This window comes from Xenopus tropicalis, chromosome 4 (assembly GCF_000004195.4).
Source record: "Xenopus tropicalis strain Nigerian chromosome 4, UCB_Xtro_10.0, whole genome shotgun sequence".
NCBI classification, from domain to species: domain Eukaryota; kingdom Metazoa; phylum Chordata; class Amphibia; order Anura; family Pipidae; genus Xenopus; species Xenopus tropicalis.
Window position 1 is genome coordinate 147,819,992 of NC_030680.2, and position 53,667 is coordinate 147,873,658.

The 53,667-nt window shown below is 44.5% G+C and overlaps 3 protein-coding genes across 3 annotated transcripts; all 3 read left to right on the plus strand.

Annotated features, from left to right (window-relative positions):
* Positions 1 to 3,429: 3,429 nt before the first annotated feature.
* LOC100496945 (ficolin-1-B) lies at positions 3,430 to 16,719 on the plus strand. The gene is made up of 8 exons (XM_002935036.5): positions 3,430 to 3,538; positions 5,080 to 5,193; positions 6,985 to 7,038; positions 9,790 to 9,837; positions 10,563 to 10,690; positions 13,076 to 13,205; positions 14,109 to 14,243; positions 16,075 to 16,719. The coding sequence occupies exons 1-8, from the start codon at positions 3,469 to 3,471 to the stop codon at positions 16,314 to 16,316; spliced, it is 921 nt and encodes a 306-aa protein (XP_002935082.1). The 5' UTR covers positions 3,430 to 3,468; the 3' UTR covers positions 16,317 to 16,719.
* Positions 16,720 to 19,590: 2,871 nt separating this feature from the next.
* Positions 19,591 to 28,534, plus strand: MGC107780 (protein). The gene is given in 8 exon segments (NM_001015692.1): positions 19,591 to 19,709; positions 21,948 to 22,061; positions 23,669 to 23,722; positions 24,002 to 24,049; positions 24,915 to 25,042; positions 25,633 to 25,762; positions 26,399 to 26,533; positions 27,483 to 28,534. Coding segments are annotated over 8 exon segments (927 nt in total). The 5' UTR covers positions 19,591 to 19,639; the 3' UTR covers positions 27,731 to 28,534.
* Positions 28,535 to 29,709: 1,175 nt separating this feature from the next.
* LOC100124781 (ficolin-1) lies at positions 29,710 to 46,727 on the plus strand. Its single transcript, XM_031901247.1, has 8 exons — positions 29,710 to 29,946; positions 30,909 to 31,013; positions 33,085 to 33,138; positions 37,937 to 37,984; positions 38,291 to 38,418; positions 43,518 to 43,647; positions 43,924 to 44,058; positions 45,769 to 46,727. The coding sequence occupies exons 1-8, from the start codon at positions 29,877 to 29,879 to the stop codon at positions 46,014 to 46,016; spliced, it is 918 nt and encodes a 305-aa protein (XP_031757107.1). The 5' UTR covers positions 29,710 to 29,876; the 3' UTR covers positions 46,017 to 46,727.
* The last annotated feature ends 6,940 nt before the right edge of the window (positions 46,728 to 53,667 follow it).

Genomic DNA, 53,667 nt, shown 5'->3' on the forward strand with positions numbered 1-53,667 from the left:
CACACCTCAGACATTGTATGTAGTGCCTGGACTATGCTGTCTGTGTGTAGGCAGCACAGGGTAGGCAAAGTATGGCATATAGGCAGCATAGGGCAGGGAGGGTATGGCACAAACAGGCAGCATAGGGCAGGGAGAGTATGGCACACACAGGCACGGTAGGGAAAAGTATGGCACACACAGGCAGCATAGGGCAGGCAGAGTATGGCAGACACAGGCATCATAGGGCAGGCAGAGTATGGCACACACAAGTAGGTGCCTGTGAGAGGTGAACCTGGCAGGGGTTTGTTCTGGGAGTTTGTTAGCAGTTGGAAATAGCCATTAAATGGTCCCTAAGGTGTGTAATTATATGCTGGGGGTTGCTGTGCTATCCACAGGGGAGGAGGAGGCATATGGATTTTAGGGTATGTCTTAATATGACATAATATAATTCTTTCACATATGAATGATGGTTGATATCCCTGCATTGAAAACCAAGCATTTGGGTTTTTGCTGCACTACCACCATTGTGATAAAATGGGTGTGGTTTGAAGTGGGTGTGGTTTAAAAGGGGGAGTGGTCAAAACTGTCTTCCATTAGCGGCCCTCCACCATGTACGCGCGAGAAATTCCGGCCCTTGGCACCGCAGAAGTTGGACAGCACTGTTATATATTATTATATATATTATATATATTCTTTTTATTCAGACCCCCGGCTATTCATGTTCCAGTCTCTCATTAACACCACTGTCTGGTTGCTAAGGTAAACAAGACCCTAGCAAACCAGATAGCTTTTGAAGTTCCAAACTGGAGAGCTGCTGAATAAAAAGCTAAATAACTAAAAAAAACACAAATAATAAAAAATATGATATGTTTACCTTTACATACCTTCCACTCCAATGTTACCAGGATTGCAGTAATAAAAACACATTTATTTCACATATGGCGCAATTACCGCAACATTTGGACCATGTAGGTCCTTTTTTAAGTGTCGATATATGTAATAAATATGGTGTATTTTCACTTCCTAATAGGCTAATGTTGACTATGCCCAGTTTATACCCTGCTATACCCCTGCAAGCCCACTTTACGGCAAGCCCTGCCCCTTTTAGGGTCTGTGCTTTGTGGCTGCTGTGCAGAAGGTACAGCTGGGAACTGAGTGCTTCCCTCCAGTTGGTAAAGTGTAACATCTATCAAGGGCTGCTGGGAAATGTAGTTTAACAACAGCTACTGGATGTTGGGTTAGGCATTCCTCTCCTAGAAGATAATTTTGCTCTAGTTAATAGTGGGGAATGATTGTTATTGGTTATCCAGAAAGTAAATGTTTTGAAAGGACAAAACAGCACACTTACTACCAGCCTTTCAGCAACTCAAGAGTATGTGTGTTTAACCATCCTCCCCCTCTAATCATGCACCCTTTTAACCAATTGGAAAGACTTTCCACCCCCACCTTGTTGTCCTGAACCAACTGGAAAGACCTAATGTAGCTCCCTCACCTTGTGCTTCTCAACCAATCAATTGTTCCTCGCCCACCATGCATTTATAAACCAATAGGAAAGACCTGCTGTTCCTCCCCTACATTGAGCTCCTGAACCAACAGGGAAACATCTACTTCCCCCACCATGTTTTCCTGAGCCAAAAGGAAAGACCTACTGTGCCTCTTCCACTTTGTGCTACTGAAACAACTCAGAAAGTCACATGTCCTTTGCCATTTGCTCCTGAACCACTGGAGAAGACCTACCCCAAACATGCACTCTTAAACCAATATGAAAGATCTACTGTACCTCTTCACCATGAGCTCCTGAACCAGTGGAAAAGACCTAATGTACCTCCCCCACCTTGAGTTTCCGAACAAATTGAAGGCCAACCTCCCCCACCATGTGTCTTTAAACCAATAAAACAGACCTACTGTACCTCTCCCACTTTTTGCTCCTCAACCAACAGGAGAGTAATACTTACCCCACCTTGTGATCCTGAACCAGTGGGAAAGACCTGCTGTACCTCCATCACCTTGGGTTTCTGGCCAAATTGGAAAGACCAACCTCCCCTGCCATGTGTCTCTAAACCAATAAAACCTACTTTACCTCCCCCACTCAACCAACTGGAGAGTACTACTTACCCCATCATGTGCTCCTAAACCAGCAGGAAAGAAATACTGTACCTCCCCCTACCTTGAGTTTCTGAACAAATTGAAAAGGCCAACCTCCCCTACCATGTGTCTCTAAACAAATAAGACCTACTGTACCTCTCCCACTAAACCAACTGGAGAGTACTACTTACCCCACCTTGTGCTCCTGAACCAGTGGGAAAGACCTAGGGGCTGATTTACTAACCCACGAATCCGACCCGAATTGGAAAAGTTCCGACTTGAAAACGAATATTTTGCGACTTTTTCGTATGTTTTGCGATTTTTTCGGATTCTGTACGAATTTCTCGGATCCAATACGATTTTTGCGTAAAAACGCGAGTTTTTCGTATCCATTATGAAAGTTGCGTAAAAAGTTGCGCATTTTGCGTAGCGTTAAAACTTACGCAAAAAGTTGCGCATTTTTCGTAGCGTTAAGTTTTAACGCTACGAAAAATGCGCAACTTTTCGCGTAAGTTTTAACGCTACGCAAAATGCGCAACTTTTTACGCAACTTTCGTAATGGATAGGAAAACTCGCGTTTTTACGCAAAAATCGTATTGGATCCGAAAAATTCGTAAAGAATCCGAAAAAATCGCAAAACATACGAAAAAATCGCAAAGTACCGATCATTCCGAAAAAAACGCAATCGGACTCCATTCGACCCGTTCGTGGGTAAGTAAATCAGCCCCCTAGTGTACCTCCCTCGCCTTGAGTTTCTGAACAAATTGGAAAGGCCAACCTCCCCTGCCCTGTGTCTCTAAACCAATAAGACCTACTGTACCTCCCCCACTCAACCAACTGGAGAGTACTACTTACCCCACCATGTGCTTTTGAACCAGTGGGGAAAAAAACACTGTACCTCTCCAACCATGCCCTTCTAAACCAATGGGATAGACCTATACTTCCACCACTTTGTGCTCATAGGACAAACAGAAAGACCTACCTCTTCCACCACATGTCCCTGAACCAAATGGAAACTTAAGCTGTTATATTGGCTTTTAACAAGAGCATCATTGCATCTGGCAGGTACTTTCTTACCAAATTATCATACTTCTTTACTCCATTCTATACTTAATGGGGGATCCGCTTAATGTGATATTTTTAAATAGTCCCTTAGGTTCTTCTGACCAAGGCAAAAAAACGTTGCAAAGTAAAGGGTCTAGAGATTGCTTCATTTGTTTCACAGAGGTAAAACTAATTTTCAAAATAAGGTTTAAAAAGTGCCAATAGGGGTTAAATGTAGGAAGTGAAGAACAGGAAAGGCGGAGCGAGTTATTTCCTCCATAGTACATGATTCCCTCTGAGAGTCTGGGATCAACCCTGGGTGACAGAGCTTAGGATCCCTCCCAGCACCCAAAGGGGAACATGTGGGCTGCAGGGCTCATAGTATTTTGGCTGCTGGCTGCACCCAGTAAATGTGATGACTCCTGTCCAGGTAAGTTGGTGCTAAGCAATAACATTTTTTACATTTATATTACAGCAAATGTGACCAATTGGTTAAACTATTAATTAGTGTTTGATGAGGGTTAATAATATGATACGGTAGAGGAGGGCAAATTATCGTAAGGGATCCAACAAATCTGTCAAATTATCGTAAGGTTGGTGGGCACCAAACGATCCCACATCTGGCGATTTTTTTTCATCCGACATCGGTCAGAAAATCTATCAGGCAGGTTTGAAAATTTTCTTCGTTAGCAATGAAATTGCCCCATTGTCCAACTGTTTGCTGGACCAGGCAAGTCATTTTCCCAGCTTTAGCAAGAGGATATTGCTTGAAATGGTTGTTTTCTTTGATGGACAAAGCCGGAAACCCATTATCCAGAAAGTTCTGAATTACGGAAAGGCCATCTCCCATAGACTCCATTTTAATCAAATAATTCACATTTTTAAAAATGATTTCCTTTATCTCTGTAATAATAAAACAGTACCTGTACTTGATCCCAACTAAGATATAATTACCCCTTATTGGGGGCAGAACAGCCCTATTGGGTTTATTTAATGGTTAAATGATTCCCTTTTCTCTGTAATAATAAAACAGTACCTGTACTTGATCCCAACTAAGATATAATTACCCCTTATTGGGGGCGGAACAGCCCTATTGGGTTTATTTAATGGTTAAATGATTCCCTTTTCTCTGTAATAATAAAACAGTACCTGTACTTGATCCCAACTAAGATATAATTACCCCTTATTGGGGCAGAACAGCCCTATTGGGTTTATTTCATGGTTAAATGATTCCCTTTTCTCTGTAATAATAAAACAGTACCTGTACTTGATCCCAACTAAGATATAATTACCCCTTATTGGGGGCAGAACAGCCCTATTGGGTTTATTTAATGGTTAAATGATTCCCTTTTCTCTGTAATAATAAAACAGTACCTGTACTTGATCCCAACTAAGATATAATTACCCCTTATTGGGGCAGAACAATCCTATTGGGTTTATTTAATGGTTAAATGATTCCCTTTTCTCTGTAATAATAAAACAGTACCTGTACTTGATCCCAACTAAGATATAATTACCCCTTATTGGGGGCAGAAGAGTCCCAACCAGTAGCTTGGGGGCAACATGTTACTCACCTACCCCTTGATGTTACTCTCAGTAGCCTCAAACAGGTGCTTATTTAGGGGCAATCAAATAGCCAATCGTAGCTTTTATTTAGTACCCCACCCCCCAGGCAGGACCACTCTTGCCCCGGGGCAAGGTGAGAACCTTCCACTACAGAGGGCCCTGCCAAAAGAAAGTCCTGTGAAACAAATGCTGTAGTGGGAGCTGCAGGGAGTAGCTACTCACCGGGGCAATAACAAGAGAAGTGCCAGAGCCCTGAGAGCTAAAGGGTGATAACTGGAAGTCCGAATAAGCCCACTTTATAAATAACATCACACTCCATTTCTGCAGAAGAATATAAGACTGAGACCCCCCCCCCCCCGTTGCTCTTGTTCTTTTCTTTATATTCTGCTTTTTCCTACTTCACAGAAGTGAAGGTTGTGGGAGTCGGAAGCTCTGACAAACTAACCATCCTCAGGGGGTGCCCGGGGGCTGCAGGGGTTCCTGGGTATAAAGGTGAACCAGGACCTTCAGGTGAGAAAGGTGAGTGGGATTCTCCCACAATGCATGTAGCTCCAGTCTATGGCTTGACTTGGCCTAGCACAGCTCCCATTGACTTCTATAGAAACTCCCAAGCTTCTAGATCAGCGGTTCTCAACCTGTGGGTCGGGACCCCTTTGTGGGTGGAACAACCCTTTCACAGGGGTCTCCTAAGTCCATAAGAAAACACCTATTTCCGATGGTCTTAGGAATAATTTTATGGTTGGGGGTCACCACAACATGAGGAACTGTATTAAAGGGTCGCGGCATTAGGAAGGTTGAGAACCACTGTTCTAGATGGCAAATTTTTCCATTCGAGTTTTTGGGTCTTTTGCATTTAATAAATAATAAATACCAGACATTTGAGTTTTTGGAACACAATTCGAATTCAAGGTTTTTTTTTTAGCAAAATCTCCTTAGCAGATCTCTTCCAGGTCTCTTATTTAAAAAAAAAAAAAACAATACCTGGCCCATTTACTAACCATCGAAAGAACGCTGCAACTTTTTCGAGATTTCCTATGCGTCTAAATGACTAAAGGTCCAAATAGGACAATTCGCCAGGTTAAACTTGCCGAGTTCATGTAGAAGCCAATGGCAGAGGTCCCTTCCCTTTCCTTCGTGTTCCTTCTTTTGTCGCAAAACTTTAGAGATTTTGGGGGTTTTTGTCCGAAAACTCAACTTTTTCGAATTGTCGCAGCGTCAATTCGTTGAAGTTGGGATTTTCACGGCGACGTTTTTTTACGACAATTCTCACAGCAACTTTTCCTTGAGACTTTTTTTTTTAGTAAATATTAGACATTCGGAAAAACGAGTTTAGTTGAATTTGAAAATGAAAAAAAAAGAGAAATTATGGCGTTTTAGTAAATCTGCCCCTTAAAGGAGAAGGAAAGGCTAAGTCACTTGGGGGTGCCAAAATGTTAGGCACCCCCAAGTGACTTGAATCGCTTACCTTCTACCCCGGGCTGGGTAGGGATAGCACCAGCCCGGGGTAGCAGCGAGTGCTTCCTCCTTCCTTTTCGCTTGCGCGCGCATGCGCGGTAGAGGGGATAGTGGAACTTTGAACAGAGAAGTCGGCTTTTCACCCGACTGCGCATGCGCCGGACTCGGAGTCGCAGCGAAACAAAGACGGAAGGAGGAAGCGCATCGCCCCAGGTACCCCGGGCTGGTGTGGTTTTCTCCTAAAAGGGGCACTAGCCCGGGGTACAAGGTAAGCGATTCATGTCACTTGGGGGTGCTTAACACTTTAGCACCCCCAAGTGACTTAGCCTTTCCTTCCCCTTTAATGTATAAATGTCCAAACCAATCCCTGCTGAAGGTGTAGGAATCCCAGATAATCCATTAAAGCAGCGAAACCATAAAAACTTCAGCGCCAAAGGATAAAACGACAGAACAGATAAACTTCTATAGTGCAGTATTTCTTACCAACATTAACACTGTACTGCGTTAGTGCTCAGTGCACCCAAAAAAACCCCCCAAAAAACACATTTTTCCTATTGTTATCCTTAGTATTACAAAATGTAGAGTCAGACAGATACTGCTTCAGGTAATAATAATGTTATAACCATTAAAACCGTTTCATTAATACGTATTGGAAAGTTGCTTACAATGGTATTTTGTTTAATTGTGTAAATACAGTAATGGGGGGGGGGTTCTTGTTTCAGGCTGAGAGAACATGTCTAGTATTTCTATAGTTTGTACAACCCAGATGACATTATGATTGTTAAACATATAGAATGGAGAGATAATAGATGCAGATTTATATTTCATTTTTTCTCCTTCTGAAATCTATTTTAGGTCAAAGTGGTTCTAAAGGGGAACCTGGGAAGGCCGGCCCACCGGGGCAACCAGGTTGGTTGAAACTAACAAAGAATTTGTAACTGCGCCGAGTGATGTCATTAGTTGAAACAGTGTGTAGTGATGTCATTGGTTGTAGCAGTGTGTAGTGATGTCATTAGTTGTAACAGTGTGTGGTGATGTCATTAGTTATAACAGTGTGTAGTGATGTCATTGGTTATAACAGTGTGTAGTGGTGTCATTAGTTGTAACAGTGTGTGGTGATGTCATTGGTTGTAACAGTGTGTAGTGATGTCATTGGTTGTAACAGTGTGTGGTGATGTCATTAGTTGTAACAGTGTGTAGTGATGTCATTAGTTGTAACAGTGTGTAGTGATGTCATTAGTTGTAACAGTGTGTGGTGATGTCATTAGTTGTAACAGTGTGTAGTGATGTCATTGGTTGTAACAGTGTGTAGTGATGTCATTGGTTGTAACAGTGTGTGGTGATGTCATTAGTTGTAACAGTGTGTAGTGATGTCATTGGTTGTAACAGTGTGTAGTGATGTCATTGGTTGTAACAGTGTGTGGTGATGTCATTAGTTGTAACAGTGTGTAGTGATGTCATTAGTTGTAACAGTGTGTAGTGATGTCATTGGTTGTAACAGTGTGTAGTGATGTCATTGGTTGTAACAGTGTGTAGTGATGTCATTGGTTGTAACAGTGTGTGGTGATGTCATTAGTTGTAGCAGTGTGTAGTGATGTCATTAGTTGTAACAGTGTGTAGTGATGTCATTGGTTGTAACAGTGTGTAGTGATGTCATTGGTTGTAACAGTGTGTGGTGATGTCATTAGTTGTAACAGTGTGTAGTGATGTCATTAGTTGTAACAGTGTGTAGTGATGTCATTGGTTGTAACAGTGTGTAGTGATGTCATTGGTTGTAACAGTGTATGGTGATGTCATTGGTTGTAACAGTGTGTGGTGATGTCATTAGTTGTAACAGTGTGTAGTGATGTCATTAGTTGTAACAGTGTGTAGTGATGTCATTGGTTGTAGCAGTGTGTAGTAATGTCATTGGTTGTAGCAGTGTGTAGTGATGTCATTGGTTGTAACAGTGTGTAGTGATGTCATTAGTTGTAACAGTGTGTAGTGATGTCATTGGTTGTAACAGTGTGTGGTGATGTCATTAGTTGTAACAGTGTGTAGTGATGTCATTGGTTATAACAGTGTGTAGTAATGTCATTGGTTGTAGCAGTGTGTAGTGATGTCATTAGTTGTAAGAGTGTGTGGTGATGTCATTAGTTGTAACAGTGTGTAGTGATGTCATTAGTTGTAACAGTGTGTGGTGATGTCATTGGTTGTAACAGTGTGTAGTGATGTCATTGGTTGTAACAGTGTGTGGTGATGTCATTAGTTGTAACAGTGTGTAGTGATGTCATTAGTTGTAACAGTGTGTAGTGATGTCATTAGTTGTAACAGTGTGTAGTGATGTCATTGGTTGTAACAGTGTGTAGTGATGTCATTGGTTGTAACAGTGTGTGGTGATGTCATTAGTTGTAACAGTGTGAAGTGATGTCATTAGTTGTAACAGTGTGTAGTGATGTCATTGGTTGTAACAGTGTGTAGTGATGTCATTGGTTGTAACAGTGTGTAGTGATGTCATTAGTTGTAACAGTGTGTAGTGATGTCATTGGTTGTAACAGTGTGTAGTGATGTCATTGGTTGTAACAGTGTATGGTGATGTCATTAGTTGTAACAGTGTGTAGTGATGTCATTGGTTGTAACAGTGTGTAGTAATGTCATTGGTTGTAGCAGTGTGTAGTGATGTCATTAGTTGTAAGAGTGTGTGGTGGTGTCATTAGTTGTAACAGTGTGTAGTGATGTCATTGGTTGTAGCAGTGTGTAGTGATGTCATTGGTTGTAACAGTGTGTGGTGATGTCATTAGTTGTAACAGTGTGTAGTGATGTCATTAGTTGTAACAGTGTGTAGTGATGTCATTGGTTGTAGCAGTGTGTAGTAATGTCATTGGTTGTAGCAGTGTGTAGTGATGTCATTGGTTGTAACAGTGTGTAGTAATGTCATTGGTTGTAGCAGTGTGTAGTGATGTCATTAGTTGTAACAGTGTGTGGTGATGTCATTAGTTGTAACAGTGTGTAGTGATGTCATTAGTTGTAACAGTGTGTAGTGATGTCATTGGTTGTAGCAGTGTGTAGTGATGTCATTGGTTGTAACAGTGTGTAGTGATGTCATTAGTTGTAACAGTGTGTAGTAATGTCATTAGTTGTAACAGTGTGTAGTGATGTCATTAGTTGTAGCAGTGTGTAGTGATGTCATTGGTTGTAGCAGTGTGTAGTGATGTCATTAGTTGTAACAGTGTGTAGTGATGTCATTAGTTGTAGCAGTGTGTAGTGATGTCATTGGTTGTAACAGTGTGTAGTGGTGTCATTAGTTGTAACAGTGTGTACTGATGTCATTAGTTGTAACAGTGTATAGTGATGTCATTAGTTGCAACAGTGTGTACTGATGTCATTAGTTGTAACAGTGTATAGTGATGTCATTAGTTGCAGCAGTGTGTAGTGATGTCATTAGTTGCAGCAGTGTATAGTGATGTCATTAGTTGCAACAGTGTGTAGTGATGTCATTAGTTCAGTGCAATCTCCTGTGCAGACAGTCCCACTAGCCCTTGGGGGTAATACACAAAGCTGTAGCAATGGCAGTGATTGCCCTGTACCGGCCTCTCAATCAGCTAGACGGTAGGGAGCATTTCAGCCTCAGGTAAGTCTGTACCTATGTGTATGTTCCATTATTTCCTTTCCTGCTTTCAGGACAGAAAGGAGACAGAGGAGACAGAGGAGCCCCAGATCAACTGTATGGTGAGTTATAAACTGTCAGCTGGGCAATTTGTGGGGGTCTGTGGGCTCCATGTTTTTCCAAAGGTAAAGGCTGTATCTGTGGGGTCGTACATTAGCCCATTAGTACATGCAGAGAGCACTTAAAGGGAAACTACACCCCCAGAATGAATACGTAACCAACAGACAGTTTATATCATATTAAGTGGCCTATTAAATAATCTCCCCAAACTGGAATATATATATCAGTAAATATTGCCCTTTTACATCCTTTCCCTTGAGCCGCCATTTAGTGATAGGCTGTGTGCTCCCTCAGAGATCAGCTGACAGGAAGTGATGCAGCTCTAACAGGAAGTAGCATGGGAGCAAAAGGCAGAACTCTGCCCATTCATTGGCTGATGGGGCCTAGCATGTATGTGTGCCTTGGCTTGTTTGTGTGCACTGTGACTCGTATGATCCCAGGGGGCGGCCCTTAGTACTTAAAGTGGCAGTTTCCTATTTAGGATTACCCAATGGCACATACTAATAAAAAAGTATATTTATATGAAAATGGTTTATTTAGATGAAGCAGGGTTTTACATATGAGCTGTTTATGCAATATATTTATATAGAGACCTACATTGTTTGGGGGTATAGTTTGCCTTTAAAGGAGCAATTTACACATCTGTACTCAGCCCAAGCCTAATAATCCCACAGTGCTCTGATGAGCAGAACCTATAGTGCCAGTAATATCCCCCTTTACCTCCCAGCTGCCAGGAACTGCAAGGAACTGCTGGATCAGGGGGCAATTCTGAGCGGATGGTACAAGATTTACCCCGATGGAGAGAGGCCTCTGACTGTGCTTTGTGACATGGACACTGATGGAGGGGGGTGGATTGTAAGTTGGCACATGGGTCAGGGGTATATCTAGTTCCTAAGGCTAGAAGTTTTCTAGGATCATATTGGCAGCTCAGAATATGTGGCATAAAGGAAACCCCTTCCCTGAGTAATATCTCTATATATAACTAAACCCCTGTACTACTGGCCCCCCGGGTTATATCTTTCACTTCACTGTGTTTCCTTATTATTCCTTAATTTGATTCTTTATTAAACCTTGTCCTTGGGGATTCTCCCATAAAGATATACAGGTATAGGGCTAATTATATCTTAGTTGGGATCAAGTACAGGTACTGTTTTATTATTACAGAGAAAAGGGAATCATTTAACCATGAAATAAACCCAATAGGGCTGTTCTGCCCCAATAAGGGGTAATTATATCTTAGTTGGGATCAAGTACAGGTACTGTTTTATTATTACAGAGAAAAGGGAATCATTTAACCATTAAATAAACCCAATAGGGCTGTTCTGCCCCAATAAGGGGTAATTATATCTTAGTTGGGATCAAGTACAGGTACTGTTTTATTATTACAGAGAAAAGGGAATCATTTAACCATGAAATAAACCCAATAGGGCTGTTCTGCCCCAATAAGGGGTAATTATATCTTAGTTGGGATCAAGTACAGGTACTGTTTTATTATTACAGAGAAAAGGGAATCATTTAACCATTAAATAAACCCAATAGGGCTGTTCTGCCCCAATAAGGGGTAATTATATCTTAGTTGGGATCAAGTACAGGTACTGTTTTATTATTACAGAGAAAAGGGAATCATTTAACCATGAAATAAACCCAATAGGGCTGTTCTGCCCCCAATAAGGGGTAATTATATCTTAGTTGGGATCAAGTACAGGTACTGTTTTATTATTACAGAGAAAAGGGAATCATTTAACCATGAAATAAACCCAATAGGGCTGTTCTGCCCCAATAAGGGGTAATTATATCTTAGTTGGGATCAAGTACAGGTACTGTTTTATTATTACAGAGAAAAGGGAATCATTTAACCATTAAATAAACCCAATAGGGCTGTTCTGCCCCCAATAAGGGGTAATTATATCTTAGTTGGGATCAAGTACAGGTACTGTTTTATTATTACAGAGAAAAGGGAATCATTTAACCATTAAATAAACCCAATAGGGCTGTTCTGCCCCAATAAGGGGTAATTATATCTTAGTTGGGATCAAGTACAGGTACTGTTTTATTATTACAGAGAAAAGGGAATCATTTAACCATTAAATAAACCCAATAGGACTGTTCTGCCCCCAATAAGGGGTAATTATATCTTAGTTGGGATCAAGTACAGGTACTGTTTTATTATTACAGAGAAAAGGGAATCATTTAACCATTAAATAAACCCAATAGGGCTGTTCTGCCCCCAATAAGGGGTAATTATATCTTAGTTGGGATCAAGTACAGGTACTGTTTTATTATTACAGAGAAAAGGGAATCATTTAACCATGAAATAAACCCAATAGGGCTGTTCTGCCCCAATAAGGGGTAATTATATCTTAGTTGGGATCAATTACAGGTACTGTTTTATTATTACAGAGAAAAGGGAATCATTTAACCATTAAATAAACCCAATAGGGCTGTTCTGCCCCAATGAGGGGTAATTATATCTTAGTTGGGATCAAGTACAGGTACTGTTTTATTATTACAGAGAAAAGGGAATCATTTAACCATGAAATAAACCCAATAGGGCTGTTCTGCCCCCAATAAGGGGTAATTATATCTTAGTTGGTATCAAATACAAGCTTCTGTTTTATTATTACAGAGAAAAAGGAAATCAAGTTTAAAAATCTGAAATATTTGATTAAAATCACAGCCCTGCACTCACACAAGCACAGACAGGCTTCAGTTCCCTATCAGGTCAGCCTAGCTGCTGATTGGTTCCTATCCTACAGTGCCGCCGGCCCCCCTGTACAGCCTGGAAAAGAAGGCAGCAGGAAGTGGAACAGATGGGCGGGATTAGTGGGGTTTTTGGAGATATTGTCAATAAATCAGCCCAAAACACTAATTTTTAAAGCCCATTCCTTCTATATTTAGATGAGTACAATATTGTTTTTCACACAATATGTCCCCTTTGAAGGGTAATATTAGAATAGGAGGTTCATAATCAACATAGCATTTTGAAAGAACTTCAAATGACAAAATCATAGAATGTAAATAATCATGGAAGCTCTTACCTGTAAAGGCCATGGCAGGTGGGGTGGTGTTTTTGAACCAGCAAAGAGGGTCTTACTCAGCCCCTACAGCTTCAAGTTCATTTAAATGGGAGGGACCTCTAGTGAGGTCCATATCAGGATACAGGAGGTTCAACGATGCCCTCGCGCCTTTGTAACGAGAGATTCCTGATGTCCTTCCCATTGTACCATAACTCTGTCTCAGGTTTTCCAGAGAACATGGGATGGCTCCGTAGACTTCTTCCGAGATTGGGACTCCTACAAGAAAGGGTTTGGGAGTCAGCTGAGTGAATTCTGGCTTGGGAACGACAACATTCACACTCTCACATCATCAGGTACAGTGAGGAATATCAGGGGCCCTACTACCAGTATGTTGGTTGTTGCACTTTCTGCCAAACTCTCCTTCATAGCAACAACTGACTTAACCAAATTTCTCTAATGATGTGCAAAGGAACGGGATTCTGACTGTATCCAAATAGAGGTTAATAACATTATTGAATTCCTATGGGGAAGACACACGGAGCTACTAGGAGCAGCTACTTGTTACAGCTACTAAAATAGACAATTCTGATCATTTACTAATAATTGTCTCTGCGTGTGTTTAGCAGAGGCAATTGTGAGTATTGTCTATGGCAGGGGGTTTTCTGGGGTTTAGTAGGTCTATAGAGGTCTATCTAAATACAGCCATAAACACTCAGAGTCCTCTATCAAAAGAAACACAGGATTTCTTGTCTTCTTTTGTGTAAACACGTTCTTCGGTATCAGACTTCCTATCTCAGAAAAATTCCTCTGGGCATGGCATGCGTTTGTTCAGTTTGCTCCTCTCTCCCCCTCACATCTCTGCTCTCTCCCTTTTCCATCTCTGCTCTCCCCCTCCCATCTCTGGTGTAATCTGAGCTACCAGCAGCCAGAGCAGCGGCACAGAAGTTACTGAGACCAAACTGAAATGGCAGCTGCTATTTTAAACAAACAGTAGGAGCTTCTAGGGCTGTTTACTCAGGTATGGTAAAGCTCTCTGAAGCCTCACTTATAGAGAAGCCATATAATTCTACCCTAGATAAGGCCATTTGGTTAAAGTATCTGTAAGTAATCTGCTGCACTTTCCAACGGTGCCCAGTGTAGCACTAGCCTAAATGTCTCTATATAAACAACCCATTTATTAGACAGCAGTTCCTCTTGTGTATCCTAAATATATTATATTTGCTTTTCCATCTTGTCTCCTGTGTTTAACCCTGTAGGCACCTACCAACTTCGCATCGATTTCACAGACTTCGAGAATCAAAACAGTTTTGCAGCTTATGATTCCTTCGCAACACTGGGAGAGAAAGATCATTACCAGCTGATCCTTGGGGCTTATTCTGGGGGCACTGCAGGTAAATAGCCTTCAGTTTCGGGATTGGCGTGTTCCTATATTATTAAGGCAAATCAGTTAAGGCAGACTCCTATAATATTACCTATCCAATTATTATTATTATTATTATTGTATAACAGGTGTAAATGAATGTCTATTGATAAATATCAACAGTTATAAGTTGTTTGCTTTATTGATCAGCAGTCTTGAACAATTTTGAATTTGCAGTTGCCCTTCAACATCAAGTTGAAATATACTCTACGTAAGTGTTTGTTACATAATGTTATATGTTATCTATGTTCTAGATAGCTAGAATCTCAGCCATAAAGCAGGGCAGGACTGCTGCTTACAATGGGGGGATCAGATAGGATCTGTGCCACTGTGACAGAATGCTCTGTTATACAGATAGCTAGAATCTCAGCCATAAAGCAGGGCAGGACTGCTGCTTACAATGGGGGGATCAGATAGGATCTGTGCCACTGTGACAGAATGCTCTGTTATACAGATAGCTAGAATCTCAGCCATAAAGCAGGGCAGGACTGCTGCTTACAATGGGGGGGATCAGATAGGATCTGTGCCACTGTGACAGAATGCTCTGTTATACAGATAGCTAGAATCTCAGCCATAAAGCAGGGCAGGACTGCTGCTTACAATGGGGGGATCAGATAGGATCTGTGCTTCTGTGACAGAATGCTCTGTTATACAGATAGCTACAATCTCAGCCATAAAGCAGGGCAGGACTGCTGCTTACAATGGGGGGATCAGATAGGATCTGTGCCACTGTGACAGAATGCTCTGTTATACAGATAGCTAGAATCTCAGCCATAAAGCAGGGCAGGACTGCTGCTTACAATGGGGGGATCAGATAGGATCTGTGCTTCTGTGACAGAATGCTCTGTTATACAGATAGCTAGAATCTCAGCCATAAAGCAGGGCAGGACTGCTGCTTACAATGGGGGATCAGATAGGATCTGTGCCACTGTGACAGAATGCTCTGTTATACAGATAGCTAGAATCTCAGCCATAAAGCAGGGCAGGACTGCTGCTTACAATGGGGGATCAGATAGGATCTGTGCCACTGTGACAGAATGCTCTGTTATACAGATAGCTAGAATCTCAGCCATAAAGCAGGGCAGGACTGCTGCTTACAATGGGGGGATCAGATAGGATCTGTGCCACTGTGACAGAATGCTCTGTTATACAGATAGCTAGAATCTCAGCCATAAAGCAGGGCAGGACTGCTGCTTACAATGGGGGGATCAGATAGGATCTGTGCCACTGTGACAGAATGCTCTGTTATACAGATAGCTAGAATCTCAGCCATAAAGCAGGGCAGGACTGCTGCTTACAATGGGGGGATCAGATAGGATCGGTGCCACTGTGACAGAATGCTCTGTTATACAGATAGCTAGAATCTCAGCCATAAAGCAGGGCAGGACTGCTGCTTACAATGGGGGGATCAGATAGGATCTGTGCCACTGTGACAGAATGCTCTGTTATACAGATAGCTAGAATCTCAGCCATAAAGCAGGGCAGGACTGCTGCTTACAATGGGGGGGATCAGATAGGATCTGTGCCACTGTGACAGAATGCTCTGTTATACAGATAGCTAGAATCTCAGCCATAAAGCAGGGCAGGACTGCTGCTTACAATGGGGGGATCAGATAGGATCTGTGCCACTGTGACAGAATGCTCTGTTATACAGATAGCTAGAATCTCAGCCATAAAGCAGGGCAGGACTGCTGCTTACAATGGGGGGATCAGATAGGATCTGTGACAGAATGCTCTGTTATACCGATAGCTAGAATCTCAGCCATAAAGCAGTACATAATGCATCTTATTGGACATAACAGGAGACTCCCTCAATCACCACCGCAACTGTCCCTTCAGTACTAAAGACAATGATCTCCACGGAAATAACTGCGCTGAAACCTTTAAAGGTGGTTGGTGGTACGGAAGCTGCCATGACGCCAATCTGAATGGACTGTACCTAAGAGGGAAACACTCCAACGATGGTCTCGGCATCAACTGGGAAACCGGCAAAGGAAACAACTACTCCTATAAAGTAACAGAAATGAAATTTAGGCCTAAATAACACTTACTTACTCAGCCGCCCTACTGTTGCCCCATTCCCTCACTCCATGGCAAGTCCGCGGCTCTGCTTTGACCCCACTTAGAAAACACTTTTACAGAACCCCATGAGGTGGAATCAACACCCAAATCTCGATGCCCGTGTCGGGGAAGATATTATTTATCACTGTGGGATTCCATAGCATATAAACATACCTTTATCTCTGTACATATACCAGTTACATTGATAATGAAAAACACTCTTTTTAAACCAGGAATCCAACCTAAGCTTTAACTGGTGGATTGATTGACTAAAATAATATATATATATGGGCTCGTTCAGTATAGAAGAAATAAGTAAGAAATCCAAGTCCGGCTTGGGACTCCTCCAGTTACATGGGAGTAGGAGAAACAATAGGTTAGCTGAAAGCGGTTCTAATGTGTAGCGCTGGCTGAAAGCTCAGACTCAGGTACACTTTACTGCTGCGCTGCAAGTTGGAGTGATATCCCCCCCCCTCACCCCCAGCAGCCGATCAGCAGAACAATGGGAAGGGAGCAAGATAGCAGCTCCCAGTAGGTATCAGAATAGCACTCAATAGTAAGAAATCCAAGTCCGGCTTGGGACTCCTCCAGTTACATGGGAGTAGGAGAAACAATAGGTTAGCTGAAAGCAGTTCTAATGTGTAGCGCTGGCTGAAAGCTCAGACTCAGGCACAAGGCACTGAGATGGCACCTACACACCAATATTACAGCTACAAATACATTTGTTGGTTCAAGAATAAAAGGTTAAACAGCAGAGGGAATTATTGCTGTGTAAGACATTTAGAGATAAAAAGTGCCCCGACACTAGGGCTACTTTGTGGAAAGAGACCTTTTATCGTATCTTTTATAGAGTAATCATTAATGCACTGATCTGTATGCTGTACATCTACTGTTCAATGTACTTTTATGATTTTATGTATTGTAGAAACAAAGAAAACAATAAAAACTAATTGAAACAGACACTTAGGCCTAGATTACAATTACAAGTTACTTAAAATGTGCAAAGCAGCCATCATTATTGTCTTAATTCCTGTGGATAAAAAAAAAGGTTACATAGTTAATATGGGTTGAAAAAAAAAACTAAGTCCGAGTTCAAACCCTCAAAGCAAACCCCACTGCACATATATACACACACTCATACCAACCTATCTATGTACATACACTTACATTAACTATATACAATAATATATATATATATATATATATATCAATACCCCGCTGTGTAGCCCCGGGGGCAGCCGTTCCTGCACTGGTACAGCTGGGGTGTTTGCTACAGAAACCCTACTATAGTTTATATAAATACCCTGCTGTGTAGCCCCGGGGGCAGCCGTTCCTGCACTGGTACAGCTGGGGTGTTTGCTACAGAAACCCTACTATAGTTTATATAAATACCCCGCTGTGTAGCCCCGGGGGCAGCCATTCCTGCACCGGTACAGCTGGGGTGTTTGCTACAGAAACCCTACTATAGTTTATATAAATACCCCGCTGTGTAGCCCCGGGGGCAGCCGTTCCTGCACCGGTACAGCTGGGGTGTTTGCTACAGAAACCCTACTATAGTTTATATAAATACCCCGCTGTGTAGCCCCGGGGGCAGTCGTTCCTGCACCGGTACAGCTGGGGTGTTTGCTACAGAAACCCTACTATAGTTTATATAAATACCCCGCTGTGTAGCCCCGGGGGGCAGCCGTTCCTGCACCGGTACAGCTGGGGTGTTTGCTACAGAAACCCTACTATAGTTTATATAAATACCCCGCTGTGTAGCCCCGGGGGCAGCCATTCCTGCACTGGTACAGCTGGGGTGTTTGCTACAGAAACCCTACTATAGTTTATATAAATACCCCGCTGTGTAGCCCCGGGGGCAGCCGTTGCTGCACTGGTACAGCTGGGGTGTTTGCTACAGAAACCCTACTATAGTTTATATAAATACCCCGCTGTGTAGCCCCGGGGGCAGCCGTTCCTGCACTTGTACAGCTGGGGTGTTTGCTACAGAAACCCTACTATAGTTTATATAAATACCCCGCTGTGTAGCCCCGGGGGCAGCCATTCCTGCACTGGTACAGCTGGGGTGTTTGCTACAGAAACCCTACTATAGTTTATATAAATACCCCGCTGTGTAGCCCCGGGGGCAGCCATTCCTGCACTAGTACAGCTGGGGTGTTTGCTACAGAAACCCTACTATAGTTTATATAAATACCCGCTGTGTAGCCCCGGGGGCAGCCATTCCTGCACTGGTACAGCTGGGGTGTTTGCTACAGAAACCCTACTATAGTTTATATAAATACCCCGCTGTGTAGCCCCGGGGGCAGCCGTTCCTGCACTGGTACAGCTGGGGTGTTTGCTACAGAAACCCTACTATAGTTTATATAAATACCCCGCTGTGTAGCCCCGGGGGCAGCCATTCCTGCACTGGTACAGCTGGGGTGTTTGCTACAGAAACCCTACTATAGTTTATATAAATACCCCGCTGTGTAGCCCCGGGGGCAGCCATTCCTGCACTGGTACAGCTGGGGTGTTTGCTACAGAAACCCTACTATAGTTTATATAAATACCCCGCTGTGTAGCCCCGGGAGCAGCCATTCCTACACCGGTACAGCTGGGGTGTTTGCTACAGAAACCCTACTATAGTTTATATAAATACCCCGCTGTGTAGCCCCGGGGGCAGCCGTTCCTGCACTGGTACAGCTGGGGTGTTTGCTACAGAAACCCTACTATAGTTTATATAAATACCCCGCTGTGTAGCCCCGGGGGCAGCCATTCCTGCACCGGTACAGCTGGGGTGTTTGCTACAGAAACCCTACTATAGTTTATATAAATACCCCGCTGTGTAGCCCCGGGGGCAGCCATTCCTGCACCGGTACAGCTGGGGTGTTTGCTACAGAAACCCTACTATAGTTTATATAAATACCCCGCTGTGTAGCCCCGGGGGCAGCCATTCCTGCACTGGTACAGCTGGGGTGTTTGCTACAGAAACCCTACTATAGTTTATATAAATACCCCGCTGTGTAGCCCCGGGGGCAGCCATTCCTGCACTGGTACAGCTGGGGTGTTTGCTACAGAAACCCTACTATAGTTTATATAAATACCCCGCTGTGTAGCCCCGGGGGCAGTGTAAGGGGGAAGTGTAAGTGCCAAAAAGAAATCAATTTTTTTTTTAATGCTTAATAGGGTTGAATGTGGGGAATGAAATGTCAGGAAACAGGAAAGGCGGAGAGAGTTATTTCCTCCATAGCGCGGAATTCCCTCTGAGAGTCTGGAATCAAGCCTGGGGGACAGACTGAGGATCCCTCCCAGCACCCATAGGGGAACATGCAGACTCCGGGGCTTGTGGTATTTTGGTTGGTGGCTGCGCTCAGTAATGGTGACGACTCCTGTCCAGGTAAGTCACTGCTGACCAATGAGATTTGTTACATTTATATTTCTCTGCCAGCACATGTGACCCACCATTGGTTTAAACATTAGTGTTAAGTTGAGAGCTGACAGATTAATACAGGCGGGTTTAAGGCCAGGCAAAGAGGGCATATTTCCTTGGCCCCCGGAATCACAGGGGCCCGTTCATTGATTGTTGATAATCCCAAGGGAAATTCAGTTCCCCGTCGTCTTTTGTTAAAAGTGTGTTCCTTCTCTTTACCAACAGTTCCCCCAGTTCTCTCTTCTTTTATTCTTGCATCCTTTAGGGTGAAGACACACTGAGCTACTTAGTAGCAGCTACTTGTCACGGCTACTAAACGCCAGAAAATCCCCTGCCATAGACAATACTGAGAATTGCCCCTGCTAAACACACGTAGAGACAGTTATCAGTAAATGATCAGCATTGTCTGTTTTAGTAGCCGTGACAAGTAGCTGCTACTAGTAGCACTGTGTGTCTTCTCCCTTAATCTGTTGCTTCTTTTTCTTCTTCCAACTGATTTCCAACTTGGCTTTTTCTAAATTCCTTTCTGTGCATTTTTGGAATATTTCCCTTTCTTTTTTCTGTTTTTGACCCATTTTGTCCCAATTCTTCTTCTCTTTTCTCCTTCTGTGCCTTTTCCCCCCTTTTGGCTGCTTTCTACTTTGTTCTTTAGGTTTATGCGTCACACACACTATGGGGCTGATTTACTAATCCACGAATCTGAATGGGAAAAATTGTAGCGACTTTTTCATAGCCATTATGACTTTCGTGAATTGTCGCAACTTTTTCATAGCCAGTACGACTTTCGTGAATTGCCGCGACTTTTTCATAGCCAGTACGACTTTCGTGAATTGTCACGACTTTTTCATAGCCATTATGACTTTCGTGAATTGTCGCAACTTTTTCATAGCCAGAACGACTTTCGTGAATTGTCGCGACTTTTTCATAGCCAGTACGACTTTCGTGAATTGTCACGACTTTTTCATAGCCATTATGACTTTCGTGAATTGTCGCAACTTTTTCATAGCCAGAACGACTTTCGTGAATTGTCGCGACTTTTTCATAGCCATTACGACTTTCGTGAATTGTCGCAACTTTTTCATAGCCATTATGACTTTCGTGAATTGTCGCGACTTTTTCATAGCCATTATGACTTTCGTGAATTGTCGCAACTTTTTCATAGCCAGTACGACTTTCGTGAATTGTTGCAACTTTTTCATAGCCATTATGACTTTCGTGAATTGTCGCGACTTTTTCATAGCCATTATGACTTTCGTGAATTGTCGCAACTTTTTCATAGCCAGTACGACTTTCGTGAATTGTCGCAACTTTTTCATAGCCAGTACGACTTTCGTGAATTGTTGCAACTTTTTCATAGCCATTATGACTTTTGTGAATTGTCACGACTTTTTCATAGCCATTATGACTTTCGTGAATTGTCGCAACTTTTTCATAGCCAGTACGACTTTCGTGAATTGTCGCGACTTTCGTATTGAGCGATCGAAAAAGTCGCAAAATACCGATCATTACGAAAAAACACATTCGGACGCTTTTCGGACGTTCGTGGATTAGTAAATGTGCCCCTATGTTCATTTTATTTCAGGAGCCATATTCTCTTCTCTTACTAAAAGAGTTAACTCTAGCTATGGACTGGGTCTGTAGAGAGTTGGGGCCGGGGAGGATTTCCCCGTCCATTGGATAGGCATGGCCCCTGTTTGGGGTGTCTCTTGGCTTCTGGTCACCCCAAGAATCTGCATCTTTGGAGTCTACTCACTGGAGTGGGTGAATGGTGCTAAAGAGGGAGAAGTAAAACTAGCTAATGTTAGGGCTAGCTCCTGTTATAGGAAGCAATAGATAGGATAAGTTTAGTTAGTAGAGCAGCCAGAGGCTCCCACAAGGAGAGCAGAAGGGTTAGAATCCTTGGCATCACCCACCAGTGTAGGGACTCAACCACATAGAGAGATGCCAAGGGGAGCAAAACTGTTTGGGCCTTCAGACATCTATTGAGTGAGTACTACAACTAGCAGTAACTAATGCCCTACCTGTGCCCAAGTCATCAGGTAAGTAATTACACTGAGATACAAAATTCTGTTTCTGTTTATAACATTTCTTCCCTTCATAACTAGCAGACATATCATAGTGAGAAGGGTCTGCAGAATAACATGAGACTGGGAAGGACTTTGCTTCTCTTTTTGTCAGTATTTTGCTGCTTTTCTCTCCGTGCAGAAGTGAAGGTTGTGGGAGTCGGAAGCTCTGACAAACTAACCATCCTCAGGGGGTGCCCGGGGGCTGCAGGGGTTCCTGGGTATAAAGGTGAAGCTGGAGCTTCAGGGGAGAAAGGTGAGTGGGATTCTGCCAGTTACAGGCGACTGACTGACGTAGCTCCCGGAGTAAACACACAGCAGACTGACGCTCAGCCAACTCCCAGGAGCATGTTTTGCCCTTTGCCACAATGCCCTGCTGATTAGCTCTCTGTTACTATGGAATGGTGCAACATGATCGTTTAGATTGTTGGTTGTGAAATTGTGGAATAAACATAACGCAGGTTTAAGGTCATTAACCTTTCAAAACCCCTTGGTACATATGTTGCTGCACTACCCTAGGAAATGCTCAAATCTGATTGGTCAGATAGAATGATGGGCTGTTGTAGGAACAAAATGCAGTTGTTTTTTTTACCAAGTGTGGTTGTGGATCAGAGAATGGTTCCTGGGAAGTTTTGTTGCATTCCATGGCCAAATGCAAAAAATGAGACAAGATGTGGGGCCCCATGTTTAATTACCCAGAACTGTCTGTTGATGTCCTTGTGGGTAAAAAGTATCTTTGCATTCGGTTGTAGAATGTCCTAACTAGGGTTGGCACCTTTTAACAAGTAGTTTAGTGGCAGAGGTGGGGGCAGACTGAGGGGGCGGGGCAGAGACGTGAATGGGTGGGGATGTGGCGTGAATGGGTGGGGATGTGACGGGAATGGGTGGGGATGTGACGGGAATGGGTGGGGATGCTACATGAATGGGTGGGGATGCGACGGGAATGGGTGGGGATGCGACGGGATGCGACGTGAATGGGTGGGGATGTGACGGGAATGGGTGGGGATTTGACGTGAATGGGTGGGGATGTGACGTGAATGGGTGGGGATGTGACATGAATGGGTGGGGATGTGACGGGAATGGGTGGGGATGTGACGGGAATGGGTGGGGATGTGACGGGAATGGGTGGGGATGCGACGGGATGCGACGTGAATGGGTGGGGATGTGACGTGAATGGGTGGGGATGTGATGGGAATGGGTGGGGATGCGACGGGATGAGACGTGAATGGGTGGGGATGTGATGGGAATGGGTGGGGATGCGACGGGATGAGACGTGAATGGGTGGGGATGTGACGGGAATGGGTGGGGATGCGACGGGATGAGACGTGAATGGGTGGGGATGCAACGTGAATGGGTGGGGATGCGATGTGAATAGGTGGTGATGCAACGTGAATGGGTGGGGATGCAACGTGAATGGGTGGGGATGCGACGTGAATGGGTGGGGATGCGACGTGAATGGGTGGGGATGCGACGTGAATGGGTGGGGATGCGACGTGAATGGGTGGGGATGCGACGTGAATGGGTGGGGATGTGAGTTAAATTGGACCCTAGCAATGCGATAGCTGCTAAAATTCTAAATAAGAGAGAGCTGCTGAACAAAAAGCTAAATAATTAAAAAACACAAATAATAAAAAATGAAGACCAATTGCAAATTGTCTCAGAATATCACTCTCTGCATTGTACTAAACGATAATTCGAAGGTGAACAGGGATCTGTAGGCCTGTCTGCCGAATCGTTGACATTCTATAACCCACGTGGGGTTCTGTGCAAAGTCCCAAACCCTGATTATCTTACAGAACTGAGATGTTACAGCTCCAAATACATAATTTTCGAATTCTATTTTTTTTATTTCGTGTATTTAAGGTCAAAGTGGATCCAAGGGGGAACCTGGGAAGGCTGGCCCACAAGGGCAACAAGGTTGGTTAAAACTATCAAGTGACTGCAAGTAATTCATTTTAATTAAAGGGGAAGTAAATTAAAAAAAAAATTGTCTAATTAAGGAAAATGTAATTCTAGGCAACTTTCCAATATACATTCATTAAAACCCAGTTGTAACACTATATAGGGGCACATCTGAGATCTGAATTACGGAAAGACCCCTTATCCAGAAAACCCCAGGTCCCGAGCATTCTGTATAACGGCTCCCATACCTGTACTAGGTTACTGTATATGTTACATTATTTGCTTTGCTTTTAGGACAGAAAGGAGACAAAGGAGACGGAGGAGCCCCAGAACAATTTTATGGTAAGTGCCAAACTGTTAATTGGGCCCATTGAGGTGTCTATGGGCTACGGGTTTTCCCAAAGCTCTGCTGTATCAGTGGGGTTATACAGCACCTTCATTTAGATGTTTTGTTGTGTTTTAAAGGGGCAATATACATCTGTATGCAACCTAAGCCCAATAATCACACATATTCACACTCCTGGCCTCCGGTCAAAAGCCGTAAGGGAGAATGCTGGGAATTGTTGTGCAATAACAGGTGGAGCATTAGACATCTATGATTACTTTTCACCCCCAATGGCGACTTTGCTGCATTCCCAGGGTCTCCAGTTTGTTTCAGCCTGGTATAAAGGTGTGTTTCTGAGATGCACATGTATTTACCGTCATATTTAAACAAATAACTTTTAAGATGAGCTAGAGGATGCTATTCTGCTACAATTTACAATTGGTCTTAATTTTCTATTATTTGCCATTTTTGAATTATTTAGCTTCTTGTTCGGCAGCTCTCCATTTTGGAATTTCAGCCGCTATCTGGTTGCTAGGGTTCAATTTAACCTAGCAACCAAGCAGTGATTTGAAAGAAAGACAGGAATATGAATAGAGGAGGGCCTAAATAAAAAGATAAATAATATAGAATAAAATTGTAGCCTCGCAGAGGAATATTTTTTTGGCTGGAGGGGTGAGTGACCCCCAGTGACGCAGAAGAAAAAGGCAAATAAAAAAAACCTATACAAAATAAAAAATGAAGACCAATTGAAAAGTTGCTAAGAATAGGTCATTCTATAACATACTAATAGTTAACCTAAAGGTGAACCACCCCTTTAAAGGAGCGGGCAGTGCTTTGATGAACAGAACCTATAGTGCCAGTAATATCCCCCTTTACCCCCAGCTGCCAGGAACTGCAAGGAACTGCTGGATCAGGGGGCAATTCTGAGCGGATGGTACAAGATTTACCCCGATGGAGAGAGGCCTCTGACTGTGCTTTGTGACATGGACACTGATGGAGGGGGATGGATTGTAAGCTTCTGAATTAGCTTCTATTATGGTGCAGACATTGATATTCTGAGACAATTAGCAATTGGTCTTCATTTTTTATGGTTTTTCAGTTATTTAGCTTTTTGTTCAGCAGCTCTCCAGTTTGGTATTTTAGCCACTATCTGGTTGCTAGGGTCTTAAATTTACCTTAGCAACCAGGCAGTGGTTTAAACAAGAGATGGGGATATGAATAGGGGAGGGGCTGAATAGAAAGATAAGGAATAAAAAGTAACAGTAACAATAAAACTGGAGCCTCACAGAGCAATAGGGTTTGGCTGCCGGGGTCAGTGACCCCCATTTGAAAACTGCAAAGAAGCAGAAGAGAAAGGCAAATAATTCAAAAACCAAAAAAAATAAATAATGAAAACCAACTGCAAAGTTGCTAGGAATAGAGCATTCTGTAACATACTAAAAGTTAACTTAAAGTGAGAACCATGTAGCCGTAGCTAAAACCAGTGATTTGCTGCAAAAACAAAATGAAGTCTGACCCCAGATACAGAAGGTTTGGCAATGACCTTAGGTCTCTGTAATTCTGTGTTCATGATCCCCAACGCGCTTTGGCACTATCCCAGGTTTTCCAGAGAAGATGGGATGGCTCCGTTGACTTCTTCCGAGACTGGGACTCCTACAAGAAAGGGTTTGGGAGTCAGCTGAGTGAATTCTGGCTTGGGAACGACAACATTCACACTCTCACATCGGCAGGTACAATGGGGAATATCAGGGGGTACCCTGGCACTGCCAACATTCTAGGAATGTACTCAATTCGGTTCAGAATTCAGCCAAGATCCAGCCTTTTTCAGTAGGATTCAGATTTGGCCAAATCATGTGACTTTTTTGTCACATAAACACAGAAGTTGAGGGCCGGGACCCACCAGGGTTTTCCCGTATCCCACTGGCCCAGTCTGACACTGTTGTTTTCTATGACTGCTCTCTACCTGCAGTATGATCAGATTCTAGTCACTAAATGATGATAGAACTTCAGAGGTTGTCATTCTTTGATGCTCCACTGAGAGAGAAGCCATAGAGTTTTACCGTATAGGTGACAGTAGTTATATAATCTGCAGTACATCCCGAAGGTGCCCGGCTCCTAAGAAAACAATTGTTTTAGGAAGTCCCCACATGAATACCTGGGGAAAGACCAACACATTCTGACAGATAGTTTGGAGTAAATAAGTGCCAAAGGACAATAATCTAAATATTCCCAATTGACTATTTTGACAAAGAATCTCATCTATGAAAGTGTAACCCTTATACTAAACCATGAAAGTTGTCTGATTCGTTGGTAGAAACCAGGCTGGTACCCAGTATTTATATTGACTCCTGTGTTTAACCCCGTAGGCACCTATAAGCTTCGCATCGATTTCACAGACTTCGAGAATCAGAACAGTTTTGCAGCTTATGATTCCTTTGCAACACTGGGAGAGAAGGATAATTACAAACTGATCCTTGGGGCTTATTCTGGGGGCACTGCAGGTAAATATTCTACAGTATCGGTACCGGTACGTTCCTACACCAATAAGAGCACAGTCACACACAGCAGATGATCCAGGTTCCTCAGCCTGCAGGCTACGAAAAATGGATTATCCACATGTGACATGTGCGCTAAAGATGTCCCATGTACTATAAGATCTGATTGTTTGGAGAGGTCGCCAAACATGCAGATCTTTCCCCCCCATATACCAATATCGTGCTAATGTGATCGTTTGGACCTTGTGGCCACTAGCGAAGTGCGAGTCAGTCCGAAACCCCGGGTTGGGCAGGTTTGGCCTGACACTTGCACAACATATTCGGGTCGCGGCCAAGCTCTTCCTTACGCCCTCCCCACCCGTAACCTAACTGTGCCCCACTTTCACATCCGTCCGCATCTATTTATAGACGCGATCCTGCCCCACCACATGTGTCAGAGATGGGGCAGTTTGAGCGCAGGTATATAAATAGGCGAGGTTGCCAAACGAGCAAATTTTTCCCCGATATGCCCACCTTGGGTGGGTGATATCTTTCTAAAGCGATCGTTTGCCCCCCCCCCCCCCCCATCATTGAGCTGATACAATCCCCAAGCCTATGAAAAATCAAGCCTGTCCAATCGACAGGAGTGAGGCCTGAATCAATGAGCCAATGTGGTCCTCAATCCGATGGGAAAATCAAGCCTCATAAAGTCACGGAGGCCCATCAGAGGGCCCCATACACAGGCAGATTAGCTGCCAAATCAGTCTGAAGTATAAACGCAGGCAATGCCTATGCTCCAAAAAGCTTATTGTGCCTGCACTCTGAGCCATTGCATTGGCCTGGGTGCAGGAACACGGAGAGGATCTCAACACACTCGTGCAGTTTTGTGCCAAAATCCACTGTGTTTATTGCCTTCTTCTCTCCTCAACTCAAATTAGGATTGAAAAAATGATTAATACATTTGTTATTTGTACAGGAGACTCTCTCAATCATCACCGCAACTGTCCCTTCAGTACCAAAGACAGGGATAACGATTTCCATAACATTAACTGCGCTGACACATTTAAAGGTGGTTGGTGGTACGGAAGCTGCCATGACTCCAATCTGAATGGACTGTACCTAAGAGGGAAACACTCCAACGAAGCTCTCGGCATCAACTGGGAAACCGGCAAGGGGAACGGCTACTCTTACAAAGTAACAGAAATGAAATTTAGGCCTAAATAACATTTATATTTACAGGCTGCATAAGACATGCAAAGCAGCCTTCCCTTCTGTACCCAACATTTCACTATAATGTATATAACATAAACGGTTATAAGCAGGTCCAACTCCTGTGTAAAAGACAAGATTAGTAGATCCTCGTGAGGCACACATACTAGGCCTTGGACATTGGGTATTGACATAACAAAGACATAAATACAACCATTACTGACCTTCCAGAACCAGAAGATGTTCCAGAGAATGCAGCAGAACTACATCTCCCTTTCCGTATGATGTAGAATAGAAACCCCAGACGCTGACTGCTATATAAGTGCTGTATTCTTAAAGGAAAAGTAACATCTAAATTCCATTGGCAAATAAGTTTATTAAGTTTTTTTAAACTGGCATTAGAATCAAACTTGCCAATACCATGTTTGTGCTTGGCTACAATATATCAGGACCTTTTTAATGACGCCCAATGGACTTTGCAAGTTCACTGGATCTGAATGTTTCTAATTATTAAACTGAAAGTACATTGTTCTGGAATGTTTTCCCGAGTCCTCGAAAGTCAGGCAAATATTTTAACAAGTTCTGGCTTTGTTCTTGTGTGAATTATTCTCTGTTTGTAACTCTGCTGGAAACCTGACGATTCCACCGACGTCTGTTATCGAGCGAGAAAGTAAATATTGTTCCTGCAAAGTTGCATTCCCGCAGGTAACAGTGCTTTCCAATGAGTGACCCACGTTCCGAGCAAACTGCACATCGCTGCAAATCTATATAAATCCGTGCAGATTGCCAGCTCTCCGAATTAAAGTGCATTGAAATGTGTATGCAAGTGTATGCTGGTCGCTTATTGGAATACGGTGGCTCAATAGGAACATTTCTTTTGTGTGCAAAACAGAGGATATCTGGGAAGGAAATGTAGTTTCACTCCTGGAATTTCTATTCTGATCCATTTGCATTTTCATTTTCCTTTCCTTCATTCTCATTCCTTATCAATTTCACTGTTCCTTAAAAGGAAAGTTCATTACAAAAATGTTTGTATATATTTTATGGTTACCATTCGTACGATGGGGATCTACCCTGTTTCAGAGCTGCTGTCCCCATGGCAATCGTCACCGTTTGGTGAAAAAACCTCCATGAATTCCCTGGATCATCAGCCATTCAAGCAGCCAGCTTATTAGGTCCTTCAGCACAGAAGACATCAGTGTGTAAATTGGCCAATCAGGGAGCCACGAGCAGCACCACATTCCACCATTCACTGTAAACTTGAAATGCCTCCCTCATTGGTCAATTTGTAAGCTGAAGTCCTCTGTCCCGAAGGACTGCGATACTTTTTTCACCCAAAGGTCTGCTCTACTCCATAATTGGGGGCGTGCCTGTCAAAATGGGCGTGGCTTAAACATTTGCCGCCATTTTTACCTCTGTCCCCGGAGTTTACTCCAAAAATCTAGTCACCTTAATATATTTGTATAAGTTGGTCATATCAACCTCTGTGGCCCCTCATTTCTCAGGGGCCTAACCCCCAAATAGTCAGGGCAACATCTTCCAGTTTTTTCATGTCATTACAAAAGATGGGCCCCAGAAATGTAACCCCCTATATAATAATTAATAAATAAGAATAAGAATCCAGGCTCTGGGCCCTGGGGCCAAAAATCGAATTATAACGACGGGTATAGGCAAAGTCGGTCCGATGCGGTCCTCGATCCGACTAGATTTTTTAACCTGCCTGATCGATATCTGGCCGATTTCAGGCCAGATATCGGTCGGGCAGGCCCATCGGTAGGGCTCATACGTGGGCCGATTAGCTGCCAAATCGGTCTAAGGGACTGATATCGGCAGCTAGAATCGGCCCGTGTATGGGCACCTTAACTTGTATCCCGTTTCAACAGAAGCCATTAGGCAATGCTCTAATTCATCCAGTCAGATGCCATTAACAAATCGGAATACACAGTCTGAACTAAATTACCCTTAAAAAGAGCAGGAACAAAAGAGTCAAAATGAAACTAGAAGGGAAACCATCCCAGGCTACACAGGGGTTAACTGCAAGGAGTGAAATCTGAGGAGTTCAGATAAGGAGGAGTCAGTTATTTTCTTATAAGGACATTCCCATGGCAAGTTGCAATCAAATTTGGGTGAAAGAGCTGAGGATCGGCACTCAGGAGGGACAATGCGCTCCGCGGCACTCACGGTATTTTGGTTGGTGGCTGCGCTCGCTAATGGGGATGAGTCTTGTCCAGGTAAGAGAAAAATAACCAATAAGGGATTGGGGATTCTGCAGATATTTGTCATAGAACCACAGATCTGTACCCATGCACTTAGCCAAAACCTGCCCCTAGCTTTCCTGGTGTTAATGCAATTATATCAAATACCTTTATGCATTAAGCACCAATACGGACAGCTACACAGATTGAGGCTTTTAACATGGAGATGCAGGGGTTTCTAGGAGATATCTTTTGGTGGGGGCCCAAAAAGGTCCACTGTCCAGAGTTCCACGCTGAGTGAGGCTGAGCAGGGCTGTAGGTAGGAAGAGGCAAAAGCAGGTATAACCAAGCAAGGCAGTTACAGTGGGGCAAAATACCGACACTAAAGGTGGCCATACAAGGTAAGATTTGCTCATTTAACTTCACCCACTGGGTTTTTTCCCAGTGTCCCGGCGGCCCAGTCCGACCCTGCGCAATAGTTAATATTAAAATCGATCAGCTTGAGGTAAGAATTTTGTGCAAATAAAGGTTGATCGATTTTAATATTAACTATTGAGGCTTTTTGTGGTAACCTGGAGAGCACTGTCAATGTGTGAAGTTCTGTGACGAGATTTGCCCCCTGGCTACGGACTCGGGGCAGGAGCACCCAGGCAGGGTCGGACTGGGCCCACCAGGTTTTTTTCATGTGTCCCAGCGGCCAAGACCCCACCCTTGCCAGCGCTCCCCCGGCCCCCCAGTTATTAATATCACCCCCGCCCAGCTATGTGGAGATTTGTACCTTGTCTGCTCCCACTGGTCTGCTAGGAGTCATTGGGCTCTAGGCTACAGACCACACCCACAAAATCTGACGTGAAGTTCGGGGGGATTGCTATTGGGCGACAGGAGAACGAGGGGGAAAAGCCAAAATCAATTAACTCCCAAAAAACTAAAGGGGGTTGGCAGCTCTGCATTGGTTGTCCTTCTGCCTCCTGCCTTTTACTGCTTTTCTCTTTCCACAGAAGTAAAGGTTCTAGGAGTTGGGAGCGCTGACAAATTAACCATCCTCAGGGGATGCCCGGGCTTTCCTGGCCACAAAGGTGAACCTGGACCTCCAGGGGAGAAAGGTGAGTGGAGTTTTCCCACAATGCATTGTGCACCGCCCTCTGTGCAATGATCCCCAACCAGTGGCTCAGGGGCAACATGTTGCTCCCCAACCCCTTGGATGTTGCTCTCAGTGCCCCCAAACCATACCTCCCAACATTTGAAAAATGAAAAGAGGGCAATTTTTGACCACGCCCCCTTTTGTGGTCACGCCCCAATTACCACACCCCATTTTTAAAAAAATACCCCTTTTATATAGAATAAAATGTGCTATACCCTCATACTGAACGACCTAAGGAAAACAATATAGCAACTCCTAAATTAAAATACAAATATAGAGAGAAGGCAGTCAGTTATAAGTGAGTTATAACTAATTACCAGTTTTGCCCCCCATACACAGTGCCCCCAAATACACAGTAGCCCCCTATACACAGTTGCCCCCTATACACAGTAGATCCCTAATACACAGTAGCCCCCCCATACACAGTAGCCCCCCCATACACAGTACCCCCAATACACAGTACCCTCCAATACACAGTAGCCCCCAAAACACAGTAGTCTCCCATACACAGTACCCCCCATACACAGTGCCCCCATACACAGTGCCCCCATACACAGTGCCCCCATACACAGTAGCCCCCTAATACACAGTAGCCCCCCATACACAGTAGCCCCCCCATACACAGTAGCCCCCCCATACACAGTAGCCCCCAAAACACAGTAGTCTCCCATACACAGTGCCCCCAATACACAGTAGCCCCTAATACACAGTAGCCCCCAATACACAGTGCCCCCCTATCACAGTAGCCCCCCATTCACAGTACCTCCCATAGGCGCTCCGGCTTCGTTATGCCTCTCCTTGTGCAGCGCCACAGGCCCTTTTATAAGGTAGCGCCCCGTGCGTAATGACGTCACACCCACAGGCGCAACCTTATAAAAGGGCCTGTCACGCTGCACAAGGAGAGGCATAACGAAGCCGCAGAAGAAGCAAGAACATCCGGCTACAGCAAGCGCATCCCGCTGTGCCGGATAGTTCCATGAATGTCCCGCAATGCGGGACATTCATGGAACTATCCGGGACAGCGGGATGCGCCATAAAAAGCGGGACTGTCCCGCGAAAAGCGGGACAGTTGGGGGGTATGCCCAAACCAGGGAGTTATTTTTGAATTCCTGACTTGGGGGCAAGTTTTGGTTGAATAAAAACAAGATTTCCTACCAAATAAAGCCCCTGTAAGCTGATAGGGTGCATAGAGGCCCCTAATAGCCAATCACAGCCCTTATTTGGCTCCTCCATGAACTTTTATGGTGCTTGTGTTGCTCTCCAAGTCTTTTTACATTTGACTGAGGCTCCCAAGTAAGAAAGGTTGGGGACCTCTGCTCTAATGGATGAATTCTGTGCACCAATAAAATAAGCAACTCTATCTCTGAATCCCTCCGTAGGGAAAACTCACCCACTCTCTTTAAGAAAAAACTCAGCTGTTACCTTCTGGAGCAATAAAACATTATTTTGCCCAGTCCTGCGCTTAAGGGCAAATGCCCATACCTGGTGCACTCTTACCTTCCAGTTTGTGCCTGTATGTTACCCAACCACTCAGATTGTAAGCTCTACAGGGCAGGGACCTCCTTCCTACTGTGTCTCATACCACATGGCACTTATATATATATATATATATATATACACATATATGTATTTATTGTATTTATTTATTATATCACTTGTCCTCCCTGTGTGTAATTGTGTATTCTGTAAGACTGTACAGCGCTGCGTATCCTTGTGGCGCTTTATAAATAAAGCTATACATACATACATACATACAATGTATATCTAAAAAAAAAATTATTTAAATAAAATATATAATCCTAAGCAACTTTGCTAGACTTTTTTAGTGGTTTCAAATGTATTTGTAAATGTAATTGCTATTTAATCAATATCTGTCTGTCCCCTGCTATTCCCTACACTGGTGGTTCTGACTTTCCCTTGTTCCAATGGCGTGTAATATAACATTTTGTTACTCAACCTCGTGTGAGTTTGTGCCACAGAACTTATCCTGTATGTGAGAAATTCTACATTCTGACTTGTATTCTTTCTTTCAGGGCAAAAAGGCTGGAATGGAGAAATTGGGAAAGTAGGCCCAAAAGGGGATCCAGGTTGGTAAAGCCTCCTTTATACTGCACCAGGGCAGCAGGGTTACCACATAGCCAGTATCTGACCAGCCTAGCCAGTAAATCACCAGTTAGGGCCAGCAACAGTATTACAAATGTATGGTCAATGTACTTGCCAGTAAACTTATAACAGCCTATAAATCCCTCCCTTCCCTGACCCTCTCCTCTGCTGATCCCTATAACTATGGGTCCCCCTCTGCTCCATCTATAACCCCACCCAGTCCGCCCATTTAACGGACCCATCCACCTTCCCCCCACCCAGTCTGCCCATTTTCCCATTTATAATAGCCACAACCCCAAATGACATCATGTCCCACCCCCCAAACTGAAGGCCAATATTAGTCACCGGCCGACCCACAGGTTTGCACCTCCTGGTCATTTTAAAAGTCAAAATTCAGATTTTTTTAAATCAGAATTTTGAAGCTTCTAATGCAGAGAGCGCAACTGGTTCTGTGAGAAGTAGCTAAAATGGTTGGGAAGAATGTTCTCTACAGCCTGGGGCACACAGGGTGCATTCTCTGCCCATGGTTTTCAGCCAGCGGAGAAGCACCCATGTAACCTGTCATCTGTGTATGAGATATATAGAATAATGTCAGGAAACTATAGGTAGCAAGCAGAATATGACTGGTCAGGTTGCAATGGAGTATAAGGGTAGTTAGCAGGTTGCAGTGGAGTATAAGGGTAGTTAGCAGGTTGCAGTGGAGTATAAATGTAGTTAGCAGGTTGCAGTGGAGTATAAGGGTAGTTAGCAGGTTGCAGTGGAGTATAAGGGTAGCTAGCGGGTTGCAGTGGATTATAAGGCTAGTTAGCAGGTTGCAGTGGATTATAAGGCTAGTTAGCAGGTTGCAGTGGAGTATAAATGTAGTTAGCAGGTTGCAGTGGAGTATAAGGGTAGTTAGCAGGTTGCAGTGGAGTATAAGGGTAGCTAGCAGGTTGCAGTGGATTATAAGGGTAGTTAGCAGGTTGCAGTGGAGTATAAGGGTAGTTAGCAGGTTGCAGTGGAGTATAAGGCTAGTTAGCAGGTTGCAGTGGAGTATAAGGGTAGCTAGCGGGTTGCAGTGGATTATAAGGGTAGTTAGTAGGTTGCAGAGGAGTATAAGGCTAGTTAGCGGGTTGCAGTGGAGTATAAGGGTAGCTAGCGGGTTGCAGTGGATTATAAGGGCAGTTAGCAGGTTGCAGTGGAGTATAAGGCTAGTTAGCAGGTTGCAATGGAGTATAAGGGTAGTTAGCAGGTTGCAGTGGAGTATAAATGTAGTTAGCAGGTTGCAGTGGAGTATAAGGGTAGTTAGCAGGTTGCAGTGGAGTATAAGGGTAGCTAGCGGGTTGCAGTGGATTATAAGGCTAGTTAGCAGGTTGCAGTGGATTATAAGGCTAGTTAGCAGGTTGCAGTGGAGTATAAATGTAGTTAGCAGGTTGCAGTGGAGTATAAGGGTAGTTAGCAGGTTGCAGTGGAGTATAAGGGTAGCTAGCAGGTTGCAGTGGATTATAAGGGTAGTTAGCAGGTTGCAGTGGAGTATAAGGCTAGTTAGCAGGTTGCAGTGGAGTATAAGGGTAGCTAGCGGGTTGCAGTGGATTATAAGGGTAGTTAGTAGGTTGCAGAGGAGTATAAGGCTAGTTAGCGGGTTGCAGTGGAGTATAAGGGTAGCTAGCAGGTTGCAGTGGAGTATAAGGGTAGCTAGCGGGTTGCAGAGGAGTATAAGGCTAGTTAGCAGGTTGCAGTGGAGTATAAGGCTAGTTAGCAGGTTGCAGTGGAGTATAAGGGTAGCTAGCGGGTTGCAGTGGATTATAAGGGTAGTTAGCGGGTTGCAGAGGAGTATAAGGCTAGTTAGCAGGTTGCAGTGGAGTATAAATGTAGTTAGCAGGTTGCAGAGGAGTATAAGGGCAGTTAGCAGGTTGCAGTGGAGTATAAGGGTAGCTAGCGGGTTGCAGTGGATTATAAGGGTAGTTAGCGGGTTGCAGAGGAGTATAAGGCTAGTTAGCGGGTTGCAGTGGAGTATAAGGGTAGCTAGCGGGTTGCAGTGGATTATAAGGGTAGTTAGCGGGTTGCAGAGGAGTATAAGGCTAGTTAGCGGGTTGCAGTGGATTATAAGGGTAGTTAGCGGGTTGCAGAGGAGTATAAGGCTAGTTAGCAGGTTGCAGTGGAGTATAAGGGTAGCTAGCGGGTTGCAGTGGATTATAAGGGTAGTTAGCGGGTTGCAGAGGAGTATAAGGCTAGTTAGCAGGTTGCAGTGGAGTATAAGGGTAGCTAGCGGGTTGCAGTGGATTATAAGGGTAGTTAGCGGGTTGCAGAGGAGTATAAGGCTAGTTAGCAGGTTGCAGTGGAGTATAAGGGCAGTTAGCAGGTTGCAGTGGAGTATAAGGGTAGCTAGCGGGTTGCAGTGGATTATAAGGCTAGTTAGCAGGTTGCAGTGGAGTATAAGGGTAGCTAGCGGGTTGCAGTGGATTATAAGGCTAGTTAGCAGGTTGCAGTGGATTATAAGGGTAGTTATCAGGTTGCAGAGGAGTATAAGGCTAGTTAGCAGGTTGCAGTGGAGTATAAGGGTAGTAAGCAGGTTGCATGGGATTATAAGGGTAGTTAGCAGGTTGCAGTGGAGTATAAGGGTAGTTAGCAGGTTGCAGGGGATTATAAGGGTAGTTAGCAGGTTGCAGTGGAGTATAAGGGTAGTTATCAGGTTGCAGAGGAGTATAAGGCTAGTTAGCAGGTTGCAGTGGAGTATAAGGGTAGTAAGCAGGTTGCATGGGATTATAAGGGTAGTTAGCAGGTTGCAGTGGAGTATAAGGGTAGTTAGCAGGTTGCAGGGGATTATAAGGGTAGTTAGCAGGTTGCAGTGGAGTATAAGGGTAGTTAGCAGGTTGCAGAGGAGTATAAGGCTAGTTAGCAGGTTGCAGTGGAGTATAAGGGTAGTTAGCAGGTTGCAGAGGAGTATAAGGCTAGTTAGCAGGTTGCAGTGGAGTATAAGGCTAGTTAGCAGGTTGCAGAGGAGTATAAGGCTAGTTAGCAGGTTGCAGTGGAGTATAAGGGTAGTTAGCAGGTTGCAGGGGATTATAAGGGTAGTTAGCAGGTTGCAGTGGAGTATAAGGGTAGTTAGCAGGTTGCAGAGGAGTATAAGGCTAGTTAGCGGGTTGCAGTGGAGTATAAGGGTAGTTAGCAGGTTGCAGGGGAGTATAAGGGTAGTTAGCAGGTTGCAGTGGAGTATAAGGGTAGTTAGCTGGTTGCAGAGGAGTATAAGGCTAGTTAGCAGGTTGCAGTGGAGTATAAGGCTAGTTAGCAGGTTGCAGAGGAGTATAAGGCTAGTTAGCAGGTTGCAGAGGAGTATAAGGCTAGTTAGCAGGTTGCAGTGGTCTAACAGGTCACATTAATAGAACAGTCTGTGCCATTTACATTGTTCACAAAAATGTCACACATAGTATTGGCAGCAGGCTTAACTCCTATTGGCTGTGTCTCCTGTCAGTCTGACGCTGCTTCCTGTGCCTGTGCCAGAGAGCTGCAAATGTAATATAACGGTATGTTAGTGATATGCTGAGTCTGTTTGCCTGTGTCATTGGCAGTGAGACATTAACCAATAAGTTTTCAATATATACAACTGAGTGCACAAGCAACCAATGAATTGGCCCAATAGGAAAGGAGTAAGGGCAAAGCCTGGAAATGATGATGTCAGCATATAGGAAGTTCTCAGTGTGTCCGGTTCAAAATAGGCCCCTCCCATCCCTTCCGGAAACTGATCAGAGAGACAGAAGGACTGATTTAATAGGTATAAAAAGTAGCTTTAACTGTGGCCTTTGTACTTTTTTTTAAAGCAATACTGTCATAGGAAAACATGTTTTTTTTTTCCAAAACCCATCAGTTAATAGAGCTTCTCCAGCAGAATCCTGCATTGTAATCTGTTTTTCCCATGGGGCTAGCCATATTCTTCATTTCCCAGGGTGCCCCAGCCATGTGACCTGTGCTCTGATAAACTTCACTCACACTTTACTGCTGCGCTGCAAGTTGGAGTGATATCCCCCCCCCTCCCCCCCAGCAACCGATCAGCAGAACAATGGGAAGGGAGCAAGATAGCAGCTCCCAGTAGGTATCAGAATAGCACTCAATAGTAAGAAATCCAAGTCCGGCTTGGGACTCCTCCAGTTACATGGGAGTAGGAGAAACAATAGGTTAGCTGAAAGCAGTTCTAATGTGTAGCGCTGGCTGAAAGCTCAGACTCAGGCACACTTTACTGCTGCGCTGCAAGTTGGAGTGATATCCCCCCCCCCCTCACCCCCAGCAGCCAATCAGCAGAACAATGGGAAGGGAGCAAGATAGCAGCTCCCAGTAGTTATGAGAATAGCGCTCAATAGTAAGAAATCCAAGTCCGGCTTGGGACTCCTCCAGTTACATGGGAGTAGGAGAAACAATAGGTTAGCTGAAAGCAGTTCTAATGTGTAGCGCTGGCTGAAAGCTCAGACTCAGGCACAAGGCACTGAGATGGCGCCTACACACCAATATTACAGCTACAAATACATTTGTTGGTTCAAGAATAAAAGGTTAAATGGCAGAGGGAATTATTTGCTGTGTAACAGTGTTATTTAGACATAAAAAGTGCCCCATAAACACCATGGCAGTATCCCTTTTAATAAGGCAACTCAATAATGGCAGTCAGGTCTGGTCTAGGATTCAAAATAGACCCTGTTAGAGGTCCAAACAGCCCCCCAGCAGCCCCTTTGGAATTTGCCAGACTCACCAGCTTGCCAGTCCGGGCCTGAGGGCAGTAATGAAGAATTGAAACTGATGTTTTCTTTTATTTAGGGCAGAAAGGCGAGAGAGGAGACAGTGCAGCTCCTGAACAATTTTATGGTAAGAGGAAAAAGTTGATTTTCCATGCAAGTGAGACTATATTCATTTGACACATATCCCACGTGCAATAAGGTTGAGATGTATAATAACGGTTATTTTTAATAATGGTTTGAAAGCATTTGAAATAATAAATGTCCTTTGCTATGGTAACCTACCATTAGATGTCTTAGCCCAGCCCACTGGATAAGTTACAGGCTTCCTGTTAACCCGTTTTAAAGCAAACACCTATTGGTTGCTATGGGTTACTAGACCTTGTGAGAAGGAGAAAAAAAATTCTAACCCTAAAAAACTCTTTTTACCTCCCAGCTGCCAGGAACTGCAAGGAACTGCTGGATCAGGGGGCAATTCTGAGCGGATGGTACAAGATTTACCCCGATGGAGAGAGGCCTCTGACTGTGCTTTGTGACATGGACACTGATGGAGGGGGGTGGATTGTAAGTTAAAGGGATTCTATCATGTTTATGGGGTACATTTTATTTCTAAATGACACAGCAAATAATTCCCTCTGCCATTTAACCTTTTATTCTTGTACCAACAAATGTATTTGTAGCTGTAATATTGGTGTGTAGGCGCCATCTCAGTGCCTTGTGCCTGAGTCTGAGCTTTCAGCCAGCGCTACACATTAGAACTGCTTTCAGCTAACCCAGGGATCCCCAACCCGTAGCTCGCGAGCAACATGTTGCTCGCAGCCACTCTTGATGTTGCTCGCGTAGGTCTCCCTGCAGGTGTCAGTTAACCTGTTGGACAGGAAAACTGCTCTGGCCATATAAAGTGGGGACAGCCAGGAAGAACTTCATTATCGCAACTGTAAGTATGTCTGCGATCTCTTTTTCTCCCCCCAGTAATCTCTAGTTGTGTTCCCTCACTTGCGATCCTGCCTCCTGTCCTATCTCTCTCTTCGTTCCGAGTTCGGCCTGCTCCCTCACTTGCCATCAATCGTGCCTCCTGTCAAATCCAGCAGTCAGCAGGAGGGGCTGGAAAGAGTCACAGAGAGATCTTGCGGCTATCACTCAATGCTGGATTTGACAGGAGGCACGAACGATGGCAAGTGAGGGAGCAGGCCGAGCTGGGAACAAAGGGAGAGATAGGACAGAAGGCAGGATCGCTAGTGAGGGAGCAGGAAGAGCTCGGAACAGAGGGAGAGATATGACAGGAGGCAGGGTCACAAGAGAGGGAGCTGGAGAAGTTAGGAAGGGGGGGGGGGAGAGAAAAGTTTGTGCTGCTATAACTGCTGCTGGATTTGACTGGAGGCACAATCGCAAATCAGGGAGCAGGGGGGCTAGGAAGGAGGGTGAGAAAAGATCCCGATCAGTCCTGTGAGCCTCCTGTCAAATCCAGCTGTTAATTATACCAGCACAATCTTTTGAGTTCCAGCTCCCCTCCACTGAATATTTTTTATCTGTTCCCAGCACAATACTTTTCTGGTAAGCCATCCTAGTGACCCCTTCTCCCCAGCCCATGCCACTGCTGTGCCAATTTTTTCATATTTCATATATTTCACATTCTCTGTTACCCATTACCTTTTTACCAAACTTGCTGTACCAGAAATATGTTTCCAAAAAGTTCCACATCTTACATTCTTTTATTCCTTGTTCCTCTGTGCCATTATCCTGTCCACAATCTCCTCTACCTGTTTGCTCCTGTCATTCTCTCCTCTATTTATCCTTGCTGCATCTGTGTGCCATGCTGCCTGCCATTTGTACCCTCAAAGCTCCAGTGTGCCATACTGCTTCCCATCAGCTACACCTCAGATTTTCAAAAACTGGCAGAAAACATGCAGTGCCAGATTTCACACTGATATTTTGATATTATATAACATTTTAATATAGTGTATATTATTATTATTAAAAATTGTGTTTGTGCTACTGTTCACGTATTGTGTTGCTCACGAACAAGTTTTGCAGCTGAATGTTGCTCACGGGGTAAAAAAGGTTGGGGATCCCTGAGCTAACCTATTGTTTCTCCTACTCCCATGTAACTGGAGGAGTCCCAAGCCGGACTTGGATTTCTTACTATTGAGTGCTTCTGATACCTACTTGATCATTTTGACGACAAGCTTTCCTTTTTTCCTTTGTTCATCTTACATCTATATCTACCCAGTGGAAAGATCTAATGTCACATAACTGGGGCCAAGGGAAATGCCCTGTTTGCCCTGAATACGATGGCATGTAAGCAAATGGGATTGTTTGCAGATCTCTTGGAATATAATAGATAAAGCAGGAAGTGAATATTGGCAGATTCCTGCTCTGGAGGATCAGACAGAAATCTGGTATCACTTGCCCAATGTCAGCGTGGGTTATGTCTACATCTCCACCCCAACCTATAAGCTCCCTTATGCAATCAGACAAGAGCCCCATTGTTCACCACTATCTGCTCTTCTATTGAACCTTCACTTGTTGGGAGGTTTTTTTATCACCTCAATGTTTATTCTCAGAGTTGATTTTCGGGTCGAACACGGATACTTTAACAATTCTGTGCCTTTCGGTGCACAAACACACATACCAGGGGCAGAAGGCCGCAGTTTGGGTTTCCACCACTGCCTATCTACCTACATCATACTCCCCAACAACATGACCATAGGGTACAGTCCCCCATATCACATTCTCTCATTCTCTCCTCTCCACTTTTCAGGACACTTTTTCGTATTTATGTTTCCGTGTGTGCCATATGCTTTCATTTTCCCTCTCGCGCCAATGTTTTTGGCCATTTGTTCCTTGGTCTGAATTTTCATTTCCATTGTTGTCTTTTTCTCTCTCATAGCTCCATTCTTCACCTCTTGTCATTTTTTCTTCTCCTCTCCAACCCCCCCTTCAAGATGTGCTTTTCCAATGTTTTTGTTTTCCAGTTTATGCTGCCCATGTGTCCTTCCTCTTCATCTCTCCCCGTCTTCTTTCCTTTTATGTTATTATCTCTCCCACCCCATCTCATCTGGTGTCTTCCCCTAAGGTGGCCATACACGTTTAGACCCGCTCGCTTGGTGAGGTCGCCAAACGAGCAGATCTTCTCACGATATCCCCACCTACGGGTGGGTGATATCGGGCAAACGTAGGCTAATTGGGGGCCAAACGATCGAATTATCACGACGGTAATGGGCACAGTCAGTTCGGGGACCACATCAACGAGCTTATGCGGTCCCCGATCCAACTAAATCTTTTAACCTGCCCAATCAATAGCTGCCCAATTTCAGGCCAGATATTGGTCGGGCAGGCCCCTCGTTAGTGCCCCTACATGGGCCAATAAGCTGCCGAATCAGTCTAAGGGAACAATATCGGCAGCTTCAATCGGCCTGTGTATGGGGACCTTTAATGTCAAACCAAAGTGGCTTTCGGGCTTTGGTTCGAGCAAGTATAATCCTTCCTTTGGAGTATCCTGTAGGCGTTTCCCCTCAATGTCTTCTCCATAATGCCTTCCCCGTTTGTTGGTCTCCCAATCTCTTCCACTATCGCCCCCATTTTCTTTGAATGGAAATTGCCTGAAAGCAATTCAGTTTGTAGAAAAGAAGAGCGGCTGAAACATACACTTACCTGCCATCTGTTACATTAAAGCTGGCCATACACGCACCAATAATATCGTACGAAACCCCGTTTCGTACGATATTCGGTGCGTTTATGGCATGTTGGCGAGTCGACAGATATCGCAGGAAGCTGCTGAAATCGGACGACTCGCCGATCGGCCAGGTTAGAAAATTTTGCTCGGGCGCCATAGAAGGCGCCTGACCAAAATCTGCCGTCAGGGCTGAATCGACAGAAGGAGGTAGAAATCCTATTGTTTCTACCTCCTTATCTGCTGTTTCAGCCCTGACTGTGTGTGGTCAGATCGCCACGTGTGTGGCCACCTTTATGTTTGTTTTTGGTGAGCAGTAAATGTAGGCAGCAGTGGTATAATGTAGCAGTAACGATGTGCCATTGCGTATAGAGCCCCACCTCTGTGGCCTGCCATTCCCTCACAACCCTTCTCCCCAGAAATACATATATACTGGGAGGCAAAATCACAGACAGACAGTAGGGAGGGAGCAGAAGAACTTGGACCCTTACAGGTTCCCCCCTATATCCAGGCCCCCAGCCACAGGGTCTGCTACAGTTCCACCGCTGGGTACATCCAGCCTTTGTTGACCAGCACATTTTAACCAGTTGAAAAATGCCCAATTCCAACTCTGTGCCTCCTGTCATATCATTGACAACTTGCTGTGATCACTTGTGATCCATATTTCCATCCATATGGCCATTTAAGGACAGTAAGCACATTGGCTATTGGACGTTCCTCCTCCATCCAAAATACCCCAGCAGAGAAACACTGCATGTCATTGGCCCATAGATGGCCGTGCAGGGTCTGATGCAGGGCAGATGTTATTTCCATTCCATACAGACTAACTGCAATCCAATGAGAAAACAAGATAATCTGTTAGACTTGCCCTCAAGGAGCACATGAATGCCCAACCAAATCTTTGATTGTATGGTCACCGTAAAGGGATGGTTCACCTTCAGGTTAACCTTTAGCATGGCCTATTCTCAGTAATGTTTCAATTGGTCCTTATTTTTTATTTTTCATAGTTTTTTTTAATTATTTGCCTTCTTCTTCAGACGCTTTCCACCTTTCAAATGGGGGTCACTGACCCCGGCAACCAAAAACTGTTGCTCTCTGAGGCTACAATTTTATCATTATTGTTATTTTATATTCCTTATCTTTCTATGTAGGCCCTTCTCTATTCATATACCTGCTCCTTTCACAAGCCACTGCCTGGTTACTAGGATAAACTGAGCCCTAGCAATCACACAGCTGCTGAACAAAACCTGCAAATAATAAAAATTGAAGACCAATTGCAAGTTGTCTTAGAATAGCACTCTCTACATCATACAGGTAATTTAAACCCTTTTCCAGACTTGGAAGTAGAGTCACCACAGCTCCCAATTACTACTGGAGACTGTGGTCAACTGGACATTGTGGCTACTTCCACCATCTGAAGCCAGTGGCAACTCACATTTGGTGGTGGCCAAAATGACCAGGAATCCCTTGTGTGACTTTAGCCCTATGGTCAGATTCCCCAAATTGTATCACAGCCTTTCTATAAACTTGTACAGGTATGGGATCCTTTATCCGGAAACCCGATATCCAGAAAGCTCCAAATTATGAAAAGCCCGTCTACCATAGACTCCATTTTAATAAAATAATTCATATTTTTCAAAGTGATTTCCCTTTTCTCTGTAAAAATAAAAAAAGTACCTTGTAGTTGATCCCAACTAAGTTATAATTAATCCTTACTGGATTCAAAATAATCTTATTAGGTTTAATTAATGTTTTATTGATTATTTAGTAGTTTTATGGTATGAAGATCCAAATTACGGAAAGATCCCTTATCCGGAATACCCTTGGTCCCGAGCATTCTGGATAACAGGTCCCATACCTGTATCTGCAGAAATGGGTGGTTAACAGTCAAGGTAGTCAAGTCAAGGCAGAACAAAGGCAATAGCCAATCGGTGCACTTACAATAATATAGGGAAACATTTAGTCTTTGGCTCTTACTCTTTCTTTGCAGGTTTTCCAGAGAAGATGGGAGGGTTCCGTGGATTTCTTCAGGGACTGGAACGCCTACAAGAAAGGGTTTGGGAGTCAGCTGACTGAATTCTGGCTGGGAAATGACAACATTCACACTCTCACATCTTCAGGTAATTGGCCCTTTAAGGGAATATTTAGCTTTACCCGTGTTTATATGTTATTGTTTATATTCTATTTAATAAACATTCATGCTGCCTATAGCAACCAATCAGATCTTTGCTTTTGTTTTCTAACTTGTATGTGACCATTAAATTCTAATTTCTGATTGGTTCCTATGGGCAACATCACCGGTGATTATACACTATAATAATATGCCCCTGGGTGTTTTGATTACTACTAATTAACCACCAGTCCTTTTAAACGATCTCCTGTGTTCAACCGTGTAGGTACCAATCAGCTGCGCGTCGATCTAACGGAGGTTGACGACAAGAAATTCTTTGCAACCTATGATTCCTTTTCACTAGCGGGAGAGGATGATAACTACAAGCTATTCCTGGGGGCTTTCATTGGAGGAACAGCAGGTAATTACCCTACAATTTTAAGAAACTTTCCTACTCAATACAATCGCAGCCAGGATCTTTAACCAGGCCTGGGTCAAAATGGCCCACCAGATCTTCAGCTGACCCAAGGCTTTATTCTTCCTGGCCAGTTGGTCTAAAGCCCATCCCATCACCAAGGATTAGTGTGACCTATAGGGCTTTAAAGTTGGGCCTCCTGTCCAGTCAAAGATAGGCAAGTTCTTGAGCTCAACCACAATCTTAAAGCCATTTAGCGCTCAGAGGAACTGTGCAAATAACACACCAGGGCCACCCATTACTTATTGGATAGTCCTGAATGTTAACGTTTAGGGCCCTGTACAGTAATACCTCTGGTAATCCTTTTATGGGTACTCTGGACATGGTGGAACTTGGGTGGCAGAGAGGTCTTAAGGTACGAAGGAGAAGGGAAAGACAAACAAAATTTAGGCTGGGGTGGCAGAGAGGTCTTGAGGTAGGAAAAAGAATTAAAAGACAAATACAATTTAGGCTTGGGTGGTAGAGATGGCTTGAGGTAGGAAGGAGAAGGGAAAGACATAGAAAATTTAGGCTTGGGTGGCAGAGACGCCTTGAGGTTGGAAGGAGAAGGGAAAGAAAATTTAGGCTGGGGTGGCAGAGACACCTTGAGGTTGGAAGGAGAAGGGAAAGACATAGAAAATTTAGGCTTGGGTGGCAGAGACGCCTTGAGGTTGGAAGGAGAACGGAAAGAAAATTTAGGCTGGGGTGGCAGAGACACCTTGAGGTTGGAAGGAGAAGGGAAAGAAAATTTAGGCTGTGGTGGCAGAGACGCCTTGAGGTTGGAAGGAGAAGGGAAAGAAAATTTAGGCTGGGGTGGCAGAGACGCCTTGAGGTTGGAAGGAGAAGGGAAAGAAAATTTAGGCTGGGGTGGCAGAGACGCCTTGAGGTTGGAAGGAGAAGGGAAAGACAAAGAAAATTTAGGCTGGGGTGGCAGAGACGCCTTGAGGTTGGAAGGAGAAGGGAAAGACAAAGAAAATTTAGGCTGGGGTGGCAGAGACGCCTTGAGGTAGGAAGGAGAAGGGAAAGACATAGAAAATTTAGGCTGGGGTGGCAGAGACGCCTTGAGGTTGGAAGGAGAAGGGAAAGACATAGAAAATTTAGGCTTGGGTGGCAGAGACGCCTTGAGGTTGGAAGGAGAACGGAAAGAAAATTTAGGCTGGGGTGGCAGAGACACCTTGAGGTTGGAAGGAGAAGGGAAAGAAAATTTAGGCTGTGGTGGCAGAGACGCCTTGAGGTTGGAAGGAGAAGGGAAAGAAAATTTAGGCTGGGGTGGCAGAGACGCCTTGAGGTTGGAAGGAGAAGGGAAAGACAAAGAAAATTTAGGCTTGGGTGGCAGAGACGCCTTGAGGTAGGAAGGAGAAGGGAAAGAAAATTTAGGCTGGGGTGGCAGAGACGCCTTGAGGTAGGAAGGAGAAGGGAAAGAAAATTTAGGCTGGGGTGGCAGAGATGCCTTGAGGTAGGAAGGAGAAGGGAAATACAAAGAAAATCTGACCATAATGGGAGACATGAGGTCTCTAATAAGTCATATCCAATAAAGCACAGCCACAAACCTAGTCCCCATTTGGTCAACAGCTTTTGCTTGTTGATTGGACAGAAAGTTCAAATCTAATTTCATGGGTCACTATGGCCTACACCAAAAAAGTGAACTCCACCTTTATTCCTTCTCTCCCATTCCAGGGGACTCTCTCAGTTACCACCACAACCGGCCTTTCAGCACAAAAGACAGGGACAATGATGTGTATGCAACTAGCTGTGCACAAAAGTTTAAGGGTGCGTGGTGGTACGGAGACTGCCATAATGCCAATCTGAACGCACAGTATCTACGGGGGACTCACACCAGCTACGCCGATGGAATGATGTGGCTGTCGGGCAGAGGATATTACTACTCCTACAAAGTGACAGAGATGAAATTCAGGCCCAAATAATTTTCATTCTAGTTATAATGGAGGAGTAAGGCCTGAGTTTTTGTATTATTCCGGCATATTACGCCCCTATGAGCTGTCATTGCTAATATAAGGGGGGGGGTATGAAAATGTTTTACAGTTATTTTTCTTATAAATCTTCAGCACAAAGGGAGCATTATTTATCTGAATAGTTTTGTTTTTTCATTTGTGGGGGGGGGGGCCGTACCATTATCAGAGCAATCAGGTAAAACAGCGGCCTCTAGTGGGCAGAATGTTGGGGTGGCTCGTACCATTACAGCCTATAGTGAAATTGACATTTTTATCATTGATCAAAAAACATGTTGCTGAATATTGTCCCCCCCCCCCGGTAAATACTGCCCCCCAAGATTTCTTATGGCAGCCCTGCATGGAGCCCTGGGGTTCAGTTCCAACCTGGGAGCTATATGCATGGGGTCTGTATACTTTCCAAGGCTAACTGGCTCCTGAAGGGAAACAAGACTGTAAGCTCTACAGAGACTTATGTTAATCAATTACTTTCTCTTTATTCTGTGTTATTTGTCCAAGTTATATAAATACTACCCAGTAACAATAACTTCCTTTAAATCTGGTTTAGTTAACAAATGGTTATTAAAAATGTATAATTACTTCCTCTGAATTTTGTTATTATACATCTTTGTCTAATTACTTGCTGGTTTATTTAAAAAAAATCAATAAAGAGAATTTGAAAACTTCCTCTTTATCTCATGCAATGCTTCATGCAGCCAGCAGGTGGGGACGTCACACCAAAAAACCCCAATGGATGCAATAATTGTTTTTTGTTTTTGTTTTTTTAAAGTAATGTTTCTAAAACTTAGCAAAAAAAATATCCTGTTTATTGGCAACTTTGTTGTGTCACTTAGAGCTTGAGTGTTGAGGGTTGCAGAAGTTTCAGGCCACCCTGCTATAGTTCCAGGGGTACCCAGGGCACACATAAGCACTCACCCCAAATCCCCCCCTAACTGGCCTTCAGGCTGGGCCCCCTTAGCCCATAACAAGGTTACAGATATATAGAAACATTGGGGTAACAGTCACCCTGCTATAGTTCCAGGGGTACCCAGGGCACAAATAAGCACTCACCCCAAATCCCCCCCTAACTGGCCTTCAGGCTGGGCCCCCTTAGCCCATAACAAGGTTACAGATATATAGAAACATTGGGGTAACAGTCACCCCGCTATAGTTCCAGGGGTACCCAGGGCACAAATAAGCACTCACCCCAAATCCCCCCCTAACTGTCCTTCAGGCTGGGCCCCCTTAGCCCATAACAAGGTTACAGATATATAGAAACATTGGGGTAACAGTCACCCCGCTATAGTTCCAGGGGTACCCAGGGCACAAATAAGCACTCACCCCAAATCCCCCCCTAACTGGCCTTCAGGCTGGGCCCCCTTAGCCTATAACAAGGTTACAGATATATAGAAACATTGGGGTAACAGTCACCCCGCTATAGTTCCAGGGGTACCAAGGGCACAAATAAGCACTCACCCCAAATCCCCCCCTAACTGGCCTTCAGGCTGGGCCCCCCTTTAGATTTTTGGGGACAGCACATAGTTAAGAATCCTTTACTCTTATGCTTGATTTCTCCCGTCTAATCAATTTCAGCAAGTGTAGATGATAGGAATAAGGGGTAACAGGGGACCCCCACCCAACAGTATAAAGACTATGCCACGTGCGCTGTACTGGGCGTGTTGCTCAGGGAGACGCCGGCGGCAGTTCTGTCACGAGGCTGTAACTTCAGTTACATTTATTATCTTTTATCCCCATGTTATAGAGATAATTAGTGACAATAAACATGATAATAATCTCTAGATAAAGAGGAGCACGAATTAAGTGAATGTTGTTCCCGTTCCTACAGGGGAGGATTTTGCTCAAGTAATAAATGGGGTTACTGGCACCCTATAGTTACAGATTTAGGTAAAGCCAATTAAAGGGAAGCAGTCCTCATTAATTAGCCTTATCATATAGTTGCTCACATTAATAAGGGCACACAAGCGTTGGCCTGTGTTTATTAGGCAGAGAGAAGCGGATCTATCTCTTACATAGCCCTGTGTATCTGCACATACAAGTACAGCCTGGGGGGGGGGGGTGCAGTGCAAGGTCCATGAGTTGGGGCCCCTGGGGTGGCACCCCGATAGGCCCTGCTCCCCCATTCCGACCCTGGCTGTAACTGAGCTAAACCAGTCTTTGCAATCTCAGTTCACTGTAAAAATAAAAGTGGGTAAATAGATAGGCTGTGCAAAATAAAAAATGTTTTCAATGGATAGTTAGCCAAAAACGCCAACTGCCTCCTGGGGGCGCCACTTGCAGCCAAAACCTATTGCTCTGTGAGGCTCTAGTTTTATTGTTATTGTTAGTTTTTGTAACTTTCTTTTCTATTTAGTCCCTCCCCTATTCCTATACCAGCCTCTCATCCAAACCACTCCCTGGTTGCTGAGGTAACTTGGACCCTAGCAACCAAATAGCTGCTGAAAAACTGGCCAATTCTAAGCAACTTTTCAATAGGTCTTCTTGATTTATTTTTTATAGTTTTTAAATTATTTGCCTTCTTCTAACTCTTTGCAGGGTCACTGCCAAACAACAATTGCTCTGTAAGGCTATCATTTTATTGTTACTTTATATTACTTTTCTTTCCGTTTAGGTCCTCTCCTACAAATATATCAGCCCCTCAGTCAATCCAATGCCTGGTCGCTAAGGTAATTTGCACCCTAGCAACCAGATAACTGCTGAAATTCCAAACTGGAAAATTGCTGAACAAAAAGTGAAATATTTACAAAACCACAAGTAATAAAAAATGAAGACCAAATGCACATTGTCTCAGAATATCACTCTCTACAAGGCCTCGCTGCAGCCTGCTGATGCTCTGTAGCTTCTGGTGTCTGAAGAACATTCGGGGGTGGGTAGAAGACAGTAGGGGGGTGCCTTTGTGCCTACCTTGCCTGCTCCTCACAATACAATGGTGCCAAGCAGAGCACTGCTATACTCACTGGGGTACATGAAGGGCAGAGGCCAGAGGCAATTGTTCTAAGAACAAAACAGGGTGCAAAGTGCTAAAAAAGATGCCAAATCGCCAGTTTCCTCACAGATTAGATGCCAGATGCAGTTTTTATATTTTTTTTGTTTGTTTGTCCTTTTTAAGGTTTAACAAATTACTTAAAAAAGCACAAAGTGGATAAAAGTGAAGGTGAGAGAAGCAAACCTTCCCAGGGGCTGCTGAGCATTGAAGTCCGGCTGGAAGCAGTATTTACCTTCTTATCCTGCCCATTGGGCGATGGCGGCTGAAATAGGGACAAATCGGGCTAGGGGGCCACACACTAAAGCAGTAATAGAGGTCACTATATCCCTATAAATCTTAACACTTAAAAGAACAGTAACACGAAAAATGGAAGATTTTTTAAATCAATTAAAAAATAATGTACTGTTGCCCTGCACTGGTAAAAGTTGTGTGTTTGCTACAGTAACGCTACTATAATTTATATAATAAGCTGCTGTGTAGCCACGGGGGCAGCCATTCAAACTCGAAAAAAGGAGAAAAGGCACAGGTTACATAGCAGATAACAGATAAGCTCTGTAGAACACAATAGTGTTTTATCTGTTACCTGCTATGTGCCTGTGCCTGTGAATGGCTGCCCCCGTGGCTACAGAGCAACTTTGTTTATATAAGTTTCTGGGGACCCCGGTTGTACCAGTGCAGGGCAGCAGTACATTATATTCTAATTACTTTTACATACCCCCCAACTGTCCCGCTTTCTATAGCGCATCCCGCTGTCCCGGATAGTTACCTGAATGTCCTGCATTTCCGTAATAGATTACAGAAATGCGGGACATTCATAGAACTATCCGGGACAGCGGGATGAGAAGGTTTAAGCTGAGCGCTCCGACTCCTTGCGCTGCTTCTCTCCTTATGCGGCTCCTTCTCCGGCGGTCCCAGGCCCTTTTATAAGGTTGCGCCCGTGCGTAATGACGTCACACGTACGCACGGGCGCAACCTTATAAAAGGACCTGGGACCGCCGGAGAAGGAGCCACATAAGAAGAGAAGCAGCGCAAGGAGTCGGAGCGCGTATGGGGGTGCTCTGTGTATGGGGGGGTGCTCTGTGTATGGGGGTGCTCTGTGTATGGGGGGGTGCTCTGTGTATGGGGGGGTGTTCTGTGTTTGGGGGGGTGTTCTGTGTTTGAGGGGGTGTTCTGTGTATGGGGGGGTGCTCTGTGTATGGGGGTGCTCTGTGTATGGGGGGGTGCTCTGTGTATGGGGGGGTGCTCTGTGTATGGGGGGTGCTCTGTGTATGGGGGGGTGCTCTGTGTATGGGGGGGGTGCTCTGTGTATGAAGGGCACTGTGTATGGGGCACTGTGTATAAAGGGTACTGTGTATGGGGGAGCTCTGTGTATGGGGAGCACTGTGTATAAAGGGTACTGTGTATGGGGGGCACGCTGTATGGGGGCACTGTGTATAAAGGGTACTGTGTATGGGGGCACTGTTTATAAAGGGTACTGTGTATGGGGGGCACGCTGTATGGGGGGCACTGTGTATAAAGGGTACTGTGTATGGGGGGCACGCTGTATGGGGGGCACTGTGTATAAAGGGTACTGTGTATGGGGGGCACTATAAAGGGTACTGTGTATGGGGGGCACGCTGTATGGGGGGCACTGTGTATAAAGGGTACTGTGTATGGGGGGCACACTGTATGGGGGGCACACTGTATGGGGGGCACTGTGTATAAAGGGGTGCTCTGTGTATGGGGGTGCTCTGTGTATGGGGGGGTGTTCTGTGTATGGGGGGGGTGTTCTGTGTTTGGGGGGTGTTCTGTGTATGGGGGTGCTCTGTGTATGGGGGGGTGCTCTGTGTATGGGGGGGTGTTCTGTGTATGGGGGGGGTGCTCTGTGTATGGGGGGGTGCTCTGTGTATGGGGGGGGTGCTCTGTGTATGAAGGGCACTGTGTATGGGGCACTGTGTATAAAGGGTACTGTGTATGGGGGAGCTCTGTGTATGGGGGGCACTGTGTATAAAGGGTACTGTGTATGGGGGGCACGCTGTATGGGGGCACTGTGTATAAAGGGTACTGTGTATGGGGGCACTGTGTATAAAGGGTACTGTGTATAAAGGGTACTGTGTATGGGGGGCACGCTGTATGGGGGGCACTGTGTATAAAGGGTACTGTGTATGGGGGGCACGCTGTATGGGGGGCACTGTGTATAAAGGGTACTGTGTATGGGGGGCACGCTGTATGGGGGGCACTGTGTATAAAGGGTACTGTGTATGGGGGCACGCTGTATGGGGGGCACTGTGTATAAAGGGTACTGTGTATGGGGGGCACACTGTATGGGGGGCACACTGTATGGGGGGCACTGTGTATAAAGGGTACTGTGTATGGGGGGCTCTGTGTATAAAGGGCACTGTGTATGGGGGGCTCTGTGTATGAGTCTCCCCTGTGTGGGGGGGGCAAAACTGGTAGATAGTTAGAACTCACATATAACTGACTGCCTTCTCTCTATATTTGTATTTATATGTAGGAGTTGCTATATTGTTTTCCTTAGGTCATTCAGTATGAGGGTATATTACATTTGCATCTGATCCCACCATTTCAACTATATAAAAGGAGTATTTTTAGAAAACAATGGGGTGTGTTAATTGGGGCGTGGCCACAAAAGTGGGCGTGGTCAAAAATTTTGTCCCTCTTTTCGGTTTTCAAATGTTGGGAGGTATGCTTTTATACACTTTCATTTTTTGCCGTTACTGTTGCTTTAAATGAGGGACCTTGCCAGGGTTGCCAGATTAATTTTCCAAACTAGCCTAAGTCAGTTTTAAAACCAGCCCAAAACTAGCCAAAAGCCACTTCGAAAGTAGCCCAATATGAGCAATTTAAAAAATTGTAAAAAAAACAGGTATATATGGGAAAACCTGCCTTTTTAAGGTGTATAATCACTACCCATGCCCTGTGTCCCCTCTGCAGTTACTGCATACCTCCCAACATTTGAAAAGTGAAAAGAGGGACAAAAAGATTTGGCGCATGCAGCGCGGCAAAATTTTTGACCACGCCCACTTTTGTGGCCACGCCCCAATTAACACACCCCATTTTTTTTTAAAATACTCCTTTTATATAGATGAAATGGCGGGATCAGACACAAATGTGCTATACCATCATACTGTACTACCTAAGGAAAACAATACAGCAACTCCTACATATAAATACAAATATAGAGAGAAGGCAGTCAGTTATTAGTGAGTTATAACTATGTACCAGTTTTGCCCCCCCCATACACAGTGCCTCCAATTGCCCCCATAGACAGTACCCCCCATACACAGGTGCCCCCCATACAGATTAGCCCCCTCATACACAGGTGCCCCCCCATACACAGGTGCCCCCATACAGAGTAGCCCCCCATACAGGAGTAGCCCCCCCCCATACACAGGTGCCCCCATACAGAGTAGCCCCCCATACACAGGTGCCCCCCATACAGAGTAGCCCCCCCCATACACAGGTGCCCCCCACACAGAGTAGCCCCCCCATACACAGGTGCCCCCCATACAGAGTAGCCCCCCCATACACATTTGCCCCCCACACAGTGCCCCCCCATACACAGGTGCCCCCCATACACATTAGCACCCCCCCACAAAGTGCCTCCATACATTCTGCTGCTGAAGCTTCTTCTTCAGCGTCTCCTCTATATGCGGCTCCTTGTTCGGCGGAGCCAGGCCCTTTTATAAGGTTGCGCTCGTGCGTGTGTGTGTGCGACGTCAATACGCACGGCGCAACCTTATAAAAGGCCTGGCTCTGCCGAACAAGGAGCCGCATATAGAGGAGACGCTGAAGAAGAGGAACCGAACGCCTGATTACAGCCAGCGCATCCCGCTGTCAGGGATAGTTCTATTACGGAAATGCGAGACATTCTTGGTACTATCCGGGACAGCGGGACGCGCTACCAAAACCGGGACTGTCCCGCGGAAAGTGGGACAGTTGGGCGGTATGGTTACTGGGATGGCTGATAATTCCCTCGGTGCCCAGCTGGGAAGTCACTACAGAAATAGATTCCGAATGTTGCATTAACCCCAGACATGATATACATATGGGTGTGCTGAACTACAACTCTCACAGCCCCAAGAGATCCCCGAGAATTATACCTTAAGGATCAACTGCAGAAAGTACTAAATGGCAGCCCCCCCACATCCCAGTAGAAAATAATGTTACAATCTCATACCCTATAGAGCAGGTTGTAGGGCAGACAGGTTGAGTCTGAATAGAATAGAAATGGGAGCCTCTGTGTATACTGTCCAATTGCATGCTGGGTATTGTAGTTTTATATTAATTCTAGCTGTAGGCTAATTGTTAGATACAAACTACATTACCCAGCATGCAGTGGGCCAGGCATGTCTGGTTTCCAAACCCGCCAAGGTTTAAAAAAATAGCCCAAATCTGTACCTTGGCGGGTTTGTACTTTGGAAACCTGCCTGGGCTTTAAATCAGTAGCCCAATTTGGCAGAAAAAAACGCCAACCTGGCAACCCTGGTCCTCACCCACTTTCTGCCCAGTACCTGTGTCCCTGTGTGGCCATTTTGTGTCTTGTCTAAGAACCAATCAATGTCTGTCTCACCTCACATAGAACAGGCGTTTGGCTCCGCCCACAGGAAGTGGCTGCTGGAG

What these genes read in the sequence shown, in the direction of transcription:
- LOC100496945 (XM_002935036.5), top strand. Translation starts at nt 3,469, where the DNA reads ATGTGGGCTGCAGGGCTCATAGTATTTTGGCTGCTGGCTGCACCCAGT. An exon ending in CTGATGGAGGGGGGTGGATT is followed by an intron (nt 10,691 to 13,075) that starts GTAAGTTGGCAC and finishes ACTCTGTCTCAG; the next exon opens with GTTTTCCAGAGAACATGGGA. An exon ending in TTATTCTGGGGGCACTGCAG is followed by an intron (nt 14,244 to 16,074) that starts GTAAATAGCCTT and finishes TGGACATAACAG; the next exon opens with GAGACTCCCTCAATCACCAC.
- LOC100124781 (XM_031901247.1), top strand. Translation starts at nt 29,877, where the DNA reads ATGCGCTCCGCGGCACTCACGGTATTTTGGTTGGTGGCTGCGCTCGCT. An exon ending in TGGACCTCCAGGGGAGAAAG is followed by an intron (nt 31,014 to 33,084) that starts GTGAGTGGAGTT and finishes TCTTTCTTTCAG; the next exon opens with GGCAAAAAGGCTGGAATGGA. An exon ending in TCACACTCTCACATCTTCAG is followed by an intron (nt 43,648 to 43,923) that starts GTAATTGGCCCT and finishes TCAACCGTGTAG; the next exon opens with GTACCAATCAGCTGCGCGTC.